At 41.2% G+C, this 60,948-nt stretch overlaps 5 protein-coding genes across 9 annotated transcripts in view; all 5 read right to left on the bottom strand.

The window, feature by feature from the left end:
* Positions 1-2,602: 2,602 nt before the first annotated feature.
* tcea3 (transcription elongation factor A (SII), 3) lies at positions 2,603-10,634 on the bottom strand. Of its 2 annotated transcripts, none has more exons than XM_055164192.1 (19): positions 10,442-10,634; positions 9,642-9,704; positions 9,436-9,541; positions 9,261-9,360; positions 6,649-6,747; positions 6,510-6,578; positions 6,326-6,427; positions 6,180-6,242; positions 5,727-5,786; positions 5,535-5,594; positions 5,352-5,420; positions 5,219-5,281; positions 5,059-5,136; positions 4,603-4,766; positions 4,291-4,346; positions 4,040-4,195; positions 3,470-3,616; positions 2,961-3,032; positions 2,603-2,884 (listed from the first exon to the last, which is right to left on the bottom strand). In XM_055164192.1, the coding sequence occupies exons 1-19, from the start codon at positions 10,508-10,510 to the stop codon at positions 2,876-2,878; spliced, it is 1,605 nt and encodes a 534-aa protein (XP_055020167.1). In that variant the 5' UTR covers positions 10,511-10,634; the 3' UTR covers positions 2,603-2,875. The 2 variants fall into 2 exon arrangements, with proteins under 2 accessions (XP_055020167.1, XP_055020168.1); XM_055164193.1 differs by having other exon boundaries at positions 4,603-4,763.
* A 20,327-nt stretch (positions 10,635-30,961) lies between these two features.
* On the bottom strand, positions 30,962-36,449 carry tent5ba (terminal nucleotidyltransferase 5ba). Its single transcript, XM_020937550.2, has 2 exons — positions 36,129-36,449; positions 30,962-33,382 (listed from the first exon to the last, which is right to left on the bottom strand). The coding sequence occupies exons 1-2, from the start codon at positions 36,282-36,284 to the stop codon at positions 32,354-32,356; spliced, it is 1,185 nt and encodes a 394-aa protein (XP_020793209.1). The 5' UTR covers positions 36,285-36,449; the 3' UTR covers positions 30,962-32,353.
* Positions 36,450-44,033: 7,584 nt separating this feature from the next.
* Positions 44,034-49,434, bottom strand: zdhhc18a (zinc finger DHHC-type palmitoyltransferase 18a). 2 transcript variants are annotated; one of them, XM_055164136.1, is made up of 10 exons: positions 48,845-49,433; positions 48,591-48,751; positions 48,245-48,394; positions 47,860-47,997; positions 47,731-47,782; positions 47,313-47,415; positions 47,128-47,240; positions 46,605-46,710; positions 45,953-46,016; positions 45,374-45,492 (listed from the first exon to the last, which is right to left on the bottom strand). In XM_055164136.1, exons 1-9 carry the CDS (start codon positions 49,075-49,077, stop codon positions 45,975-45,977), a joined length of 1,098 nt encoding a protein of 365 aa, XP_055020111.1. In that variant the 5' UTR covers positions 49,078-49,433; the 3' UTR covers positions 45,374-45,492; positions 45,953-45,974. The 2 variants fall into 2 exon arrangements, with proteins under 2 accessions (XP_020792959.1, XP_055020111.1); XM_020937300.2 differs by lacking the exon at positions 45,953-46,016 and having other exon boundaries at positions 44,034-45,492; positions 48,845-49,434.
* Positions 49,435-49,573: 139 nt separating this feature from the next.
* On the bottom strand, positions 49,574-52,177 carry pigv (phosphatidylinositol glycan anchor biosynthesis, class V). The gene is made up of 3 exons (XM_020937536.2): positions 51,752-52,177; positions 50,312-51,478; positions 49,574-50,236 (listed from the first exon to the last, which is right to left on the bottom strand). The coding sequence occupies exons 1-3, from the start codon at positions 51,818-51,820 to the stop codon at positions 49,949-49,951; spliced, it is 1,524 nt and encodes a 507-aa protein (XP_020793195.1). The 5' UTR covers positions 51,821-52,177; the 3' UTR covers positions 49,574-49,948.
* A 139-nt stretch (positions 52,178-52,316) lies between these two features.
* arid1aa (AT rich interactive domain 1Aa (SWI-like)) overlaps positions 52,317-60,948 on the bottom strand; it is a 13,449-nt gene continuing 4,817 nt past the window's right edge. Inside the window, exons 7-20 of one of the 3 annotated variants that reach the window (XM_020937632.2) lie at positions 60,770-60,940; positions 59,695-60,010; positions 59,304-59,449; positions 58,931-59,016; positions 58,633-58,842; positions 58,348-58,552; positions 58,054-58,189; positions 57,758-57,927; positions 57,512-57,671; positions 57,286-57,411; positions 56,580-56,673; positions 55,672-56,500; positions 55,462-55,592; positions 52,317-55,384 (exon numbers count right to left, since the gene is read on the bottom strand). In XM_020937632.2, coding sequence (XP_020793291.1) covers positions 53,522-55,384; positions 55,462-55,592; positions 55,672-56,500; positions 56,580-56,673; positions 57,286-57,411; positions 57,512-57,671; positions 57,758-57,927; positions 58,054-58,189; positions 58,348-58,552; positions 58,633-58,842; positions 58,931-59,016; positions 59,304-59,449; positions 59,695-60,010; positions 60,770-60,940 — 4,643 coding nt within the window. In that variant the 3' untranslated portion in view covers positions 52,317-53,521. Of the gene's footprint in view, positions 55,385-55,461; positions 55,593-55,671; positions 56,501-56,579; positions 56,674-57,285; positions 57,412-57,511; positions 57,672-57,757; positions 57,928-58,053; positions 58,208-58,347; positions 58,553-58,632; positions 58,843-58,930; positions 59,017-59,303; positions 59,450-59,694; positions 60,011-60,769; positions 60,941-60,948 lie in introns of all 3 variants that reach the window. The other 2 variants (XM_055164135.1, XM_020937631.2) reach the window with 2 other exon arrangements.

Raw genomic sequence — 60,948 nt, 5'->3', positions numbered from 1 at the left:
TCTTCATGAGGCTTTCATACAGAATAATAACATTTCCATTAGAATAGGGCCCAGGACTCATTAGTCGTGATAATGGGGCTGAAAAGGAGCTATCGATAATGGACCTGACATTTTGGTCATCTCTCAAACTCATTTGCATCTCGAAACCTTGTTGTTGGTTTGCATTTGAAATTAACTGAACAAAGCGGCTTAAGTAAATGGCTAGTCCACTTGGAGTTTGAGTCTTCAGTAAGAGATAAGAGTAAGAGGCTCAATATGGCCAATGTTATGTCACTGCATCATGCCGAATATCATTATGCTACAATACATCATCTGTATAATGGTTTCATATGTCTAGGATCAATTAAAGTGCCTATATTATGCTATTTTCTGATCTATGTTTTCCTCATCACAAACATACTGTATCTGGAGTTGTGTTTTGTTTCATTCACACATGTTTAACACACAAACCCTGCATATTTAGGCTGAGTTCTTCTATCAAATGGAATATACGCTGTTCCACATTGTGATGTCATGTGGTAATACAGGAAATCTCCATTATGTTTTTAAACTCCCTACACCTTCACTAGAATCATTTGGATAATTACTGGCTTGCCAATCTCTACTGAACTAAAGGTAAAAGGGAGCTGTTAACTTGAAAACTACTACTATATGATATCACAAGGTGGAACAGAGCATTCTGAGCTTTGGAGATGTGGACAGACTAACAATAAAGGTTTACTAAACATGTGAATGAAACAAAACACAACTCCAGGTATGTATGGATGAGGAAACAACATTCTAACATAGCTTAAAGCTCACAAAAATCTATTTTGTGTAATATGGGACCTTCAAATATTGTTTATAGCTAAAAGAAGAAACTGCAATATATCCTGGGAAAAAGTGTAAAGCATTCATAACACCTTTAGACTGCCCGATCATGTCTGATTTCGGAAGCTAAGCAAGGTGTGGCTTGGTTAGTACCGGGACGGGAGTCTGTTTGACATATTGTTGTTGTGTCCTTAAGGCAGATACTTCACCCACCTTACCTTGAATGTCGTATGTGCATAAGTAATGGTGGTTCAAGAGGCCGAGGGTCCAAAAACACAATATAAAGTCAATGCATTATTATTATTACAGTATCTGCTTTACCTAGTAATGAAAACCTGCATCTAATGACTTCAGTATTCAAAGAAAACAACAGTGTCATGAGTTCTTACTGTACAACTGTGACAGAAGCCACAGGGGTCCTGGGTTTAGATCACCCATTCTCTCTCTTCTTCATTTTCTCTGTCATTTTGTGCAAAGGCTTTTTCATCAGCTGCTGTACAGGTACATATTCATCATGTTCACTGGGGAAAAAAACATTTAACTACAAAATATTACTGTGAACATGATGCAAAAGCACAATACTTAGATTCCATTTAGAAAGAATGGCACACTTGTAATTCTACAGAACAGCAAAAGTGATATATTGATTTTATATATATATATATATATATATATATATATATATATATATATATAATAATATTCAGTCTCTTTCTTTAAAATATGCACTACACATAAGTCACAAAGTGGTCAGTAGTTGAATCAAAGGAAAGGTGACCCAGGTGAGCCAGGAATTTTAGTGTGCATAAATGAAGAGAAGACAAATTGCAGGTCAAGGCTTTTTCATTCGCTGGGTAGTTTCAGACTGAGCAGAAGCTTTTCAAACGTGACTTTTTTTTTTTCCAGGAGTTGCATCTCTGATTCTTTGTTCCTCAACAAAAACATACAGAATCTATTTTATGCTCATTGATTCTGTATGGTTTTGTTAAGATACAAAGAGTCAAAGCTGCAGAGAGATGAGGTGGTGCAAACAAAGAGAGTCCACATATGAACTGGATTTGTTGAAAACAGCAAAAAACATTCCTTACTATCACAGTAATGTCACATAACTGAATCTACACAAATAGTGTAGGAAAAAAATAGATTTGTGTGATATTTATAAGTGTGCCTTTACCAATACCAGCAGGTCTAGTAGGACAGTGATTCTGGTGGTTTTAGTGACACAGACTATCACTAAATGAACACTGGAGCCCTGAGAGTGTTGAAGGTCATATTATTAAATCTATGAAACCAATTACCAATGTGCACAGTACCACAAGCATCTTCTATTAGAATAGAGCACATGCAATAACTTGATATACAGTGTATCCCTGACGGAGGCCACAGAGCAATAATAACAAAGGTAACAGTGGGGTTTGGGGGAGGTTATTATTAGACCTGTTGTAAGAAAACACATTGTGATGGTGCGAGGCACTATGAGACATAATATATGAATTATATTGGCTCTAAATAATTATTTTTGAGCAGATGGTCTCAGTGGACTCAACCTTTTGAATAGTCACTGATAGGTGGCATCTCATTTGTAAGAAACTGGGGAAATAGTGCAATGGATTAATAGCTATTGTGCTTCAAAGTTGTGCATCTTTATTGCCATCTAGTGGACGATTCTATTATTTACCTATGTAATTCTGTGTACAGTGTACACTTTGGACAGTGAATGGCCTGTTTTAAATGTGCTCTATAATTGAACTATACTGTACATCTATTTGAATGTGAGACCGTAAACTGAAGATTGATCACATATGCATTTTATTAATACTAAATATGTACAAAATACACAGCTGCAACAGAATTAAAATCATTATTAGTGTCATCAACATAAATTGTGAAATCAAACTAAAATCCATGCTGTCTTTAATTAATAAGTCTGACTGAAATGCACACAAAGCTTTAGATTTCAAGTAAAAACTGGGAGAATACTTTTTCACTTAAATCACTCTAGCTGCAATAATTCTTCTCGCATCATGAAAACATTAAGGTCCATAAGGTCTCTTGGTGCTCAGCATCAACAGAACTGAAACAAATCAGCATAGACATGTAAGCACATATTCACACAGAAATACATTATCGTCATGTGGAGAGAATACTACCTTCCAGCGGTTTCCACACTCGTTACATAAGACAAATGTGGTCATAGGCTCATCAGCGCTGCGGGTCTGCACCTGAACACAGATATCTTATTTACACAGAAATACTGATTCTGAGATGCAGTTAGTTACCACGACAAATACTGCTTTTGTGCTGGGGTTGTAAAAACATCAAAACACAGATACCAATACGGAACACTAGTAAAACATATTTTTTTAAAGAAAATAACATAAAGAGTTAACATGCCTGTTGTAAATCATTATATCATAACACACAAGATTTTATATATTATGGCATTCTGTTATAGGTTAACTTATGAGTTTCATTATGGTTTCAGCTGCCTGAAACTCATACTTTTCATTGACTTTTGAGGACAATTCAAAATGTTTTCTTGTAAAGTTCTATAGTAATGGTCCTGATTTTTCATAATTCTGAAACCCACACATACTGTCCTCTATCAAAGAGCATAAACATTACCACAGAAACCAACACAAGTGCTCATAGCAGATACCTGGTTGTAGGTGCAGTTCTTCTTCTTGCATTTGCCACACTGCAGGAGGTCCGTCGTGGTGCCGCCCGTTTTGGCCATCTGGTGCTCTCGGATGGCCTCTTGGGTCAGGACATTCCTCAACTGTTTCAACTCATCACTGGCCATTTCCTTTAAAAACAAACAAAACTGGTGAGATTAAAAGCAATTACAAAAGAGTGTAGTTTAGTTTAATTTGCAAAGACATTAATCTCATAAAAGATGAGATTTGGCTACAGCTAGTTTCCATCTGCAAATATACACAATTTACAACTAAACCATGCACTCTCCCATTCTTTCATTTAAAAACATCACACAAAAACATTATTCAAATACTACGACTAAAATTACCATATGCTGTAAGCTAAATGCAAATACAAATCAGTGTTGACAGTGCGTACTCTCTAAAAGGGTTTTTCATTATAGGAGAAGTTTCATCCTGTCTGAGAGCTTGTTCCATTCTTTAATGAGAGGGCTGTGCAAAGCTGAGCTACCTCTGGAGAGTCTGCTGTCTGTATAAGAAATCTGCATATGAATGTTTGTTGCATCATGTACCTCTGCAGTCATGGTAGCAATCCGACTTAGCTCAATGTTTCCCGCTAGGACATTTTTGCGAAGTCCTGGGTTTTTAGGGTCCTTCAAATTGCTGATTCGACTCCGCACCCTGTTTTTATATTTCATATCAGTGGCCTTTATGTCCTGGTAAATATGTGCAAACCCAGTCAAGGAGGAGTACTGTTGAATATGCACCACCCATTGTTACCACACATACACCAGATGTTACTCGCAGTCATTAAAAGGATATGATCTTCAATCTCTACTGCCATGCTGTCACAGTTGACTCCAAATTCCTTGTAGTCATCTATAAATGACAAATAAACAAATGATTAATTATAGAAATAAAAAGTTAAATCTCTACTTTACAATCTTGGTAACAAATTCTATTGCTTTCTATTCAGGACCTCAGCCTCCTGTTATTAGCTGATACTTTGAGAACCTTTGCCCATTCAAAAGATATAGTATTTAGTTTTGAATTGTCGCTACAATACTCTTAAATACATGTATAGTTCAGTTGTGTCATTTTGAAAGAATAAAATAAAGATAAGTGGTGATCGTACTGTCTGTACGCAGGGCAGCTGCGATCATCTCGATGCACTTGTCTCTGACTGAGTCCCCCGTGGACAGGTGAGGGGACAGAGGACCACCAGATGTTCCAAAACCGGGAGACAGAGGGCTGGTGGGTGTCGTGGGGGTTTTAGGGACATCACCTTTGCTTTTTCTGCTGAACACATTCAAACACAATGCATTCAAAATTGGAATATTGATTATGAAAAAACATGGCTATATTTATGCTCTTGTGTGGTTATTTTTGCCATCCTATCACATTTGGACTGCAGTCTAATACAAACATATTTTAACATATTTCTACTAAATGGATTTATTATTGGATACTCATATTCACTTTTGTCAGTATCACCCGCCCCTTCATTCAAGTATGGTGACTTTTCAAACAATACTTCTAGTTAGGTATGTTTTAAACAAAATCAGTGCTTTATTTGAGAAAAAATATTTACCTGTCATTGCTGTCAGTGGAAGGCTTCCTGTGTGGGGGTCCAGGCTGAGTAGAGGTTTTAGATCCATGTGACTCTCTCCTAATAAAGAGGCATTCACATTTACAACATAAAAACCTACATACAAATTTAATAGCAAAAGTGGAATATAGAGAATAATTACCTTTCACTACTCAGTTTCTTTGCCGGAGGTGAGCTGCTCCTCTTTGAATCAGTCGACTCTCGCCTTATACACAAAACTCATTTAATTTATGTTCATGTAAAAGACATTTATAATTAATTCTTTCCTGTTGTACCTGTCAGACTTTGAATCACTGGATGTGCGTTTTTGGGGATGACCTGGTTTTGAATCACTGGACTCTCTTCTAAACAAACACATGTACCAAACATGTTGTGTTAAGGTTTATGTGTGTTGTCTTAAGGTTTAAATGGACTTTTCATGACAATCTCTTTTGCATCTTTTTCGTATTTTGGCACACCTTCGTATCTCTTTCTTTACATCCTCACAGGGCTTTTTGAGAGAATCATTTGAATCAACCCTGACAAAACAAAAAATGTGACCAGCTTTGAAACAACCAAGACCACCTCACCACCGTAACAATATTTGATGTGATCTATGTGCTACATTTCACTTGCATGCTTCACAACCTACACACTCCACAAATGCCAACCTTTCTCTCTTGGCCTCCCCTGAGTGCTTTTTAGACACTTTGTTGTCAGTGGACTCTTTCCTGCACAGAGAAACAGTTGCTTGCCGCATTGTTCACAGTGCAATGTGATTAACCAGAGGATTATGGTTTATGAATGAAGAAATGAAAGTGTTAAGGTCACATGCAATGCTTCAACTGTTAAAGCTTGAAGGTGCACTATGTAACTTTCGTCTTTGCTTGTCTCCATGGAGATGATATTGCTCTGCTTGTAATATTCCACAGTGTAAAACATATATATTGCCTCTCCAGATTTCACCTGCAGCTTGGCCTAATGTGTCACCTACTTATCTCCACGGACTTATGTTGGATGCTATATTGTGGAAAATTCACAGCAAAGCATAACATCTTCTGGGAAACAAGCTCAATAAAGTTACATAATGCACATTTAAACTGTATAAAATGTCTTATCTGGACCTTTCTTTTTTAACATCGACAGATTTCTTCTGTGGTGATCCCTTAGCCTCTGAAGACTCCTTTCTGCCACGGACAATAACACAAAAATTTCACTTTTCTGAATTCATCCGAACATTTTAGCACTGACAAAAATCAGTATGTCCGACCTCTCCTTTTTTCCATCCACAGAGGGGCGCTTTGGGGGAGGAGGGGGGTGCAGGTGGAGAGGCAGAGGGGGAAGAGGAGCGTTTGAATCAGGAGGCTCTTTTCTGAAAGAGATGAGCTGTTTGTGTTTATCATCTTAGTTTTTGACACACTTTCACAGCACAGAGGCATGCAAGCTCCACTGACCTTGCAGGGGGTGGGTGGAGGTGGAGTGGAAGGGGGGCTATAGGAGCATTGGGGTCTGGAGGGAACTTCCTATTGTGAAACACGTTAAAGTTACATACTGTTTTGAAGCAACAATACTGAAGCCTATAAACAAGTTGACCTCTTAACTTCCAGTGAAGGCCGTTTGAGCACAGGGGACTTGGGTTTGGACACTTCTGAATGTGTATGTTTACTGTCTTTGCTGTCTTTGTTGTCTTTCCTGCACAAAGATAATATGGTTTTAATTCATTTTCCAGTTACCATGCAAGTTAAAGGTTTCTGGCCACAACTTCAAAATCACAACATGTACCAATCTTCAAAAGTTAGGAAGGAAAATACAGCCATTACATCATACCTCAGGAGACTGCCAGTTAATGCTAGAAATCCAATTCTTTTAGCCTTTCTTAAAGTTTAAAAAAGCTTTAAAATATCTTCAGGCTTATGATGTGTCAAACATGCACCCATCAGTAAGATGTTGTTATTAAGTGTAAATCAATTTTCCAAAGACAATACCATACGCATGCAGGCTCCACTGACCTTGCAGGAGGTGGGTGGAGGTGGAGTGGAAGGGGGGCTATAGGAGCATTTGGGTCTGGAGGAAACTTCCTATTATGACACATGTTAAAGTTACTATGTTAAAGAGACACTGTTGAAGCCCATATTGGAGCTGACCTTTTAATTTCCAGTGAAGGCCGTTTGAGCACAGGGGACGTGGGTTTGGACACTTCTGAGTGTGAATGTTTATGTGACTCTTTACTGTCTTTCCTGCATGAACATAATATAGATCATTTATTTTCCAAATACCATTTAATTTAAAACATCCGGGATGCAAGCTAAAACACAGCATGTACCAATGTTCAAATGTGGGGTTAAGAAATGAAATAAAGTCAACAATGTATCATGCCATGGGAGACTGCAAACTGATGCTGTGCTAGAAAGATCAACATTAAAGTACTCCTTAAACTGATGACACATACCATTTTATTTTCTTAAAGTAAAAAAAAAGAAAAATACCTTCAGGCTTAGGATGTGTCAAACATGCACCAACCAGCAAAATCATGCACCCAGTAGTAAAGTTAAACCTTGCAGAGACCTTAAGATAATAGCAGACATGTGAGTTTTTAATGAAATTCAATAGTAACAAAAGGTTTCACACCCACACTGGCTACAGTATGTTTACATGAACACCAAAAATCTGATCATTATGGGATTTTTTGAAATGTCATGTGCATAACTACATCTGGTGTGAGTAATAACATTTAACGCAAGAGAATTATGCAGAAAACGCAAAGTAATGTGGCAAAGGCAAAAATGAAAGCAAAATTAGGACTCTAAAAATCCATGTTTTTGACGATCAGATTTTTATTCATCAGTACTGATTTCTGGCCATGTGAATGAGTGATTAAAATCATCATTATTGCAAAGTAGCACTCCCATGTTAAAAGGTCATCCATGCAGCCTATGTTGCCTATGCTGCTGACCTGTCTTTCTTGGCCTCCTGAGAGGGGCGTTTGATTTGTTTTGTAGGAAGTGGAGGTCTTACGGGTCGAGGAGGGGACGGGTAGCGAGAGGGATACAAAATGCTGCTGTCCAGAACACTTTTTCTGCAATAAATAGAACAAACACATCCTAACATGCTCTTTAGTTGATTTTGTTCTTACAGGGCTAGCACACTCGTCTAACCTTTCAAAAAGTGGTTTGTGGACATCAGCTGGTCTCTCCCTGTGATGGCTGTAATCATCTCGACTCTTTCTCATATCATCTAAAGAACTGTGCGTCTTTGACACTTCAGGATGTCTGCTTCGTTTCTCTTCCTCTTTTTTCATAACTCTGTGTTCTTCTAAACACCTCTCCCTCTTTTCATCTGGTCGCACTTTTTCACCTTGGGACTCCAGTGAATGTTTTGGTCTTTTGTGGTCTGTCTCCTGCTGACGATGTTCTCTTTGTATTTTCACTTCTTCGTGTGTCTTCTCTTGTTTAGTTGGAGCTGGGTGAAACTCGTTCAAAGGCAAAGCTATGGGTATTTCAATTGAGTGATTTTTTTTTGGTTTGTATTCGTCAACTTTTTCCTTCCTGGTTGAATCAGAGGGTTTTCGGTCTGTGTCTGAATCTTGATTTAAATCCAGCTTCCTGGGATTAACACATGATACTTACATTTATATCAGAAATCATAACAAATAAACAAAAATAAGTTTCCATAGGCTATTTGTGACTTTGTAGTTGAGGGAATCTGGATGTTTCATTTGAAATTTGACCCTAAACAAAAAGTGAGAGTCAAAATATACATGCTAATTACATAATGATAACTGCACTGGCAGCCACCCTTTTGTAAATCTACCCAGGGCAGCTACGGCTGCATTCATTACATATCATCAACAAAGTGGAGTAAATGAACAATGCACAATATTGTCAGGAAAATCACTATATTCATTATTGTTAATGCATCATTAATCCAGACCTGAATATGAAGACCAGAGATATTTTGGAAGTTGTTACTTGCAGCAGTCACAATATTTCAAAGAGGCTTATTAATTGTGTAAAAATAGTTGGTGTAAATTTAGTATTAGTATTTTGGTAATACCAGCGTTTACATCTACATCCTTTACTAAAACTACAGACCAAAATAACTAATGTTTTATATATACAGCAGTTATTTGCTCTTTATTGCAAATTGGCTGATGTGGCTCCTGAAGCTCTATGACTTTTTATAGCTCTACATTCGACAGTATTTACCTGCTGTGGCTGTGACTGGGAGAGCTGAGCAGCGGAGATTCTGCCTTCTCTGACTCCACGCCGTTCTTGTGCTCAGACGATTTCTCATTGTTCCCGGATTCTGTGATTCAAATCAACAATCTGTTCATTTGTAACAATTACAACATAATCAAAAGGTGCACAAATAGCAACATACCCAGAAGTCTTTTCCAGTCTTTGATAAGGAATTTAGCAAGAGTGATGACTTCCTCATCTGTGCAGTGTTTCCTGATGCCATTCACAGACATGCCAATCCTGGTCTCCTACGTGCAAATGCATGCGTATCAGACATTGATTGTGCTTTTTGTTTAACAGTCTTATGTTATTGGCACTGTGTTTGGAACTGTTTAGTTTGCTCATTACCTGGAGAAGTTTAAGAGTCATGTTGAAACTTTTGAGTTCCTTCAACAAGTCCAGAGCTCCGTCCTAAACACAATTATAACGAGCATTTAAAAGGGTAATAACACAATATACACTTCAGACCAGGCACTTATTATGTAAGTGTGCAGCAAGGGTTCATGTGTAATAAGATCTTACACATGGACACTTTATATAACAGGACTGTTCAGATAAAACATTGTTTTCTTCTTTTTATTCAAAGTCACAGTACTGGCATGTAACTAAAATAATAAACAACAAAGACTGAATGAACTTCCTTGTCTCTTTAAACGCTGCAAGTAGTACAGTCTCTAGTCTACAACATTCTAGCGCCATGAAAACGTCCACTTTGCACTTTCGCTCTAAACACAAACACGGCGTAGCCCTCGCGCCTGTTTCTCTGCGTGGGAGTGCTTGCTGTTTGGGGAAAATGCAAGGCAAACAAAACAAAACGAAGTCAAGTTTTGACTCGTCCAACAAATCTCTGCAAAGTTGCTACGGTTCTAATTCTTTATGGAAAAGTAGAGCGCAGCACGAGCACGTACTAGTGTGCCAGTTCTAGTACACCACTGCGAACACCTGTTGCACATTTGTTACAGCTCTCCATTACACACTAAAGGACCGACCACGCGCTGCACGGCGTTATCAGCTAAAAGCCTCTTGAACAAGTTTACTTTCTATGTAGCCATATGTAGAGAAAATATAGGCTATGTGGGCCTCGAACGCGACACGCGGTGGCAGGACTGCGCGCCACCTGCGGGTGTCAACATAGCGTACAGTCTCACCGTGTTATTTCTAGACACCATCTTGTCCAGCTTTTTTGCAATCCGGATGATATCTTCCTCTCGCGTCATGGCTGCATTTACTCGACTTTAATGGTGATCTGAGAGATTATTTATGCAGTAAAATAGAAAACGACATAAAAGTTGGCACCAACGGCAATTTGGACTTTACGCACACGACGCACTCCATTCGGAAGAGGCGTGTCTTCACTGTGCAGCCCCAGCTGACCACCCCGACACATGACAACAACTAAATATAGTGCGGTAGTAGACAAATAATCGTGCAGCATTGAGATAAAAGTCAAACCTGCGGAGCAACAATGTTTATGTGTTATTTGTTTCACCAAATATTCAGGGGGAGTGCCACAAATCACAACTCTGCTTTATGTTTACAACTGTGCAATATGAAAGTTGGCTGGATGGTAGTTCCTGCTTTATCAAGGACACTGTCTAATAATTAATCTCGTCAGCTTCACTTCTCACTCACATATGCAAGAGCACCAGACCAGACTGCATCTCGAATTAAAATATCAGGCAAGATCTGTGTTAGCGAGTTAGAATATTCAGTAAAAACTCTTCTCCAGTTGGTTCTTGTTTTCTATTATAAGTGTAGAATTGGTTATGTCTTGAGTAAACCAATAGAGGGAGCTATGCTATCAGTCGAGACACTGCGCAGCTTTGTACAGTGCACACTGAATGAATACTATTATTGTTTGTTATTTTGTGATAAATGTTGTAAGTTTAAAATGAAAAGGTCAGTACTCAGTAGGCTACAGTACAGCTAGGATGTCCAAACTGGTCTGGAGCCAAATCTGGCCTGTTGACCATTTTTATTGGCCCTCCAACTTCCGTTTCAAAGGGACAAATAATATGTAATTATCTAAAATTATAGCAACTGATAAATCTTAACTTCACAGTTATTATTTTTGACAGCTGTGCGAGGTGGAAAATTAAATGCATTGATTAAATTCAGTTATAATATGTTACTGACACCCCATAATTTATATGGAGAAAAAACACACAGATTTCAGTATGCTGCTCTGAAAGAAAGTGGCGGTCGTACCATTTCTCTGCTTACACCCAAGGTTTCTTTGATTGTACATACACATCCCACTAGTGCAGTGCTTCTCAATTATTTTCTGTCATGCCCCCCCTAGGACGAATAAAACATCTCGCGCCCCCCGCGTGACTATAGATAGTATCATTTGTCTATAAAATTGTTATAAGTACACCTCTGCGTAACACTGCCACCTTATATGACGCCAACAACGCTCGCTGGTTTACTGAAGTAGCAGTCACAAGCGGGATGATTGTCGGCAATATTCGGCACGTTTTCGCTGAAAAAACTCAAGCGGCTTATCAGAGTGATCGGGTGTAATGTATTTAAGTGACGCCTTAATTTATTGGGCTTCATGCTGTCCGCTGCCAACATTTTTAGACACAGTAAGCACACCGGTCTTTCCTCGTCTCCCACCGTAGTCACAGTGAAGCCAAGCGCTACATACGCTTCGTCATATTTCCTCGTCTTAGCTTTCGGGAGATTTTCATTTGTCTCTTTATCTCCGTGTCTCTCCGTTGTCTTCTCATCCCTGTTAAATATTTTTTCATGGTGTCACTTGAGGGTCTGCTACACTTCGTGTCTACACTTCATACTCAAACTCTGTGCTGTGTGCAAAGCGCGCATGCTCAGTGCAAACAAAACTCCTACACCACCGAGCGAATGCTCCCTGCGCACACTCTGCCAATGAGAGTGCTCTGCCCCCTAATGTAGTGGAAGTGCAATTGCACTTTATTCTAAAGGCCCGTTCAGACCAAAGCGTCAAAGCGTCCACTTTCTATGTAAAGTCTATGTGGACGCGCGACTAGAGCGTCCTGCGTTTTTGCGGGGCGTTTTCGGCGTCAGCGCGGCGCGAATCTGGCGTCAGCGCGGCGCGTCTTCAGCGTTTTGGCGTCAGCGGCCAAGACGCGCGTCCAAGGCGTCAGCGTCAAGAAGTTGAAAATGCTGAACTTTTCGCGTCCGACGCGCCGCGTCAAACAATCAGGGACGAGTATCCAGAGACGCAGCGACGTTATTATCAGGAAGAAAGCCCGAGAACCAGAACGAGAACCACAAACATGAGCGGAGAATAAATATATACGCCACAATCACCGAGCCGATCGCGAGGGGTACACCAGGACCGGACCAGGACCAAACCAGGACTAGACCGGGACTAAACAAGGACTAGACCGAGACTAGACCGAGACTAAACAAGGACTAGACCGGGACTAGACCGTGATTAGACCAGGACTAGACCGGGACCAGACCGGGACTAGACCGTGATTAGACCAGGACTAGACCGGGACTAGACCGTGATTAGACCAGGACCACACCGGTATTAGACCAGGACTAGACCGGGACTGATCCAGTGTCATTAGCGGAGTATAAATATATATAGCCCCAGTCGTCGACCCGATCTCCTCCGTTGATGTTTTATGTCATAAAAACACTCTCTCAGTCTGGTCTGACATTGTTTCGGGAAAAGACCGGGACCGGGCTCTTGTTTCCAGGGCAACGGACGCGCGTCAAGTATTTTTGTCCCGTTCGTCCACGGCGTCAAAGACGCGCGTCGGGGGCGTCTAAACTCAAATGCAAAGGCTCCAAATAGAGGCGTCAAGGCGTTTTTTGACGCTTTGGTGTGAACGGCCCTTAAGACGCGCGCCCCACTATTTGAGAAGCACTGCACTAGTGTAAGATGATCTCAATGACATTATATTAAATATTGTAAAGAGAAATTTATATAAAGGCCCTTGCTGTTGTTCACTCTGTAACTTTTCTGCTTGTCTCTGTGGAGATGTAATTGCTCTGCAGGACTCTTCCACAGTATGCCATTAAACTTCTTAATCTTGCAATTACAGGTGTTTTTATTGCTAAATATTTTTATTCCCATATTGTGGAACATTCCATGCAAAGAAATGACATCTCTATGGAGACAAGCATAAAGGTTACGAATGTGGCAAGACCGGCTTTGAGGGTCTAGGCTGCAGGTGCTCTTACCTGGCGTTCCGTGGCGCTGCGCTGGTGGGCTATTTAAGCGCTCCCTTCTCAGTCGTTCCCCCTTTTGGCTCACACGCTCTTCCGGGCCTCTCCTTGTGGCCGCTCTTGTCCTCCAGCTCAAGTAACTTTCACTTTGTAAATTCCATGCCCGTTACATCAAATTTCCTATCACGTTTCTGTTGTGTCGCTGCTTGGCCGCTGCTTGGCCGCTGCTTGGCTGCTCCGCTGCTCTGTCCCTCGCGTCTCTGAATCACGGAGCACCTAGGGCACGCTTTCGTCTCCCCTGATAAGGTAATGCACGCCCGGTACTCCTCCACTCATTCATCCGTGCCCATACTTTTACCGGTGTCTCTCTGTTAGCTCCACGGGTGAGCCGAGCGAGTCCCTCCCCATTGCGCTTGGCGGTGCGCCGCCGTGTCTCTTAAACCGCGGCGGCAGGTAACCCAAAACCCTATCGTCACGTGCCACCTGTGCCAAACCACTCTAAATTGTATGTTTGTAGCGTGTGCCGGTCCACGTTGTTTGGACCACGTCTGGACTGCGTTATTCTGTGTAGTCGCCTTCGATTCAGCCTGGGGATTACGCACTGTCACCTTCAACCACGGTATGTTTAGCCCAGATCCTTGCACTGCAGGCTCCGATTTTAATTCCAAAATTTAATTTTCTAGGTGTCAGCGGGGGCCTGCAGCGGCGTGAGGACACCACCTCTGCTGTTTTGTTTGTTCTGTTTTGTTTGTTCTGTTTTGTTTGTTTGTTTTGTTTGCTGTGTTTTGTTTGCTGTGTTTAGTTTGCTGTGTTTAGTTTGCTGTGTTTAGTTTGCTCTGTTTAGTTTGCTCTGTTTAGTTTGCTCTTTTAGTTTGCTCTGTTTAGTTTGCTCTGTTTAGTTTGCTCTGTTTAGTTTGCTCTGTTTAGTTTGCTCTGTTTAGTTTGCTCTGTTTAGTTTGCTCTGTTTAGTTTGTTGTTGTTTGTTGTTTGTTGTTGTGTGTCTGTTTTGCTGTGTTCTGTTTTGTGTTGTTTTTCTGCTTCACATTTGCTTTGTTTTGTTTTATCTTTGTTTTACGTCTGTTTTGCTGTTTTGTTTTGCTTTGGGTTTTGGGGTTTCGTTTTGCATTTTCAATATTGTGTACTCGTTCTCCCACGGTAGTGTTTTACTGTTTGCTGATTTTTATGGACGTAGCTACTTTTAAACCACTTAAATCTGTCTTTTAAAATAGAAAAGAATAAAGATTTGTGTAAATGATGGAACCTGGCTCTCTCTCCCTTAATGATATGCTTACCTGTGTGCCTTACGTTTAGATTTCATTTCCCCAAACTAGATTTGGGGTGGCGTTGTTGCAGCAACTCATCATAAAACTTAACATTTCCCGGAGTGTTGAACCCCTCGGTTGCCACATTCTTGGCGTTGTTGGCAGGATATATCAAAGCAGAGGCCCAGGTTCCATTTAAATCATGATTATTGTGGCTATGGAAGACCAGTAGTGCTATAAGAAAAAAAAAAAAAAAGTTTTGCTACTTGCTATCTGTATTGGGTGTCATCCAGCTCCATGCTTATTGTCTTGCATGTTTATTTGTTCTTTTTTTTTTGTTGTTGCATGTTTTAGTTTGCTGTGATTTCTTTTGAATTGTTGATATATTTTGATTTGCTGTGTATATTCGTAACTGTATTAGCAGTAAGGTGCTGGAGTAACTGGTTTGTCCATCCTTTATTGTGGTGGCAGTTCAAAACATTAACTTGATTAACTACTGCTTCAAGATCGTTGTACTCTTGAATTGCACTGTTTCGTCGAATGTCAATTGTAATTCCTTTTTGATTAATACATTCCTTTTTTTCAGAAGCAAAACAGCAGTGGGTGGTGTGTGGGACCTTCCTTTTTTTTTTGTTAGATTTTGGCTGAACTTGCGCGTCCCAATGGAGGAAGAGCTAGAGAACCTCAGGAACCAAATAGCTCAGCTGACTGCCGATAACGACAGGCTGCGTTCAGCGCAGGCAACCTCCAGTTCTGGTGCAGGTCCTTCTACTGCATCCACAGCTCAATCTACCCCTCCGCCTGATAGGTTAGTATTTATACCTCGTGATAGGAGATGTCCAATGTTTAGGGGGCACACTGGCATCGGCTTGGGTGAATGGGTGGAGGAGGTTCGGGCTTGCATGAGACCGCGACACCTGTCACGGGCAGATCAGGCTTTCTTCTTGTACGACCATCTGGAAGGTGAGGCCTGTAATGAGATCAAATTTCGCTCCGAGGAGGAACGAAGCGACCCAGAGGAAATCTCTATCCTTCAAGAGTTGTATGGGTGCTCCGAATCGTATGTGGCCTTGCAAGAACAATTCTTTTCCCGGAAGCAACAAGAGGGGGAGACATTACAGGAGTTCTCCCTTGCCCTGCTGAGCCTCATGGATAAGGTTAAAGCATGTGCTCCCGCACCTTTGTCAAATGCAGAGTCCTTGTTGCGCAATCAGTTTATTGAACACGTACTGGATGGTTCATTGCGGCGCACTTTAAAACAATATGTCCGCCAGGATCCCACCGCGACTTTGCTTGTGGTCAGGGGGGAGGCGATGAGATGGGAGCGCGAGGGTCTGCCAGCTGGCATGCGCGGGCGTAGTAATTCAGTGCCTGCAGCCTTTGGCCTTCAATACGCCGTGCATGGGGAACCATCACTGACCACTCGCCACGCCCCAACTGAGGTAAGTGAGGTGAAAGAGCTTCTGAAAAAGCAGCAGGAACAACTTGATCTGCTGACCAAGAGTATCGCCCTGTTACAGGCTGCGCAGGCCGGTCCACAGCGTAGTCGATCACCGCGTCGGGGCCCCATTGTGTGCAATCGTTGCCAGCAGCCTGGCCATATCGCCCGACATTGTGATGGGCTTCGTGTCCCTAGTCAATGGGAAAACCGACCCACACAGCGCCAGTTTGGTCCCCAGGTGGAAAACTAGCGCCCACCGTGCTGCAGAGCCAAAGCTCGGGTGGGGCATCCACAGGGTCAACTAGTGTGTTTAAGGGTTTGGCAGATGCACCCAAGTTGGTTGCGTCCTGCCCACATATCGATGTGAATGTGGCTGGAACGACTGTGCCATGCCTAGTTGATACAGGATCAATGGTGTCTACTGTGACCGAAGGGTTCTTTCGGCAGTATTTTGAGCCCTGGGGGGAGGAACGCTTAAAGGCTTGTCATTGGCTCCAGCTCAGAGCAGCCAATGGACTTGGCTATTTAGAGTTAACTGTTGAGCTCTGCGGTAAAGTGATGCCCCACTGTGGTGTTTTAATAGTTAGGGACTCCCCAGGGAATGTTTCCCCACCAATCCCTGGAGTGTTGGTAATGAACATTCTTCAGAAATGCTACCAGGAGTTATTTGGACAGTTTGGACCGTCTCTGTTCAATACCGATCCCGTGGTAGCATCCCCTGCTCAGTTGGTAGACGCCCTCCAAAAATGTCATGCTGCGGACCTGCAGCCTTCCCCAAAACAGCCAGGTAAGGTTAAGGTGCAGGGAAGGAGGGCCGTTCGAGTCCCAGGGGATGCTATGAAGATTGTTGCTGCTACCTGTTCTGAGCGGTACTCCAGTACCACAGCATTGTTTGAACCCCTGGAGGCTGGTCTGCCAGCAGGTTTGTTGGCATCACCAGCCTTGGTTCAGGTGGTCAGGGGTACCGCTTATGTTCCAGTTGTCAATGTTGGTGACAATGACGTGCTGCTTTATCCTCGTACCCTAGTAGGGACACTGGATGATGTTACAGTGGTGAGCCTTCCAGCAGGGGTGACAGAGGTTCCCCCAGTGGCTGCGAGTGTCTCCTCACAAACTGCTGCTGCCCCAGCTGCGGACCTGTTTGCAGAAATTGACCTGTCCTTCCTGTCCCCTGAAGAACAGGTGAAGGTGCGGTCACTGCTTAGAAAGTACACCTCTGTGTTTGCTGCAAATGATCAGGATTTGGGTTGTACCAATCTGATCACTCACGACATCCCCCTACTGGATGATGTTCCGGTTCGGCAGCGATACCGCCGCATTCCTCCATCGGAATAAGAGTTGGTGAAAGAGCATATCAATCAGCTCTTGAAAGCACAAATTATTAGAGAGCTCCAGCCCATATGCTTCACCTATTGTCTTGGTCCGGAAAAAGGATGGCAGCATTCGTCTGTGCGTTGACTACCGTCAACTCAATCTGAAGACCCGAAAGGATGCTTTTCCGCTACCACGAATCGAAGAGTCACTCGATGCTTTGACAGGGGCCCGCTGGTTTTCCACCATGGACCTGGCCAGCGGGTATAACCAAGTCCTTGTTGCAGAGAGTGACCGGCACAAAACAGCTTTCTGTACGCCCTTCGGTTTGTTTGAGTGGAATTGTATGCCTTTTGGGCTCTGCAACGCCCCCAGCACCTTCCAACGGTTGATGCAACGTGTCTTTGGGGACCAGCAATGCCAGTCGCTCCTTCTTTACCTGGACGATATTGTTATATTTTCGTCCACGGTACAGTAACATCTGGAGAGGCTGGGCGTGGTGCTGGGGAGGTTGCAGAAAGAAGGGCTCAAGGCTAAACTGAGCAAGTGCCGTTTCTTCCAGCGGGAGGTGCACTACCTGGGTCATGTGATCTCCGATCAAGGAGTTGCCACGGACCCCAGCAAAATTGAAGTAGTAGTTAACTGGCCTACACCATCCACGGCTACGGAACTCCGTTCCTTCCTTGGATTCGCCAGCTACTACCAACGTTTTGTCGAGGGTTTCGCCAAACTGGCTGCTCCCCTACATCGCAGAGTTGCTGAACTGACTGGTAAGAAGTCCAGGAACAGGCCCGTCCGGAGTGATGCTGGTCCCTGGACCCCGGAATGTCAGCAGAGCTTTGAGGCTCTAAAAGCCAAGCTCACCATGGCTCCGGTACTTGCCTACGCTGACTTCTCCCTCCCATTCATTTTGGAGGTTGATGCAAGTCATGCTGGATTGGGGGCAGTGCTCTCCCAGGAGCAGGAAGGGAAGGTGCGGCCTATTGCCTACGCCAGTCGAGGGCTGAGTCCGACTGAGCGTAATATGTCCAACTACAGCTCTATGAAGCTTGAGTTGCTGGGCCTTAAGTGGGCTATGACTGAGAAGTTCAGGGAGTATCTCCTAGGCCATAGATGCATGGTCTATACTGACAACAACCCCCTGAGCCATCTTGCGTCTGCCAAACTGGGAGCTGTTGAGCAGCGTTGGGCCGCCCAGTTAGCTTCGTTTGATTTTGAGTTGAAGTACCGATCAGGTAAGTGTAACAAAAACGCTGACGTTTTGTCTCGTCAGCCTGGCACCACTTCACAGGTATCGGCATCCGGGGCCTTGGGCACGTGCTTGCCTGAGCAGTTGCAGCAAGCTTTGCAAGGAGTAGCTACATGGGCAACACAGTCTGTGGTGACTGTCCTCCCTTATGTTGCCCCTGCTGACCTCAGGGAGCTTCAGCAGTCTGACCCCACCCTTCAGGAGATCCTGACCTTCTGGCAACAGAATCGACAGCCCACTCGTATAGAGCGATGAGCCCTTTCTTCCGCTGCCCTTTTAGTGCTGGCCCAGTGGGACCGCTTGGTTGAGTTAGAGGGGCTGCTGTATCGGCAGGTGTTTCGTCCTGATGATGGTGGGGTTGTGTATCAACTTCTTCTGCCCAGAGCCCTTGTTCAGGATGCCCTCACCCAAGTCCATCAGGAGCATGGACACCAAGGTATAGAAAGGACTTTAGCCCTGTTGCGTTCCAGGTGCTATTGGCCTGGTATGTCCCGTGAGGTAGCCCAATGGTGCCAGGCTTGCGAGAGATGTCAGCATGCAAAGGACAATCAACCTGTTGCGCACGCGTTCATGAGCCACTTACACAGCCGAATGAGATTGTTGCAGTCGACTTTACACTACTGGAGCCAACCCCTGATGGTCTGGAGAATGTGCTGATAATGACCGATGTTTTTAGCAAATACACCTTGGCCGTCCCAACCCGCAACCAGCTCGCCTCTACAGTGGCGCAGGTCCTGGTCACGGAGTGGTTTGCGAAGTTTGGCGTGCCGGCTCGCATCCACTCCGACCAGGGCCGGAATTTTGAAAGTAAACTCATTCAGCAGTTGTGCAGCTTGTACGGGATCATCAAGTCTCGCACTACCCCATACCACCCAGCAGGTAATGGGCAGTGCGAACGCTTCAACCGCACGCTGCACAACATGTTGCGTGCGCTGCCTACATCCCGCAACTGCCGATCAACTTCCTACTCAGTCGGGTGCCAGAACCTGTGGGGGGAACTGTGCATGAGTGGGTGCAGGAGCACCAGGCACGCCTTCAGGTGGCCTTTGATGGTGCCAGGGAGAGACTACGCTTAGCTGCTGCATGCAGAAAGGCAAATCATGACCAGAACGTAAGAGAGGTGGTACTTAAGGAAGGCCAACTGGTGCTACTTCGCGACCACAGTGCCAAGGGTCGTCGAAAGACCCAAGATCTGTGGGGCCCAGTCACCCATGTAGTGCTTCAAGCCCCAAGAGAAGGTGGTGTTGTATACACTGTGGCCCCAGTGGATCAGCAGACCAAAGTGAAAAGAATACACCGGTCCTTGTTGAAGCCCTTGCATAATAGTGACTCTCCGGCTCCCCTACCGGTCGTGAGTCCTCCTGTTGCACCTTCAGCTCCAGTGCCGGACGACGAACTGTCCTTTGAGGATGACTTATTTGTGCAGGTGTCTGCCTCACCGTCAGCAGCCTTGCTCCCTGCAGTAGTGGTGCCGCCCCCACCCTCTCAGGCCTCTTTATCGCAAGTTTCTAGGGCTCCAGAACCATCAGCGGCTCTTTTTGCTCCTTTGGCTGGCCAGGCGCCGTCTGCACCTGAGCCAGCAACTCGTTGTTATCCTGATCAGGTCACTGTGCGCAGGTCTACTCGGTCAACAGCTGGCCACCACCAAAATCTCCATCATCTTCCAAGGTCCATAGCTGGACAGCCATCTAGGGGAGTTGATGTGGCCGAATTGTCATCTAGGGCCACCTATGTAGTGTTTAGACCATGGTGCTAAGATGCATCTCTTCATCGGGTCGACGATGCAAACCGGGGGGGTAGAATGTGGCAAGACCGGCTTTGAGGGTCTAGGCTGCAGGTGCTCTTACCTGGCGTTCTGTGGCGCTGCGCTGGTGGGCTATTTAAGCGCTCCCTTCTCAGTCGTTCCCCTTTTTGGCTCACACGCTCTTCCGGGCCTCTCCTTGTGGCTGCTCTGTCCTCCAGCTCAGGTAACTTTCACTTTGTAAATTCCATGCCCGTTACATCAAATTTCCTATCACGTTTCCTTTTAGTGCCGCTGCTTGGCCGCTGCTTGGCCGCTGCTTGGCCGCTGCTCTCACCACATCTGTCCCTCGCGTCTCTGAATCACGGAGCACCTAGGGCACGCTTTCGTCTCCCCTGATAAGGTAATGCACGCCCGGTACTCCTCCACTCATTCATCCGTGCCCATACTTTTACCGGTGTCTCTCTGTAGCTCCACGGGTGAGCCGAGCGAGTCCCTCCCCATTGCACTTGGCGGTGCGCCGCCGTGTCTCTTAAACCGCGGCGGCAGGTAACCCAAAACCCTATCGTCACGTGCCACCTGTGCCAAACCACTCTAAATTGTATGTTTGTAGCGTGTGCCGGTCCACGTTGTTTGGACCACGTCTGGACTGCGTTATTCTGTGTAGTCGCCTTCGATTCAGCCTGGGGATTACGCACTGTCACCTTCAACCACGGTATGTTTAGCCCAGATCCTTGCACTGCAGGCTCCAATTTTAATTCCAAAATTTAATTTTCTAGGTGTCAGCGGGGGCCTGCAGCGGCGTGAGGACACCACCTCTGCTGTTTTGTTTGTTCTGTTTTGTTTGCTGTTTTGTTGTGTTCTGTTTTGCTGTGTTCTGTTTTGTTGTACCTCTGCTTCACATTTGCTTTGTTTTGTTTTATCTTTGTTTTACGTCTGTTTTGCTGTTTTGTTTTGCTTCAGTTTTGCTTTGGGTTTTGGGGTTTCGTTTTGCATTTTCAATATTGTGTACTCGTTCTCCCACGGTAGTGTTTTACTGTTTGCTGATTTTTATGGACGTAGCTACTTTTAAACCACTTAAATCTGTCTTTTAAAATAGAAAGGAATAAAGATTTGTGTAAATGATGGAACCTGGCTCTCTCTCCCTTAATGATATGCTTACCTGTGTGCCTTACGTTTAGATTTCATTTCCCCAAACTAGATTTGGGGTGGCGTTGTTGCAGCAACTCATCATAAAACTTAACATTTCCCGGAGTGTTGAACCCCTCGGTTGCCACACATAGTACACCTTTAAATCCATTACCACCAGAAAGGAGGAGGCAGTGTTGTTTTTCACAAGGAGATTTGATGAGAACTGTGCTAATGACAGCAGGTGAAAGTACACACTCAGATCTTGTCTTGAGCAAAGAGTCTTATCTCTTACAGCTCTTACACAACAGTCTGTGGAGTATGGCTGCAGCAGAGAGCTCGCCAAGTGGAGAGGTGGGGCAGTGCACGGAGGAAGCCGGACAGAGGAAGAGCCATGGGATCATCACCACCAAATCCACAGACGTAAAAAAAAACAACTCCTCATAAATAAGGCTGAAAAAAAGCTTATACCTGAAGTAACACACTCAGACCGCCCTGACCAAGAGTCAACCCCAAACTCATGTACTGATAAATGAAAGGCTTTCTATGAGGTAACACTGGTCATACTGTAAGTTAATGATTGTTTGGCTTATTCCTTTTGAACCATATATTTTCAGTGAGTTGAGATAACTTGGAATCAGTTTTGAGTGCCCTTTTTAACATAATTACAAAAAAAAGTTGAATAGAAATACATCTTTCTTCATAATTTATGTTAAATGAACAAATTATCAGAACTTAAAACTCAAAACATTTGCTAACATTTGCAACAAAAAGAAAACAAAAAAGATATTTAGCTGAAGCCATTTCATTTTGGGCTGCTATATTCAAATAATTTCATGACAATGTAAGTTTCCTACTTTAGTCTTATATTTTTTGTTTATTTGGTTGGGACAGTGCATGTTAATAAACAGCACATCAATATGGACTAAATCTGAGCGGGATTCAAACTACTGAACTTTTGGACCATGGCGTAGCACTCTGACTATATTGCCCCGTTATGTTTATACAGTATGTGCTGGTAACAGGTATCAGATAACTAGAGCTGGTGCTTCTGTGCTCTCTGTGTTACATAACTGCATCTGTGCATTCTCATACATGGCACCAAACGCACAGTTTGTTGCTGAGTAGAAAGTCTATCATTAGCAGCCACTGCCTAATCACATCAAGCCTTGTCTTGTCTCAGGACTCCAGCTGAACGTTTAATTCACATTGAAGGGGATTTCAGAGCAGACAGAAGAAAGTGGTGGTCCCCCTTTGAACGACATTGAACAAAGAGTTAAAGAGCTCTCCCAGTCTGCCCCATTCTTAGAGCACCTCGCCCTAAGTTGCTGCCGCTTCCAGCCCAAGACCAAAGACGCCAGGCCTCGGCAATTACGGCAATTTTTGGATGACATCAGACCAGAAAATGAATGATTTCATTTTGCTGTCAATTTTTTCAGGATCTAGTGGAGGATGCAGAACCTGTAATAGAGCGTGTCAAAACAGAGTGGAAGAATTGTTTGCAGGTTTGCAGCTGCTGTGAGGTGACCAAGCCTGGTGCAGTTGGTTTGCCTCTTAATAATGACCACTGTTTGGTGTAGGCACTTGTAAAAAGGTAGTGCCGCGGACCACCCAAAGACTTTAAGAGCATCTCTGTTCCTTCAGCTGTCTCCCAGTCTCTATTTATCCCCACACACCAAATCTACCATATCCATAACTGGTTTGGCAATGCCACCTTTAGTCTGCATTTGACCGAAATAACCGTGGTGCCAATGTTAGACTCAACCAAACCAAAATAACTGGAGCTGAATAACAAGCCCAACTAAATGTTAGTATGCACCACGCAACAGATGTCTGACCCAGAACCTGCTGTAAAAACTCAAATCATCCTCTATCTACAATGAAGGATGAACTTGAATAAACCAGATCATTCCCATAGCTCTGCCTGCATGACTTTAGGCACAGAAATAGATGAATGGGAGTTAAAATATGTAGTATAACTTATCCATAACAGTCAATTACACTTTGGCACAGTGAACAGACACTGAGTCATTTGTATAAGAGTGTCTGCAAAAAGATCCTGTGGTTCTTCTTAAGGCTGCCATTTGATCCAGACTCTCTTCATTTGAGCTTCTACTTCAGCACTGTCTTCGCAAACAAATGTACAACCTCTGCTGGCCTGGGACAAGACAATTTTATAATAAAATCTGAAATCTATCTGCAGGTGATTGGAGAGAGGTGAACTAATCTAAACTAAATTGATTCCAGAAGTCATTAAACAGTCTATATAGTGGATTCTAAGCAAACTCTAGAAAGTTTGTACCAGTAGTAGCTGTAGTAATTGCAGTGGCATTTCATTTAAAGGTGCACTATGGGACTTTCCTGCAGGAGGGTGCACCATGTGGTTGTCTCTGTGTAGATGTTAAGCTATAGCTTTCTGTAGAATAACCACAATATTCCACAATATCCACCTTATTCCACCCCGCCCACTTTTGTCTTTAAACACTCCTAAACCGCGCTTTTTTGTGATGGCACTTCCGGTTAAACTGGGGTCTCATTCATGTTAATGGGGAATTAGGGAAACATTTAGCATCTTAAATGTGACGTAGTTGGATCATTTGTGTAAAAAGTTCAATTTTCATGTGCACAAACAAGTAAACACTGCACTGATTACCTGGGGGGCTTTAAAACGGCTTTATATTTCATATTGAACTTATTTGCTGTAAAGATCGGGAGCCCCATACAAAATAATACTGCCTGAATGATGTTGGTGGTGCCCATAACAACTTCTGGAATAAGGTGAATAGAGTCAAGCCAAGTCAGGTCTGTGGAAAGGGGACAAAAACATCTGTAATTGAATATATAGCTTAAAGTGACAAGTTGGACTTTTCATGCTTTCTGGTTGGAAATTATAATATCACACTAGGGAATTCATAACTCCTAACGTACGCAGAAATGATTTGACAAGTATAAATATAGGAAAGCGCCATTATTTTGTTGAATTCATGTTTAAAGTATCAGAAAAACATACGTTTCTTACTTGTAAATTGTGGTGAATTTTTGGACAGAACTCTCCAAAGCTTGATATCATCACGTGTGTTTAGAATTCAATACTTCCTGTAATTTCCAAGACATTTTACAACTTTTCTTTGTAAACTGCATCTTGCTTTGTGTAAAACTATTTTTTATATTTATAAAAGTTATAATCCCACCAAATTAATTCAAATTTAGAAGAATAAAAATCTGTCACATGCACTTTAATGCAGTACTGGAGAACTCTACACTGGAAAGGTTTCCTTATGTAATTTGCACTATTTTATTTTCCCAGCACAGTAATAAATAGATCCTTGCTTTGACGCTAGCATCTATAATGAAAGAGTCTACCCACACTCTGGCAGATCAGACTGGCCAATAATTGTCAAAGGGGGTGTACAAATTGTGTTAGTGTGTAAATCCCTGCTTACTCCCGTTTCCTTTTCAATTAGCGGCTGATCCAATTAGAGGCGCACAGAAGCACGCCGCCTCGTCACTGTCATGTCTGACTCTGCAATGCTTTCTGCTGATATTTTTAACAGCAAAGAGGGAACATTAGTGATTTAGACAAGCAGGGATTGGACCCAATACTAAGAGATCTACTTCAAAGCCCATTCGCAAACTAAGCCATGGATATTACGTGTTTATTATAATGTTATTACCGTTTTGTTCATTGAAAGATTGTGTGATTCATATTATCATATATTGTGTTCTGAATGTATTTATGGGCATGCTAATTCAAATTCAAAACAAATGGGCCCCAATACTGCTAATACTACTAATACTACTTGCTGCTATAACAAATACTTGATTGTTCATATAAACATTGTCAACTGGGAGAGTGTGGAAGTACAATTCTGGCCTGTAAAAACATACAAAATTCACTTGCAAGTGTCACATTTTGTTATATCTTCTACATCTTGTGATTTACAACCACACATAAAACAAAAACATTCAAATAAAACTGAAAAAAATCTGTTTAAAGTCTTGTAAAGAAGGTCCTGGCACCCTTCAGATGACCTTGGAGTTGACCTTGAGCTGTATTGTGAAAAGTGTGGGTGCATCTCCACTGACAATAATGGTATATGTGTAAACGTTAACTTAGGAGATTTGGGGCCTTGTGTTTTGTTGATGCTCCATAGTTGTAATTGTGTGTAGATGTTTTGTTGATTGTGAATGATCTCATCGGAAGTTACAAAGTCCCAAAGCGAAGAGTCTCTCACAATAGACAAGATGTTTCAATTCATCTGCTCCAAAACACTGCCAAAAGCCTACAAGGAAAAACACTGTGCAATCAGGAAAACACATGTACTTTAAGTAGTTTATTCTTGTTCATTTCCATGTAAAATCTTGACAAGTAAACAAACAAGATTGACAGCCAGAAGTACTGTCTAAAAAGTTAAAAGGCAAACAACCAATGTCTATGAATAAATCCATAAGTAAAACCTACTTGAAACTAAAATATATTTTTACTATTTTACAATTCAAATTATTAAAAATGTATAGATTCTCTTTTTGGAGACAGCAAACAGAATTGGCAAACTGCAGTGTATGCATACCCTGATGCCCCAGTAGTAAGCAGGCTGTTGTTACATCATTTGTGCTACTGCCAAAGGTCACAGTATTGGCTTGGACACAGAGCCTCAGGTCGGAAGCTTTTATGAATGACAGCCACAAACCACAAAGCTGACCTGAAGTCAATGTGAAAAACATGATTATTAGTGATTATGTATGTTTTAATATTTAGTTTTATAGCTAGTTTAGACTCTACTTACAAAGCAGTATATGTTGTCATGATACTGGATCATATTTTAAAGACCACACTATTTTAGACAATTAGATATTTTTCCCAATACAAATATAAACCATTCTAAAACAATTCAAGAAAGGTCAGATTTTGCCTATTTTATTTTATTAATTTATTTTTTCAGTACATAGTAACTAAAGTCACTAGTTTCAGTAATAGTTCTGGTATTGATTAGTATCTGAGTAAAGTTTTGTTTATTTTGTTTTTTTAACAACCCTACAGTATTGTTCTGTAATACTCAGGACATGGAACTAAGGTCAGTGTTTTTCCCAAATTGTCTGTGCGATGAAATACATATGGATATATAATAAAGTAGAACTAGCTGCTTTCATTCTTTCTTTTATTGTCTCTTAATATAGCAAAAATAATATTTTGGTAGACACATTAAAACTAGAAAGGCTGACTACTATGAAATCTAATGTCTATGAATCAAGCCATGGCAATATTCACATGTTCTTATCAGTGGAAAAAGACACCAAAATTTTACCAGTGGTTATAGCCAAGTCACACACACGGATAACCAAAGTCAACACAAAAGGCTCGAGTTCTCTATTACGGTTTTAGATGTATAATAAAATATGAGAAAAATAGAAATATTGGAAGAAGACATGTGTGGAATAGACGATTTTAAAACTATAAATGGCGTCACATTCATCTTTTAAAACCTCCAATAAAAAGCCACAAGATTTTCCATGTTTACACTCCAGGGTCAAGTCAATCCGGCCAAGGCAGTTTAGTTTTTACCAGCCTTTATGTTGGTCTATATTTAAATTGACATGGTTTTGATAATCAGTAACACTAAACAATTAATACACTTATAATAAGTGTAAAATAATAATCAGTTGTAGTAAAGCATGAACAAATGAATGAACAGTAACTAGTAAGTTATCACCCTAACTCCAGTAATTACTATGCCTGAAACAATCTTAATAAACTATTTATTCATTATGAACTGGGTCTTTGTGAATTAGGTCATGCTTAATTAAGGCTTAATTAAGTGCGGGTGACAGGCCTTGGTCCAGCAGGGGACTAAGAAGTGAAATTAGCTTTGGCTATAATCCTGCATATTTGCAAGTACATGTTGGTCTCTTACATTATCTTTTTCTGTCTTTTAATATGCTTTGACATTTTAATAAATAAATACAAATACAAGTGTGTAGTTGACATTTGATCTAATATAACTAACAGCATCACATTAAACATAAAAATGATGTATTACATTTGTGCATGAGTGTGAGGAGGTGCTGGGGGGAGGTGGGAGGAGACAACTGTGGTCTAAAAGTAAGACTTTCGGGAAATTCAAAATGTGGAACAATGACTTTCACTGAGTCTTAAGTCAACAAACCTAATCCGAACTCTGGCCCCGTCCACGAGCATGACTCACAGGGAATCCTCCTGGGGCCTCCTCTGTGCACTGTCAGGAGCCCAACCAGAGCTTCCCTCTCCACTTCCTGTCCCACAAAGGAATGTATCTCCATATGACTTTCCCCTATGGTGTGACACAGAGAGAGGACACATACTCTCAAAAGGTCATGACAAAATACAGCCTTCTCAAAAGAAGACGCTTTATCTTAAATATAAATATTTTAACTAAAAATCATAGCAGAAGTCATGTTTAACAGAATGTTCATTTGACAGAATGTGGATTTTCTAATGTAACTTACAACACATTACAGTCAATAATTTCCAGGTTTTATATACTACTTTCTATTGTGTACCACATCCCAAAGAGCTCTTCAAATTCACAGGCGTATTGTCTTCCTTTGTTTAGCAGCAGCCTGTATCACAACTTTAGAGTTTCCAACTACCTTTTTGTCATGTGTTTTAAGTAGTGTTTGTTATTACTGATTTTGTATTGATACTTTGCAGTGACATCGCTCTGGGGGTGTTCTGCATGTCAATGGTAGAATGTTCTGCAGTAACATAGTGGAACACCTGATACATTTTTAGTTCTGAAAACTTAAAAAAAATTACAAAATGGATTTAAACAACACAGTTTCAGGAGCCTGTGATCAATACAAGTGTTCTGAAAAAAAGTCTGGCTAATGCTAGAATGTTATGACTGTAATATTATGTGTAGTGTCTAGAGTTAGAATCTCACTACCTGGAAATGTTGATGATGCCAACCTCAAAGTATCAGCTGCTGTTAAAAATTGCTGTTAAAAAAAGATATGGACATTGGTGCGTGAACATGACATAGTTCCTACAAACCATGGGGTGAAGCCCTGAGTTGGCAGAGGTGTCTCTTGGACGGGGAGAGGCCAGTGGATCAGGGCACCTCTCTGCCGTTAAACTCAACACACTGTGGCCATTGAGTTGGCCTGGTGCTGTGGATAAAGTTAGGATTGTTTGTCATGGCGCTGTAATGTCAGGAATGCTCCTCTGCACCGCTGCCTCTGCTGCCTCTGCGACTGTCTCCGGCCGCGCTCTGGACCTGCTGCGGTGAGACCCCCCCCACCACACACACACACACACACACACACACACACACACACTGGTGGACATTTGAAGTGAACAGATACTAACAGATAGTATTTCTCTTGCGGGCTATTTTAGGAGCTCATGTACATCCAGATACTGTCCACCTGAGGAAGTCCACCCCATACTCCTCATGAAGCCAATATGACTTCTCTTTTACTTTTAATGAGACACAAAAATCACTTTGTTTTACAGCACTATCTCAAGTTATAAACACATCATAAAAGGTAATGGCATCAACATTATCTAGCATTCAAAGTCAATTTTATTTCACATAACTGTAAGTAACTAATTAAATATGTTGCTTGCATAATTACAAGTTTAACCACTGCCCTACTTCTGGTGCTGCCTGGATTTCATACACACACAAAGACCTCTAGTTTAACTGTATGTATGTGTATGTCAACTTTGTAACTATGCTAAAAGCTGTTATGAATGATAGAGTGGACAAACAGAGGGTATCCAAACAATGTCTAGTGGGCAGATTATTACCCGCCTAATGCCCATAACTGCTAAAAAAAACAAAATAAAACATTAAAATTGAAATTTCTGTTGTGTTCCCTAAAAGACGACAAAATAAGATTATGTAGCAGTGTATTGTCAGTCTGCTCCTCTCACCTCAGGGACATGTGTTTCCTGTTTGCACCATGATAATGATGTCAGCTCCTCAGAGTCATGTGCTCCTAAAGACAGTTTAATTTAAAACATGTAGATCTGACCAGGTCGCCCTGCTCTGCACTGGTCCCATTGACATAAGCCCACACATATGTATGCATCATAGAAATACAGTGTGTCAGGGCAGCTGCTAGGAAAGATTACTTAATCAGTGGTTTAAAGATAAGCTCATGTTTCCACTTTACTTTGGGGTGATGTTATATTTTTGTTTTACAGGCACACAGTGCACTCACAGTCACAGTGTGGAAGTGTGGAAATGAAGTTGGGCCAAATCAAGCTCCAGTGAGCCAACTAATTAACCATTTATATTTATGTTTCCATAACATTTTGTTGTTTTGTTACTTTTGCTTGTTTAGTTACAAATGTACTAACATGCATCAAGCTATTTGGAAGGCAGAGAAAAGAAATTATATCCAATATATAAAAATCATACTCACATCAACAGTCTAGGGCTGTAGGTCCTTAGTCATTTAATTTAGTGTAATTAGTAGATTTAATGGTTTGTATGGGACAAGAGCAGCAAAGGGAAGATGGCTGAGTGAGTAAATCATGAGTTTAATCTGCCCTTTTGCATTTAAAATCACACTTTTCTGTATAAATAGTTGTTTTTGCGTGGCTTTAGATTCATTAATAACAATTGATCATACTAGTTACTAATGGTAATAGTTGCTGCTACTAGCCTGTAACTTTTCTTTTCTTTCTTTCCTACCATGCTCTCATACTCTGTGTAGTTCAAACTCACAAATAGCCTTTCATGGCTTGGTAAAAAGCCCTGACCCGTGCTCTACACCTTTGTCACTGAGCTGCTTCTACAATGGAGCTGATCCTGGTATATTTTTGTTCCTGACTCAGACGACATGACATAGTATCAGTGCGGGGTTTCCACTGCAAACATGGGTGGGAGAACAGGCAAGCCTTTGTGAACAGCTTTAGTATCAGAGAAGAAAGAGCGGTCATTGTACCTTAAGCAAAAGACTCCTTATGGTTCATGTCCTTAGATTGTAATGGATCCTAGCAGACGTTTGACCAAATCCCACTGTATATGTATTTCAACAGGTCCTATCCACAAGTTTGTCACTTTAACACAGCTGTCTAGACCAGTGCTTCCCAATCAGTGGTACTTGAGCACTTACCACAGAATACTTGAAACAATTTCAGGGTAAAAAAGAAAGTGCATTTGAATAGTATTTGATTATGTAATTGACAGTTAAGTTTTAGATTCCAGTATCATTAAAACAAGAAAATATAACTAAGTATTGAGTATTAAACTGATTTATTTGTCCCAAAGTTAGAGGATACTTGATAAAAAAGGTTAGTCTAGACAACAACCACACTCCCATGTCAACAAAAAACTTAAATATCGTAACATCATAGAAAGAAAATGACCACAATACCAAGGCTGTCATTTTGTTGTTTTTAATGTCACAAAATTGAATGCTTCTGTTTTTGGAAAAGCGAGACAGTAATCTACAAAACACAGCCGATGCTTGAGAACTTGTCCGGCTTCATTTTAGGCACTTGGAAACTTGACAATACTTCCTTTGAGAACAACAAATACATCTTTGGTCCAGTAAGTAATCAAAAAGCCAGTGTGAAAGCAATACCAGCTACGTCATCATTACTTCAAAAATGTACTTCTGTTAGAAAGTTTCGTAAGGACGTTAATACTTAAATAGAATGCAATCGCTACATCTCAGAAATGACCAGCAATCTTACAGATGTTTTGCAAGAATACACACCAATCAGGCATAACATTAAGACCCCCTACCCAAAATGCAGTCCAATATAAAACAATCATATTTTATATATATCCTTCTTCCTGAATCAGCCTAAACTTTTTAATTTCTTCACTTAAACTACAGTAGTTACAGTGATAATAATAACACACATTGCATTCCATGTTTTAGATAAATCTAGCCTGCACACTTTGCACACTCATCAAACTTGCTTAATCCTTCTCTATTTCCTTTACATTAAAACTTAAATTAAAAGTTTAAGTAATGCCCTAATATTGAATGCATCTAGAGGTGGGCAACAATATATCGATATATACCAAACAGGTTTATGAACTGATGTTTCTACATGCTTATGGGTAATTTTACAGTCCTTTCACATTTGTCTGACTTAAATCTCTTTATCTGATCAGGCAGAACCACTCGCTTTGACAAACTTTATAAAGACGAGTGGATCTGGAGCGGTATCCTGTCTCTTTGATTTCAGCAGCTTAACCAGTCAGAGAGACGCATGTTCAGTTCACATCAAAAATAAACATGGCTGCTTACACATAAAAAAGAACACATAAAAAAATTACATAAAGGATTGAGAAACAGTGCAGATTGTTAGAGAATCCCCAATTACAGCACCAAACTATTATTTAGCTCAAGGAAAATAAGTTATATATTTTGTTCTGAATGTTACAAGAATTTTCAAGGAGATGTCTTCCGCATTTGACGTTGGATCAAATCAAGTTTGGACAGAGGCTTTTTTTACGCTCTATTGTCCCAGTCCCTTCTGGAATCTAAAAGAATGCAAAAGGGACTGCCTGGTCAGGCAATAAATCTCTACTAAAACATGCATTAGTACATTTCTGCCATTTTGATTATTGATATCATGATATTAATTTTGTCAACATCGCCCACCTCTAAATGTACCATCTTCTAACATAAGTCATGATCTTATGCCCGATTGGTGTTGGACGGCTCAATCAAATGCACAGCAGTACAAGATTGTTTAATCGAGTCACATTTGGCAACTTTTTTTTTTTGATAGTCCATTAGTTTGATACAGTCTCTTCAGCTACAGGGCAGCCATGTCTGGTAAGAGTTAGTGCACGTGGACATCTGCGGTGAGTGCACGTGTGCAATGTAATAGTTACTGAAATTAATGTCCTGTACGTAGGGCGCTGGCTGGTAATAACACGTGACATTGGTGACCGTTGGTATGGCGTTTTGCTCGGCTAGTACCCGCAGTGCTAACATAGAGATGAGGCTGAGGGTCTGACGCCTTTCGTGGCCCATCAGACAAACAGTGCTCTCATTCACGACCTGGTGCAGCGTCATCAGACATTCGTAACGCTTGTGCTCCATCCCCGCAAAGTGATTCTGGAGGTATGCTTCCAGTTTTCTCTGCTGTTCACCGATATCAGGAAAGTCGATGAAAAACCTGGAGCACATGTAACGCTGCATTTGCTTCATGTCCGCTTCAGAGGATGGTCTAAACCCCCGGACAAGCAGGTGGCAGTATTTCAACAAGCCACCGCCGCGGATTTCCTCTGGACTCCTCGTGGCTATGATCCGTTGGCACAAATGTTCCATGGCGGCCCCGAAATCTCCATACACACTCTCACCTATAACTGTCGGATGGAAGCTCTCGGACATTGGCGTTTCTGAGCAACGGTCAAACAAAAGCAGAGAATCTAGGCAAATCTGAAAAGAGTCCACGCTAAACTCAAACTGACGCCGTAAGGAATCCACAAATTTAAGTTCCACGTTTTTGCCGGTGTTGTTGGACAGCGAGATGAGGCTCCAGCGATCTGTGTCATTGCAGACTTTTACCAGTTTCTGAACGTAAGCTTCTTTGAGGGTCAGTGCCGATATCCGCTCTTTACAGACGCCAAGAGGTAAAAAGTCTAGTAGGCAGTCCAACACAACGTCCTTCACGAGTCGAAATGCCTGGTCATCTTTGAGAGAAACGCCAAAGATGAGGTCCAGGTCCTTGTATCCCAGTCCGGAGTCTTGGTGTAGGACATGGCTGGCAGCAGAGCCATTCAGCCTCACATCTTTAACACAGATGCCCTTCTCTTGCAACCGCGCCCGGACCACCTGAAGACACAAAACAGCCAGGTAAGACTTTCACATGAACTCTGGAGAGAGGTGTGATGTCAGCAGTCAAAACAGTGGCAGTTTAATAATTAGGACTGGGTATCATTAAGAAGTTGCCAATATGATACATATCTCAACACAGTGAGCTTTTGATTTGAAATGAGATATTTCAAATCGATTCGATACACTTCAATAAAAAATAATAGGTAAATCATGGTTGTGGATCTAAAAGTCTCTGTTAAACCACTTTTTGTGCGAAGTTCATATGAAACACACCCATTTTAATCATGAAAACAGTAAAAGTCAAATTTGTTGTATAAGAGTTTCCTTCCTCTTATCAAGCAAGAAATGGTAACGCTGTAATGTAGTAAAATATACAAAAAAATACTCGATATATAGATACAGCAGCCCAAGATATCGATACTATATCATCATATTAAACTATACAATATATCCATATTTTGATATTTTTGCACATACCTTTTCCTATTAATAACCATAGTTGGCAGCAAGATAAAGCAAGTACAGTTAAATGTTATCCTCATACACTTAAATTCACAAGCCAAAAGGCGGCTTAGAGCTAGGCTTGTGAATGTAATCATGACATTTCTTATCAGTAAGATAGTAATAGGCCTAAGGATAAAATGGCTGTGCCTATCTTAAACCAGCGATAGTAACTATGAGGCCTTACAACAAAACATTTAAGATAATGATTCTGAAATATATTTGAATAAACTCATCACAAACATAAAGAAAATCAATCTTTTGTGAAGCCAGGTCAATACGAAACAACTCAAAGTTGTAATTTAAGAGAAGTCCAAGTCCTTGTAATTCTCTCTTATCTACACTCTGATAAGATGTAATATTTCAGTGAGTATGAGAATCTTCTGCAGACGTGACGCTTTGGTGAGGGTTGGACACTTCATTCTGGGTCAGTGGGGTCAGCGACAGTGGTCTTCCTCTGCTCCACTGACCTGTGCATGTCTAAGCTATCTCACCTCAGTGCGAGCTACAGCTGCTTGGACCAACAGTCACCAGTGCTCACATGCTTTTACTGTTTAGTATGTTTGGATGGATTTTAAGATCAGTTCAATGATTGTGTTCTTTCTGTTATTTTATATTACTTTTTAGTTAGTTAAGTTGACAATTTTGCATACTTGAACATAAAAATGGATTGGTTGTGTTAGTTTTCTTTGTGTTCCATGTGTCATCCTGTCTTTTATGAATTTGTAAAGTCCACTAGTTTATCCTTTACAAAAAAGAACTCATGTTTAAGTTTACATAATTTATCTTATGAGTACAATAATGCCTTCATCTATTTGCAAAACTGCATAACGCCAGCTATCATTCATAATCTGTTCTCAATAGCCACAGTGCTGCTATAAATGATTTATTTTAGATTATTTTTCTAATCCCTCTGTCTATATATATTTGATATTTTACTTTAAATGATTAACGCAGTTGACTCACTGTTGCATATAAATGGTAGTACCTGTTGAACACATTAGCTGAACAAGCACACTTAAATCTCCTGCCTGGCCATGGTCAGATTAGTGACCCTCTCTCCCATGGTGATCAGATAACCAGCCAGAGCTATTTATACATACTGGGTCAGGGAATTGACAAATAAGCAAGGAAGGGCATCAGAGTTAAAATTACTAATATCCTGCTTATAGACTAGTCGTTATCATTACATATAGTTGGGACGCTCTTTTAAAGTGCAAAGGTAAGGCCAAATCTTTACCACTTCCACCACAGATATGCCCGAACAAGCTCAATACAAAAAAACATGTCTCTTGTCTTAAGTCAAAAAGTGCATGAAGTATAATTAGAGGTACAAAGTGATATAATGGTGGAGTCACGTCTGTACACCAGCTTTGGGTTGTAATACAATTAAAGTTGTTAAACATTTACAGTTGCGTTGGGAGGCATTCACATCATCATATCATGTCTTAACAGGAGTTTCACTGCTCAGGGAATACACAGCCCTGTTACTCAAACCTACATTTAACTTTTTCCACAAATAAAAGCACGAGCTTGGGGCCTCACGTGTCGACTTTGCTCAAACTGCATATCAAAACATATTACCTGACATACGGAAACTGTTCTATACATTCATTTGAAATTTCCATCATGGTTTTGGGATTCCTAGCCAAGTGTGTAAAGACAGACGGAGACATGGGAAGCTGGGAGAGTGAAATATGACCAAGCCAAAATGTATGAGTGGCTGGAAAAGTGGTGGGTATATATCTGCTGAATCCATTTGAAAAGTAAGCAGGGGGGATGTAATGTCTTGAGAATGTGCACAGGGGAGACATGCATGCTATCATGGAAACTGTGCATAGATTGGGAATGACTCCACTCCGATGCAAGATTATAAAGACGTAAAGATAAGGATTAAATCATATCTCAGTTGCTCATATAGGCTACAAAATATTACATAAAAAAACTTCTTAATTTGATTCATCAGCTTCCAAGGTGGTCTCCTGGTATGTTTGCTATGGCATATAATTAACATAACATATTCAGGATATCTTGATAACCCTGAGCACAGTCTTTTGTTGTTGTGTATTTTTTTTTATATTGAAATGGCAAACACATTCTGATTCTGATATCGTATAATAAAATAATAATAATAAGTAATAGGTGACACCAGGAGGCTACATTTAAGAGTTGCTGTGGTTCAAAATGTTTATTTAAATAATTAAAGTCAGATGAAAGTGATCCAAGATGATGCTGTAGTTACCTGAACTATCTGCCGGGGCTGCACGGACAGAGTGGGGAAGTTCCCTCGTCCGTGAATGGGAATCGCTTCTCCCAGAATCGAGTCAAGCCGCTGCACCTGATCCCACGACAGCACGCAGAACCGCCGGCTGGGATCCAATGCCTCAGCGCAAGACATGTCAAACTCTCAAGATCACCCCAAGCTAAACAGAAAGCAAAATAGTGGTACTTCTTCCTCTGGGGGTTTAAAGTGTGGTAAATTCCTGGGCTGGTAGATATTTGGAGGAGAAAGCTGAGACTGAAGTGGGATGAGACGCTCCTCTTGACGCTGCGCGCAGCTCAAATCCGGTCACTTTGCAAAGAAGTGGTTCATAAGGACCGGAGGGTTTAAAGACTTCGAGAGCGGACCGCTGATTGGCTGCTGTGTTTGGTCATTGATTATGGACGCCCAGCCCGGAGGAACAGCCTCCATGTGACGTCAGCCTGACAGCTTCCTGCCCCGCAGCGCGAGCCCAGCGACAGCAGCTCACCAGCTCCAAACCACATGGCCCCAAGGAGGTTTTACCCGCTCAGGTGTGAGTAACCTGACACCTTTACACAAGTAGGCCGACATCATTTTATGCAGTTCATGACTGAACCATATGGCAACAGGATAACCAAATGTATGTAGACTAGGTTTATGTCACGTTATGTCACGTTATGTCAGGTTTGTTCAGGTTTTGTAAGGTTGTGAATTTGAAGCTGGTTTTACCAAAATAGGCTAGTAGTAGGCTATGAGTTGTTGTAATGCTGTTGGATACGCAGTGTGTTTAGTCTATGCCTATAGGCCTCGTAGCCTTCAACAGCAGTGTGCGTTGCAGGTGAGCTGAGATAGTTTAGTAAACCAGGCTTACATTACTCACATTTTGATATAGCTGAAGGAAATATAGATGAAAAACAATAGACTAATAATGAAATTATTATTATTATCATTATCATTATTATTATTATTATTATTATTATGATTGTTGTTGTTGTTAAAAACATAATAATAATAAATAAATAGCAGTTGTTAGTTTGTATCTATAATAAGTTATAGAACTTATTTATTTCACTCATATTTATTTCACCTCAAATCTTATTGTACCGAAGAAAATAAATAATAATAATAATAATAATAATAAAAGTTCTCCACTAGAACAAAGAAGGCATGCCCACAATAAATATTGACCCCCAAAAATTTTTACTCCAGCTTTCATTTACAGAACGATAACTCAATACTGTCATCTTGACAGGCTTACATGTGAGTCCTCCACCTAGAGCTAACACAGCTCTCTACAGTATATATGTATACTATTTACTCAGGTGTGTGCATGCAGGGCTGTAGTTCTGTCCACACATCCTTCTACATGATCAGTGATCTGTGTTCAAACCACTCCTTGTCACTGGGCCAAGCAGAAGCAGAGATGAAAGCCCTTTTCTGTAGTGCACACATTTTATCAAAAGGTGTAAGTGACATTCCAGCAACTTTCCAGGAAAAACAAAAATGATCATGTGTCCACATTTGTCAATTTTCACTGACATAGAGGGCAAAATATTCAGCTATTGTTTGCCCAATTATAATGCATTTAAATGTAAAGTGGTTTAAAAGTATAGGTAAAGAATTGTTTCATAATCACTCGACATTTGGATGGATATTTTCATAATCCTTTGCCAGTGGCTATAACGTGTTTTTAATATAACAGAAATAAGCAACATAAACTGAAGTTATAAAAATATATATTCATATTCATAAATAATTTAAGCCATTTATTAGAAGGGATAATGTCAGTCCCTGCCACCTGTTTCCTCTCCTACTTATCTTTTTGGTGCTGTTTGTTAGGGTATACTTCCCTCCTGTAATACCTCCATCTTTCATATCTTTTTGAGATTTGCACCTTGTACAAAGTTGTGATTACCAAACTTGGCTCTAAAAGTCTGAAGCACCTGTAATGAAAGCTTGCAGACAATAGACATTACTCACAAAAGCAGACATTATTCCACTGCTCTGATCCCATAAGATTGTGACAGAGTACTATTTGCTGAAAACAGGCAAAATCCCTAGAAGCTTCCTCTTTCTTATCAACAATCTGCTATGAAAGGGATCCAGACGCGTCATTGCTTTTCAAACAGTTTCAACAGTGTTGCGGTGTTATGACCTACAAGTGGTGCAGCGTGATATGTTTATGAGATACCCATGTCTGTTTTACTCCACCATTGACCTTTAGAGACTCCACAGTAAAATATATGACTTAAATAATAGTGTCTTGTCACACACTTCCTGTTTTCCACATCAGACAAAGCAAAATCATCCATTGTGAATGATCCCGTAACCGTGGCGACAGCATCCCAGGTTGGTTGCCAGGTGGCCGGTCAGAGGCGTCCATACCATAGGATCCAGGCAGGTGACTTGAGCGTGATCTCTGCGTCATCGTGCTATTAATAGTCACTATGTGTAGAAAACGGCAAAAAGGTTGAGTTTATGTGACATCAACATTGAGCGTATACTTTAATGGTGCACTATGTCACTTTTTGGTTAGGAGTCTGTCACCTTCTTGTTTCTATGGATATTTCATTAATCTATCTGGAATATTCCTAGTATTCCATTACATTTTACAGCTCAAAAATACCTAGAAAAACAGGCATTCTGAGTATGAGCAGGCCTCTCCACAAATCTGACCTGTAACTTCGTCTGGTTTGGTCTCAGTAAAGATAGAAAGGGTTAATGCCATACTGTGAAATATTCCAGACAAAGCAATAGCACATCCATGGAGAAAAGCATTTGATGGACCCTCCACCAGAAACCTTACACAATGCACCTTTAATATTGAGGTGAAGGGCAGGCAAGTAATAGAATATGTCTTTTAATTGTCAAAATGCAAATGTTGTGACCTGGTTTTTAAGTAGGCTATTATCAAACCAGTTCAAATTAAAACTGGCATAAAGTTCAGTGTTTTCTCCTTCAGCAATCGTGAGCTAAGGTGACTTTTCACTGTCCATGGATGTTAGAATGATGAAAAAAATATAACATTTTATTTTATTTTATAATTTTTTTTTCAAATGGAGAAAAGCCCTCAAAATGCATATAACAGGAGGCTGAAACCCATGCGTTATAATATAGGCCTATATTATAACTCATTGGCTGAAATCCATGAGGAGTTTCAAAAAACATTTGAAATATTGCTTACATTTGAGAACAGCAGCCTATGTATAATATACTTACATTTCAAAGTAACTGGCACTTTTAACTTTTTCTGTTTGTTTTGTTTATCTATTTATTTAATTTACTAAGCTTGGGTTGTGCTTGTTTTGACATCCGGCTAAAGTCATCGCACTGTGAGTCTAGTAGGTGCGGTGGCAAAGACCGATTTAAACACCCCTTAAACAAATGGTGTATTGGCAATGTTTTTACTTCTCCTCTGACAAAGAACAAATAGTGTGTAACCTAAGTAAAACAAAAACAAAAACTGAAGTGATACATTAGTGTAGTCAAATATATTAAAATTAAACTTAAATTGTTGTGTATAGGATTAGTGAGAATGAAAATTCTCCATGATAGGTAGATAATTTATTGATCCTGAAGGAAATTCAATAGGTCTACAAAACAAAAACAATATAAGTAATTAAGTAATAAGTATGCAACTGTTTTTAATCAATAAAATGCTTTAGTGACTCACTGTCTGATATACATATATTTTTAAGTCAACTACTTTATTTTTGGGCAGTAATTTTTCATAATAGTTTGGCATATGGACACAGATCCAAAACATTTTATGTGAGCTTGTAACTCAAAGACCATTGTACTTTATTTATCAATGATTATTACTTATTTCCCCCAGCTTAAACAGGCGTGTAGATGAACTTCCCCAAAGAGACTTCCCTCATTCTTGAGTGAGCCCTCTCAGACATGATATGACCAAGTGCCTTCTAAAATTAGAGAGTGCATCATGTGTGAGTTTGGGACAGCGGCATAGCGATAGTTGAAATCGCCGGGCAGCTGCAGCTATTTTCTCAATGTTGCTGTGACCAGGTTAACACGACCAGTCACTTCAGTTTGGGCATCTGAACAGGATTGTGATAAGACAGGAGAGTTTACTTTTCCGGATCACAAATCTATGGACACAGCAGTGGAACAGTTGCACAAGCGTCCGCACCTCTGACGTCACTCACTGCTCCATTAATGACAGTAGCAGAGTTAAGTGCTTCTGGAAAACTTCACCGCACCAAAACACACAGTGAACAATAGGCTGCAATGATGCCACAAGTGAAGAGTCTGTACAATCAATGTTTAAAGAGGTTTTACGGAATTTTTCTGGTAGAGGATCAGCTATGGAGATGTTATTGCTTTAGTTGGGATGTTCCAGAGCACGGCATGTACTTAATTACGTGTGTTTTCGTTGTTCAAAAAATAAAAAGGGTGCATTTCAGTCAGTGGGCTCACCTCTCCACATATTTGACCTGTAACTTGTGGCGTCACTTCCTGCTTCTTTCCATGGAAACAGATCAATTTAATGTCATACTGTGGAACATTTCAGGAAAATCAATAGTATCTCCAAGAAGACAAAGCAGGTGGTGGCCCCAACATCAGAAATTACATTGTGCGCCTTTAAAGTTATATACATGAGAAAAAACACCTTGAAAAATGCATTGTTACTGTAAGCAGGGTTGCCTCGCCACAGATCTGACCTGTAATTTAGCCTGGTGACATCACTATGGAAAAAGATACATGTAATGCCATACTGTGGGACATTCCATACAAAGAAATAACCCTTCCAGTGATCTCTGCCTCAGAAAAGTTACATAGTGCAGCTCTAAAGTTCAAAGCAAGAACAGTGGCATTGTTCACACTGACATTTCTCACCCCTTGAAAATGTTACTTAAGGTAAAGATAAGAAGTACTTGTGTTTGCAGTATTTCCATGAGGCCTGCCTGTACTCTGTTGTGTCAGTTTATTGCAGTGCACTGAAATAGGCTGTGTATGTAACTATAGTGCAACATTATGTAAGACATATCATTTTTACTCCCTGGAGGTCTAGAGTTCAAAAACTCTACAACGCAAAGAATGCAAGAATTTTACAGAAAACAAAAACTATGAGAGAAATATGTACATAATTTGTTCCTATAGATAACATTTACAAACAAAATGAGTACAGTAATAGACATAAGGAAGATGAGGAATTCCTTCAGGAGTGCTCTTAGATTTCAATTTATAGCATCAAAAACACAAAACTACCAAATATGTCTGTTACCAAAATACTATTGTTTTTTTCCTGGGCACCACTTTGAGTGAGTAAAGCTAAACACATGCAGCACAGAGCGATATAGAAGACAGACATGTGCGGCTTGTGTGCAGTAATAAAATACACTACCCCCCTTCTGTGTGGGGTGTCTAAACTTGGACCTCTTCCTTAACCAAAGCTTAAATCATCAGATGCATGGTCCCCTCAGTACTGCTAGGGGACTATCAATCAACCATCTACTACTAACCGTAAATGTTGTTTTTGTTGCTTGCATTTCCATTGACCCAACAGGCCAATAGACACTGACAGATACTAATAATAAACGAATACACCGATAGCCAAAATTCAAGACGTAAAAGGATGAAAATATAATAAAATGCTATAGTAAAAAGTACAGCCTCCCAAGCGTTTTCCAGAAGGAGAGGGGAAGCCTGTTTTAGCCACAAGCTCCAATTTCATTCCCAGAAATACAGCAGCCCCCCAATCCCCCCACTCCCACATGCAGAAGTCCAGAGGAACAGGGTATAGGGGCAATAAAGAGTGAAGCATGTCATGGGGAACTTGAGTCAATGCTACTGGGACAACCTTTGCTTTGGAGATTTGCAACAGTCAGGGAGAAGAGGTTGTGACTGTACCAGAGACAGGCCTACTGCTAATGAAAAAACAGCCCTTAAAGCAAATGTCTACTTAAATGAATGGACACTGGTCAACATTTTCAGACGGTACTAATCTTTTAACCCTTAGGTGTTTAAATATAGAAGTGACATCATCATCAACATCATCTTATGTCAAGATCAAAAACAGATCAAAAATGCTCATGACCCTGTATGATAAAATAGGTTTAAATTTCAGAAAATGTTGAACTTTGTTATACTATTATTGTATTACATTATTTAAAAGTATTGAAAACAGTCACAATCTAAAAACACTCAATCCCCAAATCCAGGACAATGGTCTATTTAGGATTATTCAAACATGCATGAAGTAAATGACGAGGCATCACAGTTAAAACAAGTTTATAAAAATCAATTTTGCATGTCCCCTTTATGTGACGTTTATACAAATCACTGACAAATAAAATGTTCACTGTATTGTATTGTAAGGAAAAGAATCACAATCTCTCCTAGTGTTATGTAACTTATGTCTGTCAAGTAACATAGCAATCATGATAAGCATTTTACCTCCTCTGGCCTCCAAAGTCAAACAGGCCAGAGGTATGTCTGGTCATGTCCTGTCAGTGACTCAGCAGCAGCAGCCTGCAGTATCTGTCCTACTCCAGTCACTTTATTGTGCATAAAAAGAAGCTCAGAGCCTGTTTTATTGTGTAACAATTAGGTATGGTGTAAAAGAAGGGAACGTCTGAGAAGGTTTTCAACTGAAAAATAACTTAAAAAGTTCCATGTTTATCAATGTTTTCAAAGGACAACCTTTTGCATGAGAAAGAAGAGGATCAAAATGGTTGCTAAGTAATGCTTAATGTGATAAGGGGGCACACGATGTTCATATTCAGGTTTCCATGGTTAGCACTTTCCACTTTGCAGTCATCAATTATGCGTGATTCAACTTTGGCCTTCTCCCTACTCCCCTTCTCGAGAAACTGAATCCCAGAAATACTGGTCAATATTTAACCTATAGCTTGCGATAAGACATCAATAGATGTCAAATGTGTTCTCTAATTTTATATTTTCATGAAAACACCTGGAGTACATGGCAAGTTTATTTTTTGCATTTGAATAAATAAATAATAATTAATTATTATTATTACTATTATTATTAATAATAATGCCTTGGACTTGGATATAGCCCCTCTCCACACAGACCTGTACCTCAAAGGTGGTGTCACCATCTTGTCTCTGTACAGACATAGATGGATGTTTTGTCATATTATGTGACATTCCAGGCAAAACAATTACATCTCCATGGAGACAAGTACAAAAGTTATGTAGTGCAACTAAAAAAGAAAGCTACTAAAACTAGGCCTATAACCACCTGTTACTTTGCAATTATGTTAGAAAGACCACCCATGTTTATGAAATTTGTTGAATGAGAGCTTCAGGCGTGTAATTTTCTTGGACACTTTGTGGTTCTGTTTGTTTGATGTCTCACTGGTAGTGGTACTAAACTATACAAGGACACTCTGTTCACCTCATGAGAACCATCCTGCTCTGGGACTGTTGTGGCGCCTGAGTCAATGAAGTTCAGTTTTTGTCCAAAATGATGAGTAATGAAGAAACAACTTGTGAGCTTGACACACTAAGTAGGAACAACATTGGTGAATCAGAAAAGAAGTGCTCACTGCTCCTGTCACACTGACAACCATGCTCACACATGGCAAAACACATGATACAGAGACCCTGCAGTTCAGTGTTAATGTTTTCTGTTTGTTTGTTTGTTTTTTTCCATCAGGCCTAGATCATTCCAATAATTAAGTTTTAAATGTGCTAAGTGCATGGCTGTTGAAATGCCAAATGAGCCTGAACACAAATAATGACCTGTAGCTGTGTTTAAACTACAATTATCACATGAACAGAGAAACCTTAACTATGTGCATCTATGATTTCACTACAGTGGAATAAGATATTGTGTAATTAACATTTAGATAACAGTTATTCTGGACTCACTGCACATTTAGCACTTATTACACAATTCACAAAAAGGGAGGGCCTGAAAAAATATAAAACATGTTTATTTATCACATTTACATTCTACAAAACTGTTTTGTACAAGCACAGCTTGTACCTTGAACTAAACCTCTAAAGGCTTCAGATTCTTTAATTGTAAAGATAATGTAAAAGTGGTTCTTTTTAACTTACCACTAAGGTACATTCAAAAACGTGACTTGAAACAAAACATAACACTGAAAGACATTAACCTTTGTGGTAGTGTTGACCCGACATTTGTAGTTACACAGCGACCTCTAGTGGCCATAATCGAGTGGATCATATTTTAGCATGAAAAGGTCAAAGGTCAGGAATTTGAGTTGACCACCTGCGCTGAGGCCTCTTTAGCCTCGTCACAACGCCCACAGATCTGTCGATGAGAGTATAAGACAATAAACAAACAAATGTGAAATTCCAACTTAGTGATACATACTGCAATCCATGATCCAGCAGGCAGCAGCAAACAAAGAAAAATGTAGCAAATTCACCACACCATTTTTCACATACAACAACTAGGTTTCAATATTATTCTCAACTTCACAACTATTGATCACCATTTATGAGGCAGGACAAGTGAGTGCCCAAAGACACACAAGATTCACTCATTCACCTGATCTACATCACAGCACAGCCAACATCATTTGTGACTTGAGTTGAGAGGTTTGCATAAGTTAGAATTGTCTGGTTTATGGCTTTACATTGAGTAAAGGTCTGGGCACAATTTACAGTGTTAAAATATATTGCTTATTTGTGCTGATAGTTTTACTAAGATTACTTATTCTGCCAGTGTCTATGATATTGCCATACCCAACTGGACACACACTGTCAACATATACTGTAGCAGCACTTTATGTCACTTACAAATGTGAACTACTCCTCCCCTATAATACTAGAGTGATAGAAAATCAAGCCAGATACCAATTGTTTGGTTTCAAATGACCTCTTAACTTTCTTGCTCTGATGAGTTTAACTGTGGGCAGGCAGAGTTACTTTAGTCAATATTAATTGATGATTAATCTGATCCCTAAAAAATTTTAAATCTGTAGATTTGCAAGATATTTAAAAAAATAAAATGTAACTGGTACAGGCATACTGGCTCCTGACCTTCATCTGAGTATGACTTCATCCCATTTAAATATCTAAATACAACCCATTACTAGGGAAGCGAGATGAACCCCTCTTCCTGTGTGTCGCTCAGAGCCAAGTTGACACGGGGCAATGAAGGGGAGGGTGATGCCAAGCGGAAAGCTGGATTGATGGAGTGCAAAGAGTCCTTCCTGCTCCTGGCACAGGCTGTGCAGGGGCTGCCTGCATGCCGTGGGCACACGCTGGGCGCTCGGGCCGGGCCCATGGAGCTAGAGGCCTCCAGGCCCAAAGGAGAGGTCTTTGGAGGTCCCGCTGGGCACACAGCATGAAAGTCAGAGGAGTGCAGCATCCTCTCCAACATGTCCTTTGTTCTCTGTGTGCACTAGAACAAAAGGAAAGTATACTTTAACAAACATTAACAAATACAGACAGATATCGTTCAATTAGTGAAAGAGGAAGTGCATACGAGAGCTGCTGATAGAGAAAATGGATGAGAGGTAGTGGGTTAAAATGACATAAAACAAGAAAACGGATTTTTGCACAAGAAGCAATTTTTGTAGCTGTTCTTCATTTTTCACAAAGTCATTGCATGCACAAGAGTCCCATCGAAAGTCCCTGAAGCAAGTTTCAGAAATGCAGTGTCTGTTAAAGTGGAAGTGGTAAAGCATGCACAGATAAAAACTGCCCAAATCACACAGTCGTTGCAAATTTGTCACATGTAACAGTTCAAGTAGTTATTAATCAGTATGATACTAAATCCAAACCTAGCAACAACAAAAAGTGATTAATGAAGACAATGTCGATGACAGCTGGTGAGAAGTGACAGTGGACCCTTCTCTTACCATGAACCACAGGCAGGTGCCTTCAGGCTGTGCAGGACACAGAAAAGTCCTGACAGTTCTCCTCCTGGAGAGTGAACGGATACAGTACACGCAGCATTAAGTTGTCTATTGTACATATTGTCTGGGCAATGCACTCGCAATTAAAATGTCAGACACCCAAATATCAGCATATGATATAAAAATAAAGTTTATTTATATATATGTAAATTTAAGAAAATAAATGATAAGTCAACAGTGTGACTGTAGAAAATACAAATAAAATGCTGTATACACTTACGTTCCACAAACAATAATTACAGTTTTGGCCTTTATGCACCTCAAGCACAACTAAATGTACACCAAGTCGTACAGTCACAGATGTACAAAAACACACAAACTGTTCCCACCAAATAATTGCAGTGTGCATGACTGGTAAGTCAGCAGCACCTTACGGGGTAGTTTTAACATTTAAGCACCCATTTAGCTCCAACCAAGGTAAAATAGTGAAAGTACCTTTCACTATGCACAGTGCACATAAAAGCCACTTTCAAAACAATTAAAATATGAAAAAACATCTCAACAATTGGACTTGCTTACAGACTACAGGTTAGAAGAGGGACACTCAGGACAAGCTAACATTGATATTATGAGACACAAAAACAGTTCATCCTACCATGTTTGTGTCATTCTTGGCTGTGAATGGAGGCAGCTCAATCTCTGAAGTACAAGAAGCAGTGACTGCCTCATCTGGAGGCACAAAACCTCGTCTGTCAATCAAACTGTAAATAGAAAAGAAAAGTTTTTTAGGCAACTTTGTTTAACAATTAACAAGCAGAACTGTGTAACTTGACCAGCTCAGCAGGTTAATGATTGTTAATACTATTGTGTCAGTGAATGAACCATCAGTGAATGAACCACTGAAGAAAGGACAGATGCTGATGGATGCTATCATTTTATGACTCTGTCTCTGTGTGGTCACATACAATAACTTGGTCATCCTGATGTGGACCAGAGTCTTGTATGGCTCAATAACATTAGCAGCACACAAATGTATGATGAGTAAATTATTTTTTTTAATTACAGTAAACACAGTGAATCAATATACAGTAGTAACAAAATGAAAGCTTGAATGAAATACTTTTACAAAAATATATAATAGAGAATGCCTTGAAAAGAACTAAAATGATTTGACTTGCCTGGGAGGCATAGGGCCACACAGTGTCGCACAGCAGTTTTTGATGATGCTGTTGTAAGTGTATGGGTTCCCAGAATCATCTGCACCTCGTTTACTTGACCAAGAGCCCTTAATCTAGAGGAACAAACACAACATTCAGTACCACCATCATGCTTTTTATTCCAGAGTAATTTTAAGGAAACTTACATCTTCATTTGTTGTAAGGTTGGAGGCCACTAAGTATGTATGGAAGCCTGACAAGCCCAAAATAGACCACACAGAAAAGAAACAAATGACTAACTCCACTATAGTGGACAAAAAGTTAAGGAGCAAATGTAGAGGATGCTTTAACTATAATATAGTCTTAAAATAAATTATAAAAAAAAAAAAAAATCCAAGCAGCCACTGACATCAGGACTCAAGCACATGAGGCAGCAAATGTACTGCTGAAAGACAACAGCCCACAGCACTGAGTTAAACTTTGATCCTGTTAAGTGGCTTAAGGCGAAGAGGAGCACAGCACAGCAGCTTCTGTTACTCCTCACTTTGAGATAAACAACCCATGAAAAACATGTTAATTTTCTGTAAACAAAGAGAGACATCATAAGACTTTGTTAAAGGATATCTGGCAGGGCTCTCCTGAATGGCTTGAATAAGGCTTTTACCAGCGTGACAACCTGAAAGAAAGCAAACAATCAATGGTCCTTGTGATTAATTACACAACTATTCAATGAGTACTTGAGTGAATACTTACGCAGGGTAAGGTGAGTGATGACGCAGCCAAATATAAAAGATGTCAGAAAAGACAGGGAGATGATAAAACTGTAGAAAAAGCGGTAATTGCGTTTTCCCACACAGTTTCCAACCCAAGGGCAGTGATGGTCAAATCGCTCTGAAGGTCGCAACACATAATGGACCAAATGAGACAAACCTCAACACTGAAATTAATTTTATTTAATGTTTCATATATTTATTCCACCAAAAACTTATATATTAAAATTCCAAAATGTTTGTTGAACATTTCATATGGTATTGCTGGTTACTAGTTAAACATTATTATAACTATTAGCTGTGTAATATATGTAGCTTATTAAAATGTTTAAATTACAATTCATGTGCATGTTATATGTATTACTTACCAACACAGTTGTCACAGAGACTGCAATGTGAGGTCCGAGGAGGCCGAAACATTTTACATGTAAAGCAATATTTGAGCTTTACCACCTGCTGGTTAATGAGGATCTCCTTGGTCCGGGGAGGGGGTCGATATGAAGAGGATCCCGAAGAATCTTAAGAGAGGAACAGGAACGTCACTGAACCACGTGCCATACATCAAATAGTGCATAATGTAGGTTTACAAGAATTTAACCCTCTATAAACTAGGTAGAGGTGTGGGTTCACTGCCTCATGACGCCCTCCAGTGTGGCCCAGATGGCAAAGCTCTTGTACCCCATCTGTCACAGTCTAACTATGCAGTTGCCTCACCTATCTGCTTCTCTATGTCTGCCGCTTCATCTGGGGTAGCCCTGGGTAAAATCCCGGGGTCTGTAAAGCTTGTCCTGAGCAAAGACAAGATCACAAACACAAAAAGGAGTCCCCCAATCACAGGTATGAAGACGGTCAGGTGCTCTACCAGGAAAGGGCAACTGGAAATTGAAAAACATTTCAGTGTTAACCCAACAATTGAAGAATGGAGTGAGTGGCTGTGACAAATAAACACAATAAACTGAAGCACTTACTCAAATGCAAAGAACAGGCCACAGGTGATCACTATAAGGCCCAAAGTGAGAGGGAGAACCCCACTCTGACGGGACAAAATTATCCGTCCATCGCAGAAAAAGCGGTTCTTCCCCGGGAAAACTTCCCATTTCCTCCGCGGGCGCTGCGCTTTGGTGTCGGGTTGGCTCTGGGCAGACAGCGGGGATACGGACAGCGCACGGGGGTCAATCTGCTGGTACTCACAACTCTTCATTTCCGTTCCGAGGTAGAGAAAACGTGAAGTACAACTCTTCTTAAACGTAAAATCCACTGAATTTTACTGATAGTGCACAGTATATTTTGTCCTTGTCTCGTAAAAATTGTCTTCGCTCATCTCAGTTTACCATCCTGAAGCTAACGCTAGCTAGCTACAGAGACAGCAAAGCCATTCTTCCCCGTGATCACGTCTGATAAGATTCCTCTGTCCCTTTGACGCTTCATCAGTCAGCATTTCATTTAGTTATTAACGCGTCTTAAAGTCATCGGGTTAATTTCTTGTTTATGGGATCCACGAGTCACGATCACGAAGCAGCCTCCAGCTCTTTGCGTCTGGCCCACGTCGCTTCCCTTTAACGCTACGTCACAGCAAAGAGGCTGACGTGAGACTCAAAACTAAAAACACACATCAGATTAGAAGTATGGGGCTGAAAGACCAGCCAAATGATTACCCACACTTTACATTTTTAAAAGGACACAAGAAAACAAACACGTAGTTTTGTAGTGATTTACTCAGCAGTTCTATAAAATAGCGTTAGCCCCACATTAAATTGTTTATAGTGCAAAGAGAATTTTTTTTTCCTTTACAAACATGCGACTTTTCCATATAGCAGTATTCTTTTTGTAAACTATGTGCAAACTCAACCCAAGGCAAAAAACAATTATTGCTAAAATGTGCATACAACTGTGCTAAAAAAATAAATAAAAATAAAAAAATACCGCAAATACAGAACCAAGTAAATGTGAACAGAAATACAGTGTGTTGGGTTGGTTTACTTCATCTGATTTTTGATTTATTAAGTAAACTAAATGTTAAAGATGTTATTACCAAATTTTACATATCTGTGCTGTTGTAGCTCAGGATAACATCAAGTCCATGGCAGAAAGTTACAGTGCATTATCAAACCTAACAGCCAATAGGACAGGAAATAACCCAAAATGCCTTTAGTAATTGAAGAACAGGCTGTGAAGTTTAGCAGTAATGCTATGATGGGGTTTGGGGGTGTGTGCTTGCATCCGTTATGATGATGGCTGTGCAGCTGAACACCGGGAGTGGAAGTTTTTCTTCTATGAAGAAGCGGCTCATTGAGCAGTAGCAGATGTGCACTTATCCAAAATGGCACTGGAGAGGAAGAGGCCATGAACCTGGTAAGGACCTTTGGGAGAAAATGGAACATGATAACTTTGATCAAAAAAATAGTACTGGTAAATGTGATGTTGTATATTCTTACCTGTACATGCATGCACAACATTCCAAACACCAGTAATACACTGGAGTGAACCACATACACAAACACCCGGGGGTTGAAAAATCCTGGTACTGGCTTGTCAAGTCCTTTATTTTCAATTGTTTCCCAAAGTCCAAGTCGAAGACACAGTTCTGGGTTGGCCTGAATATATGCATATGCTGCCATAATTCCAAGAGTAGCCATTGGTAAGGCCAAAACAAAGTTTGGTATTTGCTTAAGTTCAAAGTAGCGTAAAAACCCAACATCCCAATAAACATCTTGAATATGAGAGTACAGCATAGGCAGAGGCCTCATGCACCAGAGAGGTGGAGGGCCATTTTCATCAGGTACTCTGTAGCCCTTTCTTTCAGCAAGTGAGAGCAGAGCTGGAGGGATACGCTCCAAGGAGAGAGATGGCGTGCAAAACGTCCTATATCCATAGTATTGGAATGTTACAAATGGAAGGGCTATAATAGCAGTGCCCAATAAAGAAGTGAACAACAAACGAATAATGACAAATATGTAATGAAAGACTTTGACATGACCCTTTGTAGTTGCTCGATAAACACGAATCTGAGTAAGAGCATATAAAGAAGGAAGATAGAGCAGGAATCCTATGTTCACCAGTCCATTGGAGCGTGCTGCTGTAGCTATACTGAGTGCCAAACAAGCTCTAAGGGTGAATCCTTTCTCCAAAAGATATAATCCTCCAAAGGTGAGCGCTGCAAATAGGCTCTCTGAGTATCCAGCAGTCATGAAAACATTGGCTGGTGTGATGCAGTACAGAAGACTGGAGAGTAGAGCGAGGCGTTTATCCTGTAAAACTATTCTACCAAGTGCATGCAAGGCCACCACACTAAGCAAGAAGAGTGCTGTGTTTCCAAGAGCAACTGCCACTAGCAACCGTCCACGAACAGTCAGCCAGGTGCTCAAGGGCCAAAGTAATGTGTCAGCCAAGCCTCTGAGAATGATCGGGAAGAGAGGGAAAAAGGCAAAATTATGTTCATACAAGTATCCCCTCTCGGCAATGAAGAGAAAATGTTCAGCATCCCAGCGTGACAGGCCACTGAACAGCCAGTCCACATTGGAGTCCAGGTACAGAGGCTCTTCTGTCCGAGGGGGCCTGAACGCATCTGCTTCATGATCAGGGATGGCCGCATTTAGGACTGCCTATACAGAGAAATAGGACACACTGGTCATTCAAAGAATAAGTAGTTTTACATTGATTTCCGTACTCTAGAAATTAGGTTAATTAATAGGCAACAGTAACAGCACGATTTTCTGATGAATTATTATTCCAAAACCTCCCCTAAAAACAAAATGCATGCAGGTATACACGAAGCTAGGGACAGGTGTAGCGTTTAAGTATCACTAGTAACGTTAAGTGTAAACCAGCAATCCATTAAAAAAAAAACAAAAAAAAAACACATTATTAAAACTTACTTGCAAAATCAACGTTACACATCTCGTTGCTGCGGCAAACTGAAGAACAGCTTTCATATCCATGGTCATTGATATGTCAGACAAATGCCGGAACAACCGGTAATATAAGGCCCAACAAACATTATTGCTACTTGAAAACAGTGTGCAGTAGATTCGTGTTTATTACGACGCATAACTAGTGAACACTTCGCCTGACATATAAAATGATAACATACTCGCACTTCAACCAATGAAAACAAAACAATGCGTACGGAGCATGGAAATACGAGTGGCCTTCCTCCTTTCACTGCAGCACCGCGGGTCACAAAAGCACTTTCAGTTCCGGTGTAACTAAGGACAACCATTTCAAAATAAAAGCACTGCGCCTGATGAGCACAACTCCTCGGCAGAGGGCGCCCTATGCACTTTTATTACGGAGTAAATTGAGTAAACAAATGGCTATTAGATTCAGTATATTTTGTTGAGGGAAGTAAATTTTGATTTTGGAATGATTAACTTAAATAGTCTATTCTCAATATTATATTCAACCCCTTTCTAACATCACACAAACATCAAACAGCTTACGAAGATTTAATGTACATTTATTTTACCACGTGGAACATATAGTATAAAGATTTCATACTGAATAAATGATATTCATTGAGCCAAAAGGGAAGGGGAGGAATTTACATGTCTTAGCTACATCGTTTGAAATACAAATATGCAATCCATGACTGGAGAAAATTGTCAAATGTGTTTGTCTAATTTATTGTTGTACCAGTTTTGAGTCGTGTCTGCTGTACTACAGCGCTGTGAAGAGTCCGTAAGTGGTCTAATCAGGGACTGGAGGCCATGGATCAAACCCTTAGCAGCCTTTTTCCCTCACCAATACAAGTGTGAGGATAGTGACACAGACAGAGACAGACACAAAAGAAATGTAATGTACAACATTATATATACACCACAGCAACGCTGTATTTGAAGTTGAAAACCAGTCCTACAAGGTGATTTCTTTTCATAAGGGTGTCCATACAATCAAGGGATAAGAGGAGGTAAGGGTGTTGTCGGTTCTTGATACTTTGGGGAAGAAAGCCATATTCTGTTTTACACCAAACTAAATAGACCTCAGAACTCTAGAAGAGCTGCATCACCAGCTTCTGTGTGAGACGTGTTACAGAATGCTTACACTCAAGAGCAGTATGGTACAGAAAATGTCCTACAATCTACTGCACACTGCACAGGCCTCCCCAACCAAGTTGTATATTGACTGGGCCAACTGGCGAGACTCCAAACTACAGCAACTTCAACCAGTAGGCCACTTGTCAGTCTGCATCACCTCTGAACATTAACCAGTCAGACTCATTGTACCCTTGAAGGGACAGTTAGGGCACATCGGGTCTCCCAAACTCACTGTAAACGAGACAGCAACTTTGGTTACAGTTTTTGTTTTTCAGCTATTTATTTATTAATTCATTTATTTATCTGTTATAAAAGTACTTTTCCCCCAAGTGCAGAACAATCTCCAAACTGTAGCGCTTTGCAGTGTCATCCAGTTGGCAAACGCATTGCAAGTAGTGTCACTAGGTGGGCATTTTCTCAGAAGTCAATCACCACAGCACTGATTTTCCTCCTTGGGCAAGGGCAGCCTGTGGAGAGCTCAGTTTGGGATTTTTATTGTCTTTTATAAATTAAAACAGTCACTCTCTTTGCCCTGTTACTCACACTCGTCAGGTTAGCAGGAAAGGAGGGCAGGGCAAATGCTTGAAAAGGAGCCACAGCTCCCTACAGCTGTCATGACTGACCAATCAAAAATAGTACATCACAGATAACATGAGAAACCAGTGAGTTCATAAGGGGAGACACAGAAAGGTCAAGGAGTCGAGACTCATGTAGTGTGAACTCCGAGTGGTTCTCCTCCACCTTGGCTAAGGCGTGCAGAGCCCGAGCAGCTCGTCGCATCATGTCCGGGCTCGTAGGCTCAAAGTGCATCCCCTGTAGGTGAAGTAAGGAGCTCTGGCTCTGCTGCAGCTGTGTGGCGGCTAGACTGTCCTCAAGAAACCCCAACAGGTTACCTACACTGCCCTTTTGCACAGCAATGGCTCTCGCTGCAATAGTGTCACCCTGGGCCAGGTTTGCCAATAAAACTACAGCCATCTCCCTGCAGACTGCCACCTTCCGGTCACCTATTAGTCTAACCAAGTTTCCGAACAGCTTCTCTAAACGACTGAAGGGTGGAGTGGCCAGGATGAGGTCCACGTTGTTGTCTTGAATGCTGAGCTTGCTTAGTGTCTCCAGGACTAGTCTCTGAGGTGACAAAGCACTATGGGGGCCCAATGTGGGGAATGGGTCCTGGGCCTCAGCTGAGGGGCAGACTGCCCAGTGAAGAAGGCCATCCAACAGGGGCAAACAGATACTTTCCGAGTAGACAGACAGGTCTAACTGACCTGAGATATTTGCCAGAGTGACCAGTGTGTTCTCTCTGAGCAGCGACAAACAGTCCCACCACCACTCATCCCTTTGGCCTGGTCCCTCCTCTGAATCCTCCTCTTTTTCATATGTAAGCGGGGCCTGTTTGCGCTCAGGATGTCTGTGATGGAGCAGGATCAGACGTCCCAGCATTAGAAGCAATCCTGGGTGCTTTGACATTTCATGGTCATTGCCTGGAACAAACGATAGGCTTCGGATAATATTTGAAATGCAAACACATCGTCTTGCCAATGAATCTTGCCAATTAGCGATGGTTACGAGTGGCCCCTCATCTTTACTGTGAGGCTCGTCTTCCAAGATGGTGCCACCAGTCTGCTTTGATATCTGTGGTAATCCGCTGGTAAGTGAAGAATTTGATTTGTCAATTTCTTGTTGGGCTTCATGATTTTGAATTGGAGGCATTTCAGAATCATGGTTAGGATTATCTGCATTGGGAGATGGGGATTTTTCAATGTCATCTTTCTCAACATTCTCTGTGGCTGATGCTTGCTTAGGCTCTTCGTCCTTTGTTACTTCTCCCCCTTCTGTTATACAGGTTTCTTTGAGTTCATCTTCAGGGATTCGCCTCTTCAACAAACTTTGAGGCACAGGTATTCTTTCTCGTGGCTCCAAGAAATCCTTGCGAGGTTCAAAGTGCGTCTGGATGTGTTCAGTTGAGTCTCCACCTCCAGCACTCCAATGCAGTAAGCCACTGTCAAATTCTTGCAATTTGCCATGATTGTTGGACTGGGCAGAGGCAAAAGGGTCTTTTTTTCGTACCACTTTTAGGGGGAATTTATCAAACTTGCTTGCCTGTTTGGGTCTTTCATTTTCAAGTGAGGACTGCACAAAGTTCGCCTGTTCTGATGAAACTTTGCTCTTTATTTCATCATTTTCAGGTTTTTCTTCTTGACCCAAATTCCCAAGGCATTGCTCCTTTTCCTCCTCTTTTACATGAACTGGTCCCACAGCTTCCTGTTCCATCTCGTCATCGTCCTCCTCTTCCTCATCCTCCATGTCGTCTGCCTGGACCTCCAAGTCTATGTTGTCCAAATCTTCTTTCAATGCATTAGGATCAAGTAGCGTCCTCTGACCAGGGTCTCCCACCTCATACTCCCGCAGTATGCCAAATATTTCAATGAGGCAGCGTCTGAAGTACTCCACTAAAAGCTCAAGTAGACCAGGCAACTGAGGGAGAGAATGAAAAGGGCCTCATAAGACATAAAAACACATATGGTTTTAAAGTATTGTTTTTAAGTTCTTACCGTATTAAGATCGAATGTAGAAATACTACCGTCATCATACAAGAGGATGTTGATGGTATCTAAGGCCCAAGTACTTTCAGCTAACAGACCAGACTTGAGAGACATCATAACTCGCCATGCTTCAGGTGTTCCTAAAGACCAATTACACACAGTTAGAACAGAAAGAGCTACATGTAACAGGGTATGAAATGATACAAAAACATGACTTACCAATGTCTTTCATGGTTAGTCTTCGGCGTGGCTTAAGAACAGGCTGGGAGGCTTCTACAGAGCCTGGAGGGAAAGGCATATCTCTTCTGATTAATGGCGACTGCACTGAAGGGGGCACTATGTGAGATGCAGGAACAGGGGGACCTGCTTTTTGCATCTTCATCACTCCATGCATGAAGTGACTTTTACTTGGCGATACTCCACTGTCCATGGCACGTGGCATGGATGCTGGACTAGAAACCTGTGGAATGTGGTTCTGCACCCCCTGAGGTGACTGGTAGCCGGACTGTACAGAACGAGACAGGGGCTGCCCTGGCCCTGAAGGGCCATATGAAGGCTGCCGCGGGCCCATCTGACCACCCCATTGGCCGTCGTGATTCATCCTCTGCTCTGACGACATCATATCCTCGGAGCGGCTCATACCAGGGTAGCCATGTCCCGGTGGGGGTCCTCCAGGTCCACCCTGGCGGTTGGGGAAGTTCTGGTAGTTCATGTCTCGAGGTCCTTGCCACATGCCACCTTCTGGGCCTGGCTGCATCATTTGAGGTGGCATATTAGGTTGAGCATTGGGCCCAGTGACGCTCTGCATCCGCTCACGACCATACGGAAAAGGGAACTGATTGCCTGGACCAGGGGGGCGGCGATCAGAGCCTGGGTAAGGTCCACTGCCACCATACTGATTGTAAGGCTCCTGCTGTCCTGAAGAGGGGGCAGCTGTGCCTCCTGACTGTTGCTGTGGTGGCTGCTGTCCGCTGGGGTAGGGTGCACTATAGTCTGCTTCGTGACGCTTTGATGGAGGGTAGCCACCTTCAACAGGACGCTTGTAGTTCTATGGAAACATAAGTTACAAAATTTAGTCATTCATATTAAGAAGTTGACAACACAACAACAAAAGTTCAGAAAGTCACCTGTTGTTGTGGGTACATTCCTGGCTGCTGATTAGGATATGAGCCACTAGGGGGCGTTCCTTGTCCAGGATATTGATTAGCATAGGAATCATGCCTGCAAATATGTGATTTCATTAGTGCAACTAGAAATCCATTTTGTATCATCACCCTCAAGAAAAAAAACTACGTAAAACAAATATATATTATTTGTTGTACTACACTTCAAAACTGATTAAAGGTCAATTTCAGTCACATCTCACATGAAGCCACAAAGTTCATCTGTTTGAACAGCATAACACTAGCAATAAATATAAACGCATCATAATGCATCTTCTGCTGCATAAAATGTATTAACAATAGTATAAGGTTGTCAAAATGTTAAAATCATATAGTGTTAAGGGCACATAAATAAAAATGGGTGGGCGAAACTGGCGTGTTACAGTTTTGCTTTAAAATAAAATAAAGACATCAATTGATAAAACTCAAAGTTTTGTAACGGCAAAATTTACTATTTAACGTCAAGGTTAAACAATTCAAATTCAACTGAAACCCCTTCTTCCAGACTCTGAAAGTGTCTGCCTAGGTCAAGCAATTTTGCAATTAATTCAGATTAATAATCAACAGTCATTTGTTACAATTCATATAACAATTCGGTCAAATTTGCATTCAATTTGTTGTTCTAATTTGTTGAATTACAGCCCTAAAAAATGACTCATTGATAACTAACCGTGGCTGCTGGGGTGGGAAGCGATTTGGCGAATACATCCCTGTGTCGGCATTGGCAGGCATCATGGAGCTTGGCTGCGGTGCACTGGATCCCATGTTGCCCTCTGGGCCCATTCCTTGCTCTGGTCTGTGACACAAAGATTTTTGTTAGTTATAGTTATAGTTTTGACAAAATGTTAAATGACAAAAATAAACACTTGATTGTAGTAAAATAAAACAAATCTCACCTCCTGTCATAGCCAGGTCCGTACGGGTACTGTGGTCTGGGTCCCATTGGCATGGAGCTCATTGCCCCAGGTGTTCCTCTGTATGGAGGCTGCTGCTGTGGTGGCTGCTGTGGGGTCTCACTGTTAGGGCCCTGGTTCGCAGGTAGAAACTGCTCACCAACTGAATCATACACAAACGGACAAAACACATGAGTAGCTGAACAAACAAATAATGTAGCATCTTGTTATAAAATATTTTAAATGCACCTTTCCGCATATTACTGAAGGGATCTTTGTTAGGCTCGTAGGACCCCATACGCCCTGGCATGTCTGGATTGCCCATACCAGACTGATAGGCTGAGTTGGGGGTCATGTTCCTTCGTGGGAAAGCAGGGTCACTACTGTCAGAGAAAGGGTCTTGCAGGTTAACACTGCTCCTAAAACACAAGTAAAAACAAATAGAAGGGTTATTGGATTAATTACAAACTAGAATAGAAAGCACATTTTACCCCATTCATTCAACAGATTACATTTTCCTACAGCATGTTCTCCAAATGACCCACCTTGGCCCAGTTGGCATTGGAGGCATCTGTGAGTGAGGAGTGGAGGCCGGCGTGGGGGGCTTTAAGTCTCCACCCTCTGCCATGGAGCTGCTGGTGGACTGGGGTGTCTGAGGACCCTGAAGAGACCCTGACCCAGCTGTGGAGCAGAGGGACGCTTCAGTTCGAAATAAAGAAAGGGGGCAGAAAAGTGTGATAGATGATTTTAGTATGTTAAATTGGATTGGAGTACTGCAGGTGAGCATACAGATTACAGTATAAATCATACAGAGTGGCTAAAAAAAAAAACCCTCATACCTGGAGAAGGAGGTTGGACTTTAGGAGTTTGGTTCTTTTTGTTGTCTGCAAAAACCTCAGGAGGCGGATCTTCTCCACGTTCAATTTTGCATTCAAAGGCATACAGACATTGGATGTACTGTTTTTTCAAAGAACTCGCAGCGCTACTCGATGTTCCCACATTCAAAGAAGTTGCCAGATCACGCCACTTTTTATTCTTGTTAACCTGAATGAAGTATAATTACCAGTTACTTGAATAATCAGGACTTTTTTTTTTTACTTAATGAAGGTTAACAATGTATTTACCTGTGTCATGCCTCCAATCTCCTTAACCGACATGTACAATCGAAAGAGGTCCAATGGTTTGCGTCCAACAGCTGGCAAGTTTGTCATGCCCATCGCCTTTTCTTCAATGAAGGACAGGTAACGGTCAACCCACATTTTTCTATCTGGTTCTGGTCCAAGCTCATAGAGTCGTGTTATCTTGTCTGAAGTTGTGGTTGATGAATTTGATTTCTGTTTAAAATAAAAGAGAAAACACCCATCAAGTCTTTATAATATCTTGAAATCATATCAATTAAGTATTACTGTCAGGTCACATTACCTTTGACTTGGACTCTGGTTTTGGTGTTCCACTCCCATCTACTTTGTTGTTCATTTTGTTGTTCATCTCAGGACTTGGTGCCATACCTAGAGTGCATTAAAAAAATACTTAACACAAGTGTATGTTGACAAAAAATTACCACAAATCACAGTACCCCATAGAATAATATTATGGTGGTGTAACAAGGTCAATATTGCAACTTTAATGAAATTGATTTTGGATTTTTTGGGGGGATTCAAAATTATTACAAGTTCTAATTCATAAAAGAATATAAAGTACTCCTGGCTTTCTTCTTTTCAATATAAATTTTTATTTAAATGAATGATTATAGCATTGTAAAGTACACCAATATACAGAAAAAAGCATAACTTACCACCTGAATTATTGGCCATGTTAGGGCCCATGGAATAAGGCGATCCTCCTTGAGCATTCATCATTCCCGGCATGTTGTTCATGGCAGGACCGTAGGGGGGACCAGACCCCATCATCCCTTGAGACATGTTGGGGTATCCAGGCATCCTGAATTAAGAGTTTGAAAGGTGAGACTTGTCTCCTTCAGGTATATTTTTACACAACTGCTGTGTTTGCTGTGACATCACAACATTAAATTGTGTAGTGTTTAACTGAGTCGTCAACATGAAATAATCCTGGACATTGTGGCTACTATAAATCATCAGTTTTATTATAGTTGATACAGGATTACTAGCCCCTTTCCCACCTGAGAGTCAGTAAATTAAAAGAATAAAAACAGCTAATACACCAACCTGTTGTGCATGGAGTTGGTGCCAGGATGTTGCATGGTGGCTGGGTCCTGGGGCTTTCGGTTCATGCCTGGAGGTGGACACATTCCTGCGCCTACCTGATGCGACATGTTGCCCATGTTCGGAGGCATATTGGGGTTCATGTTGGGAGCCATATTGGGGCCGTAAGGTCTTGCTCCCATTTGATTTGGAGGCATTCTTCCTGGAGGCATGCTGCCATAAGGGGGGCCTCCACCTTGTCCAGCCATGGGGTTCATTGGGCCCATTCCAGGTCCTGGGTAGTTGGCATTGGGCATATAACCAGGCTGCCGCGGATAACCTTGAATACAAACAGAAGGTTTGATGCCTTTATTATTTAAGTCAAACAATATAAAAAATAGAGTTGTCCAAAAAGATGCCCAGATACTAGTCAATACTAATTTAATTAAACAAAATGTAGAAACTACTGTATATACTCAATTGAAAAATAAAGTAAAACCCTTCCTTTCTGACTTTTCCCAAGTAGTTATAGGATTGTCTATTGAACTACTATGCAACTGGTACCAAAGTGAAATATTAAACCAATGTAATATTACTGAATCACTTTAAGGTCCTGCAACATACAATACTGGGACATTTCAATGAATGGCTCTACTTACAAAATGTATGTACTAATAAAAGTGTTTATATTAGTTAGATTGAGTGAATAGTTTTTTCCTGGTGTCATTCAATAATACTTTGTGAACAGAAAGCAGTTACTTAAAATTATGTGTCTTTACTTTTTAAAAACATGTATTACTAAAATTTAAGTAGCAGTTCAAAACTCAAAGCAACAAGCTTTCGTCATAGGCCCTGACAGAAGGCTGTGCTACGTCAGCTGACTCTCTGCTTCGTGGCTATAAATAGCTGCAACAGAATAGTCAGAGAGGAACCAGCAACAGCATGGTATGAAGATACACTAGACTCCACTGGAGAAGTTAACAATATATTTCAGCCCATTGTACATCTTGCATACAAAGATTTACCAGAAAGATTACTACAACATGCCACACAATTCTAAGACCAGAATACAGACTGTTATACAGACTGAAGTGCAAACCTTGTGGGCCATACTGTCCTCCAGGTTGTCCATAACCGCCCATAGAATTGTTCTGCTGATATGGACCCATTCCATGATGCATCTGCCCTCCAGATGACTGTCGAGGCGACAATGCAGAAGCTGACTGAGGGGAGCCATAAGGTGGCATCTGAGGGTTTCTCTGCATAAAACCTTCAATG

This window comes from Boleophthalmus pectinirostris, unplaced genomic scaffold (assembly GCF_026225935.1).
Source record: "Boleophthalmus pectinirostris isolate CB_2022bp ecotype Guang Dong unplaced genomic scaffold, ASM2622593v1 HiC_scaffold_6, whole genome shotgun sequence".
In the NCBI taxonomy this organism is placed as follows: Eukaryota; Metazoa; Chordata; class Actinopteri; order Gobiiformes; family Gobiidae; genus Boleophthalmus; species Boleophthalmus pectinirostris.
The sequence above is the reverse complement of the archived record's forward strand: the minus strand, read 5'-3'. Positions and strand labels throughout refer to the sequence as shown.

Excerpts from the sequence above, each read along its gene's own strand:
- tcea3 (XM_055164192.1), bottom strand. The coding sequence starts at position 10,510 with ATGACGCGAGAGGAAGATATCATCCGGATTGCAAAAAAGCTGGACAAG. Across the intron at positions 5,282-5,351 it reads AGTGATTCAAAGTCTGACAG|GCGAGAGTCGACTGATTCAA; the intron begins GTACAACAGGAA and ends TTTGTGTATAAG. Across the intron at positions 4,347-4,602 it reads AGCTGCCCTGCGTACAGACA|ATGACTACAAGGAATTTGGA; the intron begins GTACGATCACCA and ends TGTCATTTATAG.
- tent5ba (XM_020937550.2), bottom strand. The coding sequence starts at position 36,284 with ATGTCTTGCGCTGAGGCATTGGATCCCAGCCGGCGGTTCTGCGTGCTG. Across the intron at positions 33,383-36,128 it reads AGCCCCGGCAGATAGTTCAG|GTGGTCCGGGCGCGGTTGCA; the intron begins GTAACTACAGCA and ends TTGTGTCTTCAG.
- zdhhc18a (XM_020937300.2), bottom strand. The coding sequence starts at position 49,077 with ATGAAGAGTTGTGAGTACCAGCAGATTGACCCCCGTGCGCTGTCCGTA. Across the intron at positions 48,395-48,590 it reads AGACATAGAGAAGCAGATAG|ATTCTTCGGGATCCTCTTCA; the intron begins GTGAGGCAACTG and ends TCCTCTCTTAAG. Across the intron at positions 45,493-46,604 it reads CCAAGAATGACACAAACATG|TGCACACAGAGAACAAAGGA; the intron begins GTAGGATGAACT and ends CTTTTGTTCTAG.
- pigv (XM_020937536.2), bottom strand. The coding sequence starts at position 51,820 with ATGACCATGGATATGAAAGCTGTTCTTCAGTTTGCCGCAGCAACGAGA. Across the intron at positions 51,479-51,751 it reads GTGTAACGTTGATTTTGCAA|GCAGTCCTAAATGCGGCCAT; the intron begins GTAAGTTTTAAT and ends TTCTCTGTATAG. Across the intron at positions 50,237-50,311 it reads TGTTGTGCATGCATGTACAG|GTCCTTACCAGGTTCATGGC; the intron begins GTAAGAATATAC and ends TTTCTCCCAAAG.